This window comes from Balaenoptera borealis (assembly GCF_965194805.1).
Source record: "Balaenoptera borealis genome assembly, chromosome: 3".
NCBI classification, from domain to species: Eukaryota; Metazoa; Chordata; class Mammalia; order Artiodactyla; family Balaenopteridae; genus Balaenoptera; species Balaenoptera borealis.
Window position 1 is genome coordinate 3,916,945 of NC_138866.1, and position 70,592 is coordinate 3,987,536.

The 70,592-nt window shown below is 52.3% G+C and overlaps 1 protein-coding gene across 7 annotated transcripts; it reads right to left on the minus strand.

The window, feature by feature from the left end:
• Positions 1–2,937: 2,937 nt before the first annotated feature.
• LOC309626316 (uncharacterized protein) lies at positions 2,938–37,917 on the minus strand. 7 transcript variants are annotated; one of them, XR_014243113.1, is made up of 8 exons: positions 37,624–37,858; positions 35,006–35,111; positions 34,062–34,785; positions 32,284–32,397; positions 27,511–27,660; positions 18,513–18,585; positions 6,422–18,191; positions 2,938–3,306 (listed from the first exon to the last, which is right to left on the minus strand). XR_014243113.1 is itself a non-coding variant. In XM_082386897.1 (4 exons), exons 1-3 carry the CDS (start codon positions 27,930–27,932, stop codon positions 18,553–18,555), a joined length of 363 nt encoding a protein of 120 aa, XP_082243023.1. In that variant the 5' UTR covers positions 27,933–32,277; the 3' UTR covers positions 2,938–3,306; positions 18,513–18,552. The 7 variants fall into 7 exon arrangements, 4 of the variants coding, with proteins under 4 accessions (XP_082243023.1, XP_082243022.1, XP_082243021.1 ...); XR_014243111.1 differs by having other exon boundaries at positions 2,938–18,191; positions 34,966–35,111; positions 37,624–37,917; XR_014243112.1 differs by having other exon boundaries at positions 2,938–18,191; positions 37,624–37,859.
• Between the last annotated feature and the right edge of the window lie 32,675 nt (positions 37,918–70,592).

A 70,592-nucleotide genomic window follows, 5' to 3' on the forward strand; every position in this document is an offset into this window, starting at 1 on the left:
GGCTCACCCATTTTGCATTTGGCTTCAGAACTTGTTGTGGAAACTTCTAGGAAATCAGCAACGGGTGATTCTAATAATTGCTCGTTCTTGGAAATCTCCTAAAATAACTCGGCCAAATGGGGTGGGGGGCGGGGCAGGGCAGTCCTCTAAGAGGACATTTCTCCTCCATTCCTTCCCAGGTCTCGAGCTCCAGTTACTCATAAAAGTTTTTGTGTGCATAGTTTCAAATTCGAATGAATTTCCAGGAAATATCACCAAAATGATGTTGGCATCGTTAGGATGTGTTTTTCAAGAACGCTTGCTAGCTGCTCCCTTTTCCTGCAGACTCCAACTGCAGAAAATAAGTCAGTTTCTGGGATATATTATTGTAGCTATGTCTGAATGGCATAAATGATGGTATCAGATTCTCAGAACCTCCCAGTCTAAAGATTTCCAAGTCAGCACATCCAGAATCACACTCAGCATTCTCTCTTCCCAATGTTGACACTTCTCATCACTTCAACTGTGTCAACCCACGACGTTCTTACGGTTCCTGAGCAAGGCAATGTTTTCAGCCTTATTTCATTAATTGCCATCTCTCTCCAGTTTAGTGGACAGTCTGGTGTCAACCCAATGTCTGAAGGGCCACAATGACCTTCAAGGTGCTCGGGGCAGGGTCCCAGCCCAAAATGCAGCTGCATCTGGGAAGCTGCCATCATGTCCCTGTGTATTTGGGGGCCTCCTTTGCTGTCCATGCCATCTGCACCACCCATCGCGATGGCCTGGCCCCGTCTCAGTCCCAACCTCAGCGAACTTCCGTTGCTGGAAAGAGGCAACCAGATCTGACCAGCCCCGAGGTCGTGGCTTCACGCCGGGCTGGCGAGTGGGCGTTTAGCACCTTCCCCTGGGAGAGGAGCTAAGCCGCAGAAACGAGCTTGGGTTACATTCCAGGGTCCAGCCAACTTGGCAGCCCCGTGGGTCAAGTCTGGTGTGCAGCCAGCCGTGAGTCCGGCACAACTAAAAGGCATAAAACGGCACTTTGCTGCCGAGATACACACTCACGGGCAGGCTCCGTCAGCAGGGCCCCGCCCACAATCCATGGCTTCTGCTGCCAGCCTCTTCCTAACACTCTTCCTCCGGCCAGCAGCCCCTGCTCCACATCTCTCCTTATGCATCTGGAACCCAACTTCCTGCGGGGTTCAGTACCTCCAGTGTTGCTAGTGAAGAGAGCTGCAGGCCGTGCGCGGAGAGCAGAGTCTCCTCTGCCACCTCCGGTCAAGTCAAACCTTGGCCACACCCAGTCGTGCCCAGGCAAGCCCATGGCCTTGAGGCTTTCTCAGCAGTTCTGCACGTCTGAGCTTCATCAGAGGCTGCAGCTAGGGTCTCAGTTCTGAAATATCAAGGGGGCCCTCATTTTGGAGGCCCAAGGTTCACTGGAGGCCAGAGCTGGAGTCTCAGTTCTGCAACATCAGTGGGGCCCCGCATCATGGGCATCTGAGCTTCATCAGAGGCTGGAGCTGGGGTCTCAGCTCTGGAACATCACAGGGGCCCTCCCTCCGGATGCCCAAGGTTCACTGGAGGCTGGAGCTGGGGTCTCAGCTCTGGAACATCAAGGGGGCCCCTCATCATGGACATCTGAGCTTCATCAGAGGCTAGAGCTGGGGTCTCAGCTCTGGAACATCAAGGGGACTTTCATTTGGATGCACAAGCTTCATCAGAGGCTGGGGGCCCTGACGCAGGACTCTCCTGGACTCTCGGCTGCCCCTTGGCTGGCCGTGGACTCATCCAGTTGAGCACACTTGGAGGTTGTCTTCTTCTCATCTCAGTGCTGCCTGGACCCTCACTCAGCACCATCCATGTCTCCATCTTGATCAGGGACTGGGGTCAAGTCTCCTTGGCTGAGATGTGGCCATGGTCCCCGAGGTGGTTCTTTCTCTCTGCAAAGGAGCCATGCTCAGCCCCGTGCAATCATGGCTGGACTTGCCTGTAGTTCCCTTGAGGCACCTCCCTGTGGGGAGTGGAGGGGAGGAGGAAGGAAGAGGAGGAGGGAGGAAGAGGAGGAGGGAGGAGGAAGGTAGAAGAAGAGGAAGGAGAGATGGGGAAGGAGAAAGAGGAGGAGGAGATGGCCGTAGTGGTGGTGGTGGTTGTCACGGCTTTGGCGTTGACAATGGCATTGGCGGTGGCAGTGGCAGCGGTCAGCCTCTCTTTCCCACTGGTTGCGTGTCCAGCTCATCTGTTCCAGCAAAGCCAGGCGTGCTGACCCCAGGACTCCTCGTGGACTCGAGTCCGAAGCTCCCCTTGCCCTTGCTCCCCTCTGTCCCCATTCGGCCCCAGCCACACACTGCTGGCCAACAGCCTGAGCTTCCTGAGCTGGGCGCCCCTGCCAGTGGAGCAGGGGCTGCATCTCGGGCTCTGCCTCTGTGGTGCCTCAGGGCCTGCTCAGTAGCCAGCTCGTGGAATGAGTGTTGGCCCGGGTCGCAGCCAGCCTGGACCGGAACAAGCTCAGCCGTCCGCTCCCCTTTAGTTTAAGCAGGATGACTGCTCTCCCAGGCCCCCCACCAGGGCCCTGGGAATATGTGAGGAGCGGGGGCCGGGGGAAGAGTCGCAGCCCTGGGGGCAGCCCCTCCGGGGCTCCAGGGACCAGCTCAGACTTCTTCCACCTCCTGTCTATATTCCTTTCTGGAAAGAAACCTGGCTTCCTAAAACCATTAGAAGAAGGGGGACCTGCCCGGGTTAGTTCATCCAAACATGCATCCGTCTCAGGATCCCCCCAGGCCAGCTTTGCTCCTGGGCATCCCATCACCCTCGAGTATCCAGTGGGTAGGGGACAGACAGGTGGCTTCCTGGGACCGGAGCTGGCTCCCCTGCCCCTCCCATCAGACGGGCCCGAGAGGAGGAGAAGCCCCCAGCCAGACAGCATCCCGACATTCACCCCTCCTCAGATTAGTAGCACATCCATCACTGTTTTTGTTAAGGCAAGAAACACATTTATTGAGAGCACAACAGGGTGTGCCAAGCCCCCGGGAGGGCACTTTCCGACCGCGTCACATGCTCCTCACAACAGCCCTGTGAGGTAGGTGTGCGATCCCATTTCACAGGTGCGGACAGCGAGGCTCGGCGCTCCCCCAAGTCTCAGGGTTCATGAGGGGTGGGGAGGGGTCCAGCCCGCGTGTCTGACACTCAGATCAGTGAAGTCCATCAGTCAGAGGGCGGGGAGGCGGGGAGGACACGCCCCTCCATGCAGGGGAGTGGCCCGGGTCCAGAGTCTTTGGGTCCGGCCTGTCCCATGGGAACGCGTGCGTGCAGGTCTCCCCGTGGCTGTGGAGGCTGAGAGAGACACAGGTGCTGATGAAGGCCACCCGCTCCTGGGCTCACTGGCGGACAAGAGTTCTCATGCACACAGGCACGTGGGAGGCAAGGAGCAGAGAGAGAGTTAGGAGACGGGTCGCTCGGGGGCCTGGACCACGTGGGGAGAGGGCCCTGGCCCCCAGCAGCCATGGGGGCGAGGTGAGCACCCAGCCACTAGCCCCTGCCCTCCACCTGGCGCCCCTCAACACTGGCATCCCACACCCGGTCTCCTCCTCCTGCAGAGATTTCCAGAAGCATCACACCCTCCTGCACCAGGAACCTCTGATGGTCCTCACCTCACTCACCCAAATCTAGAACGCTTGGCCTTGCTAAAAACCACCCCAGCTCTCCTATCCAACTTGTTGCCAATTAAACTTGGGCGTTTTCTAAACTATCAGCTTCCTCCTCTTTCTAAAAATTCTCCCTGATCCTGCCCACTTGGACCTCAATCCCCTCCCCTCTGAACCTGCTACATCTCTGTATTGAAAAGCAAACCCTTCCTTCCCTCGCTGTCCCTCCAAAGCTGGCCGGGTGCTCCCCTGACGCCCTCCACTCCGCCCTGCAGCCCCCCTTTGGCAGTTCCAGAAAGCCCAGGGCTTCCGTGACCAGGGCCCACAGGCTGCAGGGTGCTGTGGCCAGCCCCAACTGGGAGGCCGGGTAACAAAGCATTTATTTTCACATGAACAATCTCATTGAATCCGACAATAACCACGCCAGGTAGATGTGACTATTTCCAGATTACAGGTGAGCAAACTCATCCAGGCCACATACACATAAAGGTGCTTAGGTGGCTTCGAGCCCCAGACCTTGATCTCAGAGCCAGTATATATGGAGTGCAGCAAGGCACTAGGCCAGCAACCCCGGAGCGGACACTGTCATTATGTACCCATTCTACAGGGGTGAAAACCAAGGCTCAGGGTGGTCCAAGTAACCCTCCCAAGGCCACTACGCTGGCAAATGGTGATGCCAGAACCAGAACTCAAATGGGTAAGTGCCCCACCCCCTCAGCTTGAGGGGGTGGGGAGGAGGGCGAGAGGAGAAGAAAGAAATCAAGGTCTGGGGTCCGATCCCCCCCTCATTTGCTGGCTGACCAGGGCTGCATCCCAGACTGGGCATGTGCCTTACAGGTTAATGCTGATTGTCACCAATAGTGAGGACAAAGACTTTTCAGGTAAAAGACCTCCCCTCCCCAAGGGCGAGGGCTCCTGAGGCCCAGAGAGGGTGTGGGCGGGACCAGGGCACCTCTGCCACTTGGGAATTGCCAAATGCCACGTCATCAAAATCACTTGGACCACCTACTGTATATAGCACAGGGAACTACAGTCAATATCCTGTGACAAACCATAATGGAAAACAATATGAAAAAGAGTATATATATGTATAAGTGAGTTACTTTGCTGTACAGAAGAAATGAACACAGTATTGTAAATCGACTATACTTAATAAAAAAAAAAATCACTTGGACCACTACACATAGGAGTACATTTTAGCCCAAATAAAGTTTTATTCTAGATATAAATATTTCCAACAATGTTCAGAAGACAGCTATTTCCATCAGGAGGGTCCGTCCGGCGGCCGCCCTCTGGGCTGCACCCCCTGGGGTGAGCCCCCAGCGCAGACAAAGACCCTCAGGATTTGCCCTGAAGAGTCTTTGCCAAGAAAACACACCTTTTTCTCTTACAGAAACGCATGCAGATTCAACATGTACATCAGCCAACAGTCAATTCAGCTTTTCACATCCACTAAAACCCTGCCTTATCAGTCAGCGAGCACCTATTAGGCACCTACTACTGTAGACAGCAGGGCTGTGAGGGTCAGAGAAGCATAGGTCTCAGAGTCAGGGAGGGGGTCTAATAGCTGCTTAGGCACGACCTCACTGAGCTTCGACTTTCTACCTGCCCTCCAGAGGCGGGGACCCAGGCCTGCCCCCCTCAAGAGGACGAGGCCCTGAAAACACCAGGCACCTGAGAAAGTCCCTCCCCCCGGGTCACACAGGACCGAGGTCCATCAGGGAGCAGACACCCACACACAGACCCACAGTCTACCGGGAGGGGGACCTTATCAACCTGTTCCTAGCATGGGGCCCGCCCCTCGGGAGCTTCAGACACATTCTCAGGGACATGGGGTGGCCATGGTGCAGACACAGCCCACTGCAGCTGTGAAAGGCAGAGGCCGAACCAGGAGGGTGGTGAGGCTTCCACAGAGGGAGGGATCAGGAGGGAGGGACTCAACGAGATCCCCAGCTCAAGCCCACCTGGAATGGAATCTGGGATGTTCTAGCAGAACTCTGATGTCCCACACACGTGAGACAAGGGCCAGGAAAGGAATTCCGTGGTCACGTGGAGACCCCTGATCCAAAATGACCCCTGCAGGGGTGTCTCCTGGGACTTCCTCCAGAGCAGGGCAGTATCTAATTCGGCCAAGTTTCCAGGTCCCACTGAGCTCTGGAGAGCGTGACCTCCACGGGAGCACTGCTAGGTGTGTGGTGGGGACAGAGACACACTGGGGCACACTTGGGCTGGCAGAGGCTGGCCACGGTAACTGGGAGGGCTTGTTTGGCCAAGTGGAAAGAGTGCCCCCTGGCTTTTCATGGCAGACTGTTCAGTCCTGGCTCTGACACTCCACTGTCCCTGATTCTCAACTTCCTCATCTGTAAAATGGGCCCACATGCCAATCAAGCAGGGAGCTTGTGGGCGTGGAACAGCCCCAAGTTTGGTTCCAGGCCCATGGAGGGGGCTGAAGACTCATTTGTTTACCTTACAGTCAGGGAAAGAAGGAAGCGGGTGGAGGAAATTAGGAGCACTGGCCTTTCCCTTAAAAGGCAGAAGAAGGTGTTTTAGTCCCTAAAGATGTTACCCAGAAACCCTGCTCGGGCTCTCTCGAAACTGTCCCCCTGCCTTCCTCCCTAAGAAACACCCCGGGGCACCCACAGACGTCTGCAGAAGCCCCTCCACAGGCCAGGCAGCGACAGGTAGGACAAACCCAAAGCAGTCACCCTGCACGCAACAAGCAGCAGCCCAGGATGCGAGGGGAGAGGAAGGGAGGCTCCGAGGAAGGGAAAAAGCCATCACTCATTAACCAAACCAATATTTACCCTGGGCCCACATCGCTAAACGCTTGCAGACTGCTGGGCCTCTGCCTTACACATCCCACTGACTGTTGGAAATAACAATCTTAGCATAAGGTCAAGGCTGACTTTTTATTCACTTGGAACTAGGAAAGGCTTCCCTGTTCCCTTCCAGACAGCCCCCAACACGCAACCATTCTCAGTGACAGCCAGCATTTCATTAGCAGCCCTGGGCCCTCACAACAACCCTGTGAGGTAAGCTTTCTGGTGACCCACAGCTTAGAGGAAAGGAGACCGAGGGTCAGAGAGGAAGGAGGAGTGACTTGCCCAACACCACACAGTTAGTTAAGCGCCCCCCGGATTCTCATTTCTAATACAAAACACTGACTCATTAATCGGACAGCGAAAGTTCCATCAAGTGACACCCGAAGCAAGAGTCCTGGTTTTCGAACAACACACATCATACAAAAGTCCATAAGATACAACAACTGTTAACAGGTTAATTAGGAACAAAATACAATCTCTTAGTAAAGGTTATAAACAACCGTCGCTTGCATGGGTTACAATTTTGTTATTTGACCATCTACCTATCCATCCTTTCAACGGAAATGGAAGGTGACCCCCCTACCACTGGCCTGGTACTGTGTTAGGCACCCAGGCTGCTGACATTTGAGCCCAAATGTTGTGAATGGGGAGAGGGAACATTAGTGGGGAGAGGTGTAGTGTCTTTGACAGCTGGTGCCTAATATTTTGGGGGGAGGACACTGCTGGGAGGGGTCTCTCGTGAAGGATAAGTGCCGCCCACAGGCCAGACACAGCGGTAGGCAAGACACAGATGGGGCCTTCCAACCGATTCCGATTCCGGAGACAGGTGTGAACGTGTACCCCAGGGGGTCCAGGGCATTGCCCAAAGGGGTCGTCATTACCCAGCATGAAGGTTCCTGCCAAAATTACAACTACCTAACCTTCGAACGCCATACAAATTTAGCATTCGTTCCCACAATACCCACTGCGTGTTTGACAAAAAGATTTCCCACTAACCTGCCCAAATCAGGCTGCCCCTCCCGGCCTGTCATCCCGCCCCCAGCCCACCCCTGGGGGCACGCGCACACCCTTTCAGAATCACAGTTCCAAATCCTAGTTACATCAATCCTCACAACAGCCCTGCGAGGTGGGTGCCATGATCTCCCCAGGAGACAGACTCAAGCTGTCACCGTCAGTTTAAACCACACGTTTGTCCAGCTCCAGGGTCCTGGCTTTGTCGACCACCCCCACTGTCCAAGGCAATAAATCAAATACAGAATTCTCAGTAGAGCCCCTAGATCTACGCCTTGTCCCAAGCAGGTAGCAGTGAGCTAAGCTGGAGATGGGGGCGCGGTGGTGGATGCCACCTGGCCCTGGGACCTGCATCCAGGGTTCGCCAAGCGCTGTGTGCCTCGGATGCCCTGTTGTGCCAGTAGATTGTTCTGTGCAGACCCCGCATGGGGCACGATCCTTGCCATCCAAGCAAGCAATCATCTTCCCCAATTTTTTCTAAATAGACCCCAGAAATAGCAAATCTCAAAGGGGCAGGAATGACTCTAAGTTCCCCTTTGTGCAAGATCAGGGTGTTCTAATGACTTGAAAGCCTGCTCACGGCCAGAATCAGCCTTTCGTTTCAGACCCCACCCCCCCACCCCAGCTCTCATTCTGGCCTCTTGAGGCTACGGGCTATGATTTCTGAGCACCAAGGAACACGGTTTGCTGATTACTAATCAACTTAGTTTGGGGAGGAACAAAGTCAGAGAGGGCTATCAAACTTTCCGCAGAACTCGGGTCTAGGGGTGGGAGCTAAATCAAGGGTCCCGCCTTGTTACTGACACACAAACATGGCCCCTGGCAAACATGCCCATCTTTTCCTTCGAAAGGGGATGGTCGGAATGCGTCCCGTGAGCCAGCTCTAGTATAGCACCGGCGGATCTTTTCAAATGTTTGGGGACTGAGTGAACGAATGAAGGGATGAAAGAATGAAGGGATGAGTTACAACCACTGCCATCTGGTGGGAGGAAGCTGAAAGGCTGAGGGCAAAGCTCATGGCAGGGACCATGCACCAGGCAGGGTGGCCTGGGGGGGACATCTCCGCTCACGGGCGGGGGAGGGGGGCCGCTCTCGGACCCTGGCCCTGGTTCCCTCACGCTGTGTGATGCATGGGAAAGCGCCATGGGGAAGGAAGCCGTGTGGGTGACGGTGGCAGATGACATCCAGCTGGGACGTGCTCAGAGCAGTGACCCCGGAGGAAGAAGCCACAAATAAGGGCGTTCACTTCATAACCACAGCCCATGGCACTACACAGCCTGCCCAAGAGGAAAAGGTTTGCTTTCAGGAAAGGGAAAGGCCAAAGCACCAGGTCAAGAGACGTAGGCCAAATGCATGGATGGATGGATGGATCAAAATAACGTTGGGAATCATCGCTGGCCTCCCAAGCTTCGATGCTGGGGCAAACATGTGGGTGAGAAATTCCGATGCAGGCAAACAGCACTCGGTGCTATAGTAGAGGGTCAGTGGGAAGATGCGGCCCTCGGCTGAGAGCAGAGGGTGTTCTGGAAAGCAGGGGCAAGCCCTCCTTGGGTCACGTGCCCTCCCCGAATGGCCACAGTGACCTTTGAGCCCCGGCTAGCCTTGGGGTGGACCATGAGGGGAAGCCCGAGGAGAACATGGGGTCCATTCTGCTCCTTGGCTCACGGAATTGAACTGTCCCATTTCTGAAGGAGGATTCACTATCAGACCTGATCCGACATGTCCCCTTAATCAATTAAACCCCAAAGACCAACACGCAGGCCTAGGGGACGTTTGCTCACAGGACCCCTGGAACGTACACGGCAGCTGATCGCCTCAGCTGATTGCGCTGAGAGGTGGCAAATGGAGGTGCAGGGGCTCGTCCTCCTCAAGGTGAAATGGGGAAGGGGGGCGGGTGGGAAGTCCACCACTTAACTCTACAAGATGGTAGCACAGTTGTCTGGACCCTGGAGGATCAAAGAGATAGTCCTGCCCCACAAGAGTTATAGAGGGTGAGGTTAGAGTTTGTCAATCACTAATGCACAAGCCCACCAGGGGGATGTGCCTTAGATACTGCTGGGCTGACAAAGGGAAGATGCCCATTTCCCAGGAAGAAGAAAAAATCCTAAGGTCAAATGAAGGGTCATCTAGGCCAACCCCACTCCCACTGATTGAATCTCCTTAAAGCCACCCTCACCGCGTATCTGCCTGGCCTGCCCCTCAAATGCCTCCGGTGAGGAAGGGCTCACTACTTCCTGAGGACACTCGTTCCATCCTTCACAGTCTCATCACAAAGCCATGACCCGGTGGACTTGGACAAACAGTTCACAGAAGATAAAATGCAATTTTTTAACAAACACATGTGAAAATGTTCAACCGTCATTAGTAATCAAAGCAATGCAAGTTAAAATGACAGAAAAACACTTTTTAACAGAGATAAACTAGCAATATCATAACAAAATGCTAATACATCGCTGGACATTATAAAATGCTGTAAGCCTTCTGCTATTAGTCAATATTCATACAAAAATTCCTGGCCCTTCATTCAAGAAACTCAACCCTAAGAAGTTCATTTGTTCATTCACCAATCCTTTTATTCACCCATCCTTCCCTTCTCTCCTCTAACAGCCAACCAACCACGCACTCACTCCCATCATCATCCATCCTCAATCCTCTCCTCAGCCAACCACTGACCTGCTCCCTCACATCTTCATCCATCCTTCCATCCTCTCCTCTAACAGCCAACCAACCACTGACCCACTCACTCACATCATAATCCATCCTTCCATCCTCTCCTCCTCAGCCAACCACTGACCTGCTCACTCACATCTCCATCCATCCTTCCATCCTCTCCTCCTCAGCCAACCAACCACTCACTCACATCTTCATCCATCCTTCCATCCTCTCGTCTAACATTTAGCATCGACAACATTTCAGGCATTAGAGATACAAAGATCAATTCAACAAGCTTCTTGCCCTTAAGGGGCTCACAGCCTAGCAGGAGAAACTGACATACCACGAAACAACGATCATTTCTAGGTGTGGGAAAATAATTCGTAAGAATGAAAAAAAAAAAAAAAAGTGGATGTTCTAAGCCATTAGCTGTGGCATAATTTGTAACATTAAAAAAAAAGAGGAATTATGCATAGCAATAGTAACAACAGCAGGTTGATGTGGTGAATGATTGACATAGCCGCTCAATGAGACACAAGGCAGCCAGTGACGTGATGAAGTCTATGGAAGAAAGAAAAATGTTGACGACGGAATATTAAGTGGAAAAGGCAAGATGTAAAAAAAAGAAAAAAAAAAAGTGTATGTGGTGAAGAATGGCAATTAGGCTTAAAAAATGAACGCTCATTTAAAAAAATTAGATGTCCATTTTAAAAAAGTGTGCTCATAAACAGGAATTTGAAGGGAAGAAATAAAGATGGGTGACATGTCGAATGATGGGTGATCTTCTGCTCTAGGTCATGTGCTATCCACACCATTTACATTAGGATCACAAGGGAGCCCTTGGCCCATCTGCCCCAGAGGCCCAGCCTCCGTCCTCCACCCTCTGGAAGGCCAGCCCCGAGGCCAAGCTTCCTGAGGAGGGAGTTGGGAGTTGTACAGAAATCCAAGGAGACTTGTAGCTCCTGGTGTCACCAGGGGAAGGATTTGTGCAAGGGGTGCATGCAAAGGTCAAAGTCAACAGACAAAATTTGTCTTTTTTTAAAAAAGTGAGAAGAAGAAACACACACTTGAGATAAGCCCTGATCAGAGAGGAGTGCTGAGATCCCATCTTGGACCTCATGGATCGGGCATGGACAGAACCGGATGGGGGCCCATGTGGAAATTCCACCCCCGGCTCTACAGCCCTCGGAACCCTGTCCTGAAATTCAGCATCTCAGAACTGGAGACCCTTAGAATGCTGGATCCCAAACTCTTAAGAGCTCTGACCCGATGACCCTCAGGCCCTCAACATTCCTAAACAGACAGAACTCATCCAATCCCAACCCACCCTCCCCCCTGGGCATTCTCCCACCAGCCCATTTCCATCCATGTGACCCCTCGACAGCCCCTCGGACCTGGGGAGAAGGCTCCCCGAGAGGTTTGCTCTTGTCCCTATTTCCTCTGTGCACATGGCCGTGGCCCCCCACTTCTCCCCAATATTTTCTAAGTCTTCTTGACCCTCAGCTGACTTTTAAAACCACACAAGGTTTCTTCAGAAAGACTCTCCCAGGCTCTCCCTGCCCCAAGCCCCTCCCACCCCCACTCCGGTCCACACGATGACACCTGGGCTGTTTGGGGGGCTCTCTGGAGACCCTCTCTGAGCAGGTGTCTTCAGGGTTAATAAGTGTGCAGAGCCCTGAAGCCCCAGCGCCACCTCAGGCCCACGAGGCCCTGCTCACGTGGCCCAGACACGTGGCACTGGAGGCAGGGAAGGGGGGCTCCTGACACGTGATTCCGTGTCCTCCATCTTCTAGATGCCGTCTGCATCCATTCAGGGCCCGCCTTCTAAGCATGGAGGCTGCCCCCGGTCCCCCTCCCTCCCTCCCCACATCCTGTCCGCGAAGCCTGCAGCTTTGATTCCTGCGCCTCCAGCTCGCTGCCCTCACAGCGCACCTGCATCATCACCGGCCTGGAGTAGAGCTACGCCCCGCCCCAAGCCTGTGGCCGGCCACTCCCTGTCCCCACCTGGGGTCCAAAGCTGCTCCGACTGGAGTGTAACCCCCCTGCCACGAACCATCCCCTCACCTCCCGCCCACCAGGCGGAACACTAGCCCCAGCTGCACCCGACGCCCCTGGGCGCCCCGCTCTCCCAGCCTCGAATCCTGGGTCCCGCCAAGCGGGCTCCTCCTGCTCAGGGCACTCTTTAGGCATCCAATTTTTTTTTTTAATGTCCCAGATAGGAATCAAGAAGTCCAGAGGGACTCTGGTCCTCATTTTTAGAGACAAACACAGGCACACAACACACAAGTGCACAAATCCTGTCCGGTACAGAGAAAGGAGACTGCACAGAACCAGGGCGTCCCTGGGGTCGGAAGCGCCAGTACAAACAGCCCCCAACCCCGGCGGGGGGGCGGGGGGGGTGCGGGGGAAGGCAGGTCAGGAGGGGAGAGGACAAGTTCAACAACACACAGTGCAAACGCCCTTTCTGCCGAAATACAGAGAGTACATCGGAAAACAGTCGAGAAGACAGCAAGGCCTTGAAACGGGCTCTGGGGAGGCCAGGGCGAGGGGCCCGGGATCCTGGGACCACTTCTGCAAACCCCGGGCTGAGAGGCACCTGCCCCGGGACCCCCTGACTTGAGAAGGGAAGGCAGCCCACCCCGTAGAAGACCCTGGGGGCTGGAGGGCTCCCGGGCACATTTCGGAAAGTTGCGGGAACACAATTTCTGGTGATCTGGCCCCTACTGGCCGCTTCCCAAGCCACCTGCACAGGCCCTGGATGTGAGTGGCGCCCCTCCCAGGGCAGCGCAGCAGGCGGGGCCCACACAGCCCCCAGGGCCTCCTGCTCCCTGACCCTCTGCTGCCCCCTGGCGGGAAAAGCCTCCCTCGCAGGTGACCCACGCCCAGTTCCCACAACCTTCGGCAGGGCCCGGGGCCTGAGCCCTTCCGCCTCTCCAGGGCTCTAGACGGGGCACTGCCAACACGCAGGACAGCATTTGCCCCACGATCCATCCAAGCGGGCAGCGGATGCCATTCCGAGTTTACAGATGGGGAAACTGAGAATGAGAGCAATGAAGTGAGATGGCCCCCACAGCCAGGGTGTGACAGTGGCGCTCCAAGGCAAGGGTCCTCCTGGGCCACCTCCTCCCCGCCAAGAAAGTGCAGGTAACAAGCACACAACATGCCAAGAGCCACCCCTCCCTGGTACCCACTCCCTTCAGCTGGCGGGAACCCAGGGACCCCAAACTGGAAGAGTCCTCCCTCCCTCTCTGCCTACTATCTCTTCCTTCCTTTTTCCTTCTTTCCCTCCTTCCCTCCTTCCTTCCTTCCTCTCTCCCTCACTTCCTTCCTGTCATTCATCCATTTCTTCCAGTCACTCATTCGTTCATTCATTTAGATTTGACGCCTTTATTTACCAACTTCAATAGCATGACTTTCAATTAATCATAGCCCCTCGTTCGTGAAGCTCTCCCTTCTCCTATTTATTCGTTTACACATTATTTTTATTCCTTATTCCTTTCTTTCATATTTCTCCCTCTCTCTCACTCTTCCTTCCGTTCCTTCATTCTTACAAACTCAGGTGCACAGAAGGATGACGAATCAGGCTCCCGCGTGCGACATCTTAATGTCCCTGGTCCAGGCAGCACCACCTCTCATTCATTCACTCATTCATTCATTGACGCACTAATGTATTTGCCCTTCCTTTCTTTCTTATTTTGGGTATTCTTTTACTTATCAGTCTCCTGGGAAATAATTGTATTAGTCAAAACTCCATGTGCAAAATAACCATCATTGGCCCATGTGTTTATTTGCCTTTGCTATCTTTCTTCCCTGCCTTTAGTCGCCTTTTACACTTTGCTATTTATTCTTTTATTTATGGACCTCAATTGCATATATTTTATTACATAAAGATGATAAAAGGCTGGAAGATGCAGCCTTGTCTTTGGGTCGGGTATTTCCTCTATTTTTCATTTACTCTTGGAAAGGTGTGATGTATTTATCTATTTAAGGAGTACGTATGTAAACTAATTATAATCCCTGTTAAGACAACCTCTCTTAACTAACCATTTATCACCTTGGTTGTGGGTTTATCATCCTTCCTTTCTCCTTTTTTCACTTCTTATTTTTCTAATCTCTCCATCCTCCCTTGCCCTAGAAAAGGGGATTGGATGATCTCATCCATCATTAGGATTGATGACCTCATCCCTAATCCTAACACATCCTTCTCCCAGACACACCCACGTCTTCATTAGCTTTTTATTAGTCCCTCCCCCACCCCGCCTTTCTCTTTCACTTAGTTTCACTTTGCCTTCCCTCACCTCTTTCTTCGACTCCCTGATGGTTTTTTTTTTTTTTTTTCTTGCATCTTTTCACTCTTAGGAACCTCAGGTGTCCAGAGTGAGATGAGTGACAATCCCATGGGCGACACGCTCCTGGCCGTTCCAGGCATTTCCATTTCTAATTCAGTTGTTCATGGGTCCATTCATTCTTTCTGTCACTCTTTTATTTCAATATTTATTCTTTTATTTATGGACCTCAGGTGCACAGAATTGGATTAACCATAATCTGTGGTTCCCGGAGCCTTCCCAGCACCGGTCCATGTGGGGCTCGCTTTTGTTTGTTAATTCCTCATACTGGTGATTTGGTTGAGGATTTATTTAACTATCTCAAGAGCCCAGTTTTGAATCAGTCATAATTCCTGGCTCGCGGTGCCTTCTCGTTTTTTTGTTCTAACATGGCCCTCTCTCTCGTAGATTTATGTACGTATTGATTTATTCCTTCAATATGTTTTTATTGCTAATATCCATCCTGTCATAATTGTCTACGCCCCTCCTTCACCGCTCTCTTTTTTGCATTCTTTTATTCTCGTGAGCCTCGGGTGCAGACGTGAATTAATCAAAATCATCTTTCTCATTCATTTGTTCACACAGCCATCCCTCTACTTATTCTTTCTTTACGATGAACCTCAGCTCTTACTAGTGATTGTATTTAATGAATAATATTTGTTTATTATATGTAAGTACTTATCCAGGAAGTGCCTCTTCTTCCATAGGTCTATTTTCTTTTCTTTTCCTACATCTTTCTTTCTCCCAGTCCCTCCTACAATTTTTCAAACTTTTTCTCACATTCTCATGGAATGTGTGAATTTATTCCTTCAGGCATTTACTTATGCGATTGTTTTTATTATTTATCAACTTCGGGGCCAGAGATTTGAATTCATTTGGATGGTCTGTGCTAAACCAGTCCCTTCTCACAGACTTCACTGTATGACTTATTTATTACCTTCTTTACTCCTTTTTTTAAATTGTTTTATTTTTTTCTCCAATCTCAATTGTTTTTTTCTACCAGTCTTTCAGCCTTTTTTTTTTTTTTTACTGCCTTTCCTTCTCTTGGAGCTCAGGCACCAGGGACTGGATGAATCCTAACACCCCCTGCAAGACCAGCCTCCTTGGTCACTGCAAATCTTTTTTCTCATTCACTCTTTCATTCATGCATTCATGCATCCATTCAGGTTTTCTTTCTTTTTGATGATTGTTTTTACACTTCTAGCTGGCAGGGGCACCTAATTGGATACATGATAATCTACAAGCAGTGGGCCCTCCCCTCCCTGGCCTCACTGAGGTCCTCCCTTATGTATTTCAGCTTTGAACTGCCTCTTGGTTGGGTGGGTGGCGGCCCATCTCAGAAGCCCAGATGTGAATTCATCACTGTGCTTGATTCAGGCCCCCCTCTCATTCTTATTCCTAGAACTGCTCTCTCCTATATATGTATTTATCTATCTGTCTGTTAATATATTACCTTTCTCCTTTTGTCCTTTTTCATTTCTAATTTGATCTCTGATTTGTCATTCCTCTCCCATTTTCACTGTTTCTCTCTTTCACTCTCTCACTCTTTCTTTCTTGCATTCTTTCATTCTTCGGAGCTCAGGTGCCACGAACTGATGAATCCTAATGTTACCTGCAAACGGCATCCTGGGGCCCTGCAGCTCCATGTCTCATTCCTTCCTTCCTTCCTTCCTTCATTCATACCATTCTTCCTTCCTGCTGTTCTTTTCTTCTTATTAGGTATATACTCCTCTACTAATGGAATGGGTGCCCAGATTTTGACCCATTGTGATCTACTGTTTGGGCTGGCCCCTTATTATCACTCCTAGCCTAACCCTCTTCCAAGAATATACCCATTTATCACCTCTTAACTCTTTCTTTCTCTCTTTTGTTGCAGCTTTCCAAATCTCCTCCCTTCTCACTTTTTCTCATCTGTCTTCTTTCATTCTTCTGGATCTTTGGTGCCCAGACAGTGGGGGGGATTAATTACAACCTTCCAACAGGCCCCTCAGGAGTGCCTGTGGCCATGGCCCCTCCCCGCCTCACGCCATCATGTCTTTGCTTCTTTAGATACTCATTCACTTGTTTATGGAGATACTTATTATTTTTTGATAGTACTGTGGCTTTTAGAATTGGACTAACCATAACCCTTGATTCATGACAGTCTATTACTCAACTCCTAGCATTGCCGTCTTTTATATGTTTATTTATTCACCCACTAATGTATTCCTGGACTGAACACTTGTTACTTTTTCTTCCATATTTCTTGATTTTTATTTAGATGTTTTATTTTATTCTCTCTCTTTTCTAATCCTTTCATGGAACAGACCTCAGGTCCCAGGACTGGAGGACTCAAAACCCCTCCTGCCATGCTCCCATGTGGGTCCACAGATGTCCACTGCTCATTCATTCATCCCATCCTTTCCTTTTTTTTTTTTTTTTTTTTGCTTTCTTCCATTTCAGTGTTTATTTATTTATGTGTGCCCAGAGTTAGAAAAATTTGGTTAAAGTTAACTCTCATCTCTGGTCCCCTGGGTCCTTTTTCGGTTTTAACTATCTTTTGAACTCTTCCTCTGTTGTTTATCTTTTTTTCTATGTCTGGAGCATGTAGTTGGACTAATCCTAATGCTTGGCTTATAATAACCTGACATAGTCCTCCTTATATATTTTCTCACCCCCTAATTTTAAAAGTTATCTTCCTTCTTATTAATTATTTTGCGTCTTTCCATTTTTCTTCTTCCTTTCAATCATTTGTGCCCTTTCTCTTGCATCTTTTCACTTTGATGGGCCGCATAATCTCACCCTCACCACTGGTTTATGCATCTCGACTTCTTATTCATTCTTTCATCTAGGTTTTATTCTTTTATGGGCAAACTTTAGGTGCTATATACTTGAATTGCACGTGTTCCTTAGTCCACGATGACCTGACATTTGTTCCTGTGTGGCCCTATTTATATACTGATTCAATGCTTTATTGACTTATCTATTGATCTCCTGTGCGTCAAACTGGATCTCCTTCAGGGTACACTTCCTTACCTATTTATTAGTTTCTTCACTCTTTCATGCCTTCATTCATTTATTCATCCATTCACTTATTTGGACCAGGTAACAGAGCCCAGCAAAATGACCTCCCAACCAGAACAATAGAACATTCACAGTATCTATGACCTTCCAGCTTCTTCCCACCAAGTTAACCACCAAGGTGCGCACAACCCACAGTCCTTGACACATATGCATGGCAGATGCAGGCACAGGCAGAGTACATGTTAGTGCAGCCAGAACACCCCCCACTCCCCGGGGCTCACATCCTACACAGACGAGGGTCAGAGTCCCCAGGCCCCCTTGGCGGGGCAGGTGCTTCCCCGTGGACCCCTGTGAATGGCCATCCCCGTGAGAAACCTGTTTCAAGACCCGAGAGTGCACAGAGACACACACGGTATACACGATCTCCCCGGTGGGAAACGACGGACATAGAGTTCATCTTAAAACAGACGGCTTTGTCTGTAGCCATATAAAAATATTTTGGCCTTTCAAGGCAAATACAAAAGGAACTACCCATTACCATTGCTGAGTGTCTCAGTCCCAAACAATAAAGAACTTGAAGAGGTTTAGCCGGAAACTTTGAAGACAGAAAATCTGTCCATTCCGCTTTCCAGACATTTCAAAGGGGGGAAGGTAAGCGAAGGTCATTGGAGCTCGAAGCCCGTTTGAGAGGCTGGTCTCTTGGCCCGCGTTTTCTCCTTGGCCCTTTGAAGGGCCCCCCAGCTAGGCCATCCTAGTCTGCCCTGCGGCACAAGAGCCAAAGGGAGACTCAGCACTGAAAGGGCCATTCATTTAGAGGAGAGAAAGAGGAAAAATTCTTTGGGGGTCCGGCACTTGAAGCCGCCTATAGAATTCTTTTGCCACAGAGACGACACGAGGAGGCTGGGGGGTCCTGCCTCCGAACACAAGCCCCCCAGGTCCACGCTCAACTGGGCTCACTGGGCACCCCTCTCCCCGTGAGCGGACCAGTGCCCACCAGTCCCTCCCATGAGGCTGCTCTGGGTGGCAGCCGGCCCCCCTTGGTGATCAACCACAGAGGTGCTCCCCACGGCCCAGCAACTTACGATTTCGGAGCTGGAGGGTAATGGGGTGGCATGTCCACGGTCATGTCCCACAGAGGATTCGAGACAGCTTCAGCTGGAAGGAGAAAGCACTGGGTCACTGAAATAGAATCTCGCCCGACAGAAGCAGGGACGCCCCAGCTTCTAGCAAGTGTGGAATTGGTAAAACCAAGCATTTTGCTTTTCATTGCACTGGCTCACTCTCTCACCCGCCAAGCTCCCCACCACAACTTCCGGGGGTATTTGAAGCCGATGGGGCGGGTGTGGCGGTGTGGACACGGCTCTCAACCCAAGAGCCCTTGGGTTGGTTGGTGCCACCCATGATGCTAAGTGCCCTTTTATGGAACCCAAAGGCTCAGGGCCATTTCATGAGTGAGAGCGGAGCTGGACACACCCAAAGGCTGGGTAGAAGGCTTCCCGGCAGGGCATTCCACCATGAGGGAAGGGCACTGCGGGGCACAGCCAAGCCAGCGTTAGCATGTGCTCAGTCAGGCATGATGGGAGTGTGGTCAGCTGGGCGCCTGGCCCTGGATGAGACTAGGGAAGTGGGCTGTGGACCACACCAGGGTTGTGGAGTCTTGAATGGGCAGTGTGTCCTAAAACCGTGGGATGGAAGATGAAGAATGATGCTGCCTGGACAGACATCTTCACTTTAACAATTACATACAAATTTTCATCAGCACCATATAAAAGCCCTGACCGGTTACATCAAGTCTTGGACTTCAAGTATTTGCCTTAAAGTTTTTTTAAAAAGCATTGAATAATGATAGGCACATGTCATTATATACCTGTCAAAACCCACAGACTGTAGGACACAAAGAGTGACCCCGAAGGATATAAACCATGAACTTCAGTGAATAACTGTATTATCAAGGTCGGCTCCTCAGTGGTAACAAATGTGCCACATTAATGCCAGATGTTAACATCAGGGGAAATGGGAGGGGGGGCGGGGTATGGGACTTCTCTGTACTTGCCACTCACTTTTTCTGTAAATCTAAAACTGCTCAGAAGAAGAAAAAAAAAAGAGGCTGTTCATTTTTTAAAAATATTTTGAGGGACTTGATTTTGAACATACATTCAGTAGGCTCTAGTGAAGGTGGGCAGGTGTGGTTGACAGATGGTCTGTGACGGCTGAGGTTTGAACAGCTCTGTAAGGTGAGGGGGGAAGCCAAAGACTGGGGCGAGAATAATAAAACCTAGAGAAAAAGAAGAATGAAAAAGGAGTGCCCCATGGTCCTCCAAGGAACCCCGAGGAAGGAAGAGACCCTCTCCAACCCCCGTGCCCTGACTTAAGCCATTTGGGTACACCCCCCACCCCGGCTGCCATTGCCCCCCCTATTCTCAGTGGTTCACTCACTGGGGTGCCCAAGACCTGGCTGGGCACAGAGGGCTCACCTCTTGCTTCCAATCCCTGTAAGAATTCCTTCCCTGGCCTTGAGCTTCCCAAACACTGTTTTCCCCTAATTGGTTGCTTTTATAACCAAGAAACAGAAAGTCTTTTTAAAAAATCAGTGTTAATCAAGCAGTCATCAGCCCATGGGTACCCGAGGGTAGATTGGTTTTCTAAGGGCTCTCTGGGTGCCCGAGTTGTGCTGGACGCCCCCGGGAGAGTTTCCAGCCCTCCCCAGGAGCCTGTGAGCGCCCGGGGTGGCCATCTCATCATCACCATGGTCCTAAGATGACAATCGGACTCCAGTCCCTGAACATGCGGCAAGACCACAGCCACTGCCTGTTCCCGTGGGACAAAGAAACGCGGGAAAGGGCTTTGGTGAGTCATTCCGGTTTGGTTCTCTCTGGTGTCTTTTAATAGGACCAGGGAAACCAAAAGCAGCTCAGAGCATCTGGGTTTTTTCCTGCTTCTGCCCAGGGGCCCCAGGAACCCTTAGAGTTCCTGATTGTCCGTAATTAACTTTCGTGCAGACCCCAGGCTGCTCCTTGAAGACGCAGCCCCGGCAAAGTCGTGCCTTGGTTTCCGAGCTGCGTGTCCCAGCCCTGGGTTTGCCGTGATGTATTAGCACCGCGGTGCCAGGCTGAAATCGTAACAGATGGAGACACTGCAGAGATGAGTCAGTGTCTGGAATCAAAGGAAAACACAAGGCCTCCTTAGAGGGTCCAGAGGCACAATTGTCGCAAGCGACTGATCGAAGACCTCATGAATGCGTGTGCTGCGCTCATAATCCACGCAGGAAGCACTGCTCCTTACACCGAAAACACCCTCTGGGGCTTGAGAGGATTAGACAATTCTAGCTCTGCCTCTCGAAATGTTTAAAGTTCCTCTTTTCTGAGGGCAAATGGGGCCTCATTGATCTAGCATGTCTTTGGTACAAATCATCTGTGGAGGTTGAGAGCAGAGAAAGATGGAAAAGGATGATTTCTAATAAAACGGTGATTCCCAGAAATAGAGCCTGCAGTTTATACAAACAGCCTCGCCTCGGATCTCACGCTCCCTACCTGTTGAGTGAAGAGTACACTCTTACAACTTTCCCCGACAAACGCAAGCTCTTTGCAGAGCTAATTTCCTGTACCTTTGTGAAGGCCAGGGCCCTGGACATTATGGGCTCATTTATGAAAATGGGAGAGGTAATTGGGACAGCTTTTGAAATCATGTCCCCCTCTCTCTTGCTGGCCCCCATCAGCCCTCTAATTTCAGTTGGCTGGGCTATGGAGGATGTTTACATATGCCTCTTCCTGGAATTTCACTCTTTGCTTCAGGAGTGGGCAATTAGAGAGAATTAAGGCCTATTTGGCGTATGTTTACCGTTAATGGATAGAGTGGCAGAGGAAGCCTTGGGAAAGGCAGTCTGCCGGTCTAATTGAAGCTGGCAATTTTTCGATTCCTCATTTCAGCTTGCAGGTATTGTAGCAACCAAGGTCACAAAACAAAGGCTGCAGCCCACCGTGGTAATCACCGGGTGCAGGCCTGACCGAGGGTTTTGTGAGCTCTTTATGACCGCACTCTGAAGCACAAAGAGACAACTAGAGATGTTTGCAAAACGGAGTCTGAGATGGGCAGCCGGGGCAGGCCCGGCGACTGATCGCTTTTCCAGAACTTGCCTCCCTGATGGCTTTTTCAGGAAGTTCTCAGCTGAGCGAGCCGGAGCACCGAAAGGCCCAGGGCGAGCCACACGGGATGGTGCGGCCAGGCCCGCCCTCCCGGGACTGCAGCCACGGGGCCAGGCTCATTACACAGCCCAGAAGGGTGTTCCAGGCCTGGCCGGCAGCCCACCTGTGTGGAAGAAGGTTCCATAAATGCGATCCCTGCACCGCAGCACGCAGGCAGCCCCGTGGAGCTGCTTCGGAGTGTGAGTCCTATTAGATCTGTGTTCACAAGAAGCTGACCATGGGGCCTGGCTCACGACTGCTCCCCCACTGCCTGGCCGTGGGCGGTGGGCTTCGCATCCACAGCCTGCCACCCCGGCCCCCTCGGGTCTCTGGTTTTTTCCTCGTCTCTAAAGTAGAGGGGGGTTGTGGGACTTCCCGGGCGGTCCAGTGGTTAAGACTCCGCCTTCCACTGCAGGGGGCCAGGGTTCAATCCCTGGTCAGGGAACTACGATCCCACATGACGCTCAGCACGGCCAAAAAACAATTAAAAATTTTAAAAAATAATAATAAAGTAGAGAGGGGTTGGAAGGCAAAGGACCAGTGACCTCCAGCCCTCTGATTCTAAAGACCTAGCAAACAAGCCACCCACAGATGACCACTGAGCAACTGGAAGGAATCCAGAGCCCCAAAGACCCTCAGATGACCTCGAGCCTGCACTGTCCCATTTCATAGATGGGAAAACTGAGGCCCAGAGGGCTGGAGACAGGGGCCAAGGTCACACCCACAGTGTGAGCTGAACACAGGCTGGAACCAGGTCCCAGAGAGCCAATTCAGGGCCGCTGCCTGACTCTCAGGTGCCCGAAGCACCCGATTTGAACCCTCTCCTCCGACTGACAAGGCCTGAGTAGCAGGGATGTGCCCTGCTCTCAGCCAGGAGGCCAGTGGGGGCCCAATCTGGACACCTGGGGCCCTCCCTCCCCTCCTCTGGGGAAAGGGCCCTTGCCTTTCTAGCGCTGACAATCCCATGCTTCTTCTGCCTCAGAGAATACAGAGAACTGACAGGCTACTGCCTCATTTCACAGATGGGGAAACTGAGACTCAGCAGCCAGCAGTAACAAAGATACTGGCCCAGACTGAGACCCAGGACTCCTTCCCCTCATGGCAGGGACTTTGCCCCTGGTTCCTCCAGAGGGGCCTGAGCCCTCGGGGCAATTTGGGGCAGTGGTGGTGCAAACTGTTTTCCCTCCACCTCGGAGGGTCCCCTTGCTCAGGGCTGCCCCCGACCCCGTGGGCCCTGCCGACTCCCCCTCCCTTACCCCTTCTAACTGCAAACACCAGCCCCGTGATCTCCGAGCCCCAAAACCCCCAATTTCTCAACCCGGTAGGAATGCCTCTATCCCCACCCACAGGACAGCACCGAGAAAGGGCTGGGAAGGCAGAAGGACCAGCACAGCCGTGGTCCCGGACGACCAGCACAGCCGTGGTCCCGGACGACCAGCACAGACGTGCAGTCTCTGGCCCCCTGACTGGCCTCCTGCCCCAACTTTCCACCCTAGAGTTCCGTCTCCTTGGCTGTCTCTTGGGCATCAGGTCTGGTTTCATCAGCTTCTTGTTTACAGGCACAGCTACCCCGATGCCTCCTCCTGAGAAACTCGCAAAAAGAAAGCCCTAGAACGGGGGAGCACGGCCATGTCCAGGGTCGCGCCGACGGGGTGGCTGGTTAGACGTGCATCGTGTCACCTCTCGCCTGCGCGCCTCGGAGCTCCCGACACACACACAAGGGCGCACACACAAGGGCGAGGGGCCCTCAGCAGCGCCCCGGCTCCCCCCACCAAGAGGGAACACACACACTCCTCCGTTTCAGGGGAAGGTAATTGAGGTTTCCTTCTTTTCATGGGAAGAAAAGGCACCTTCTATTGAGAGAATGTATTCACAGAACCTGGGAAAACTCATCTGCACTCAGCCTCCCAATTATCCCCAGGTGGCTGTTCTCCATGGGGGGCTCCCCACATTCCTTTCTGCTGGGCCTTTGTTTCCATCTGCACCGCCCTGGGAGCTCCCAGGCTAAGTCTCCTCCTTAAGCCCCTGCCAAAGACCCCTATTCACTCCGCAAAGAGACGCCAGGCAAAAGGTGGTGGGCAGCCTTCCTCCCCCGCTACCCCGGCCCCCCGACTCCCAGGAAGGAGGACTTAAGAACTCTCCATCTGGATTTTTTTCTGAAGCCCAAAGAAACTGGAGAGCAATTAAGAGAGTCATGACTACACCCTCCACCACCCTCCTCCCCCATAATTAATTCCTCTCTCACACACCCTTCCCCCAAGTCAGGGCCTACCCCGGCCTCAGCTACCCGGCACCTGCTCTGCTCTGGACCGCCAAAGCCCTCAGTCAGTTCCCCGAAGCGTGGCCGCAGTGAAGACTGGGTTAAGGGACCAAGTGTCTAAAATCTGGAAAGCACTAGGAATTCCGGGCTGTGCGGGAATCCCAAAGATGGGCCTCTCGGGCACTTCTCTGTGCTCACCTGGGCACAGAGAAGGGGACCCTCCACCTCTGCTGGATCCCAGTGAACTCGGGACCTCTCCCGCTGGCGTTGCAGGGTGTGGGGATGGCTGGGAGGCTATATCGTCGGAGGCCAGCCTCCTCCCCGTGGATTCCCAAGGGCACCCTCGTCCCCTCCACTCCTGGCTCCGAAACACTGACTCGCTCCATACCCGGGAGGAGAGGCTACCTCTGCAACACCCCTTCCTTCAGACCCCTCCCCCCCGAAAGGGCCTGGCTTCTTGAAGACACACTCAGGCAGCTGGGACTTGGGACTGCCCATTGGAACTGGGCACCAGAGTAAAAAGCCTCCCCTCCTTTCCTACCCAGACCGGCCTCTCCCTTTCAAAATGGGGACCCCCACGCTTGAGATGGCCTCATTTGGAAAGATACAACTCTTTTCCAGAATTTTCCATCTGCTCAAACCAGGGATGGGAGATCAGGCTGGACTCAACTCCCTTAGCTCCTTGAGGACAGGGGACGGGGCTCAAAGACGCAGAAGGAAAAGGGAACCAGTTCTTGGGACTCATTTGCAACTTGTTCAATGTCAGTCTTCTGAAAAGAAAATGCTCCCAGTGCCCCAGAGCCTTCCTGATTCAGCTGACAATGCCGGATTGGACATTGTCCACTGCCCTTTAACCCTTTGGGGCCTTAATTTGTCTCCCTCCACACCCCCTTCTGTGTAAAGCCGCCTTCCTCTTTTCAAGGAAAAATTCATTAGCAAGCTCATTAAAGACGGGTGATTTTTTTTTTTTTTTCTTTCTGGAAGTCAGATCGCTCATAAAAAAAAACCCCACATTTAAGTTCCTTCATGTAAATGAATGAATAAGAAACACATGCATCCTGTTGCCCTTAAGTCTTGCCAGTTTTTGACATTATTTAGAGAAATGTGCTTGGAAATACATTTGGGGTTTGAATCACAAGTCAGGAGGCACTAGGTCAGGGGCCCTGAAAGCTGCAATCAGCCCCACAAGCAACCTGCAGGTGGGCAATTGGAGGGTGAGAGGGGGGCATTTTCTTCCTTTCCGGGAGCGCAGAGGCTGAGCTACGCTCTCGGCCCCCTTTCTCATCCACCTCGGGGGAAGCAGGTGGGACCCGAGGGCCAGCTTTTGGGCAAGACCACCAATCTCTTCCCTGATACCTGTTGCCCACGCGGAAGCATTCAGCTAGAGGTGGCCCCGGGGACCAGCTCAACACAAAGACAAATGGCCAAAGAACCCCTCGTGCCAAGAGGACAGGGTCCTCTGCCTGTCTGACCGGCCAGGGTATCATTCCACCCGTTACTGCTCAGGGATGCGCCAACCCATCAAAAAAGAATTTTCCTGAAAATGATCATTTCTTTCAACACTTGATAACGGCCTTTCTGCAATTCTTGGGCTGATCGGCTGCGAAGCTGATGGATGATATTACATTTCAACTTCTTTAATGGAGAACTTGACCTATTTTTCTCTGTTTTCTGCGTAATAACACACAAAACCCAGAATATGTGTTTACCTGAGACTGAGCATTCACAAATGTCTCTAAAATACAACACACCCCAAACACAGGCCACCCCAAATCCTGAGGAGGATGAGGGGCGGGGGGCTGGCAAAGTCTGGGACTGGCTGGGGACCTGCCTCCACCTTGACTCTGCCCGTCGGCCCAGCCCACCTTGAGGGGGTCCCGAGACATCCCTGAGGGAGAGTCCAGGAGCCGTGGGCATTTGGCTCCTTCCAATGAGCTACACGGATCTTTCTGGTAAGCTCTGGATATGACACCCCAGAGCCCGCATCCTGCCCTTTGTAAAGCTCCCCTCCCGGGCCTCTCTTCCACGTCACTGTGTTTGCAGATGGCAAATGCCAGCTGCGGAGTAAATGTCACGGGGCAGAGTCTGCCCGGTGCCCCTTTCCCTGGAGTTAGACCTGGGCACACCCTCTCCACCTCTCTGCAGCCTGATGGGCTCTCCGGGGAGTGAAAACAAGCAGACAAAGGCATCAGCCCCCGGGTTTGGATATCTCTACCCCTCTTTACCTGTGCTGCTGGGTGTTATTAAAAAATACCATCCCTACCCCATTTCCAATTCAGGGGAGAAGGGCAGGGCTACAGAAGAGCTGTCTCCAAAATCTGGTTGACGAAAGAGCCTTATGGAAGCTGCGCTGGAAACCGGAGACCCTCAGGGAGCGCAGGGGGTCCAGCCGCTCTGCCCACTGGGCAGCAGGTCACACACAGGCGGGCGCACCCCGAGGCAGGGCCCCCGGCTCTGACGTGAGCCCCGTTCATCACCTTCCCTGTCACAGAGACAGACGCCGTGTATGAGCATCAAGGTGGTTTTGGGGGGGGTGTTGGCATCGGGACCAGGACAGTGCTGGGCCCACTGGAGCCTCCATAAACATCTGGGGACTTGAGTCAACTTCGCCTCCCATCATCCAGGCCTTTTCTATCTCCCCCCTGGACCACCCCGGCCGTCTAAGCGCCCCAGTAGCTACCCCAAATGTCTCAGATGTGGGGCACAGAGCCAGCTACACTCCACTGGGGCTGCTGGCTCTGAAAACACCCCCAGGCCCCTCCGTGAGCCCTGCCATGGGCTCCGTCGCCCGGACCCCAGAAAGCAAGGTGCCCTCGGCGGAGCCCCCTCTCTCCCTGTCCGCCTTGCTTAGCTGCCACACAAGCCACGTCACCGCATGGGACCTCCCGGGGCACCGGATTAGACCCTCTAGTCCTTAAGGCAAAGCTGGTCTTGGGCACCCAGAGAAGAGTCCCAACCCTGGGCCTCCCGGGGCTCCATTAACACATCTTGAATAAGTGAACCCCAGATAAACAAATAAGGAGTCCCTGAGTGAATCGTGGGGCTGTAATCCCCTGCTTCTTTCTGCTCTACCATTACTGATTTTATTTAAACAAACAAAACATTCCCATCTCATTGCAATTTCAGGGGCGAGGAGAAGAGGCCAAGAGAAGAACTCACTCAGAAAACCACTATCTGATTAGAAGACATTATCAAGGCCTCATGTGTGAGAAACCAGCTTTCTCACAGCGACTGACGTTACCATGGCTTGTGGGGAGAAATGTTTTTCCAGCTACAGAGCAAACAAGCATTCCTGTTTCCACATCTCCAAAGCAGCCCACTAGCCTGGATTAGGAGGGCAAATGCACCATTATTCATTTCATTAACATGCTCAGTAAAGTTTTGTGAGGACCTACTATGTGCCCGGCCCGAGCTGGTTCTCAGGGGCCCAGACCTGAAGGGGACGCTCCCCACTTACCGTGCTGGCCCACAAGGGTCTCAGCTCTAGACAGCTTCCAGAACCCCAGGCCCACGTTTGGTGTAGAAGAGGACTTGCCCTTGGAAGTGACCCCTCCCAGGTTAAATGTGTACATCCTTGAACCGAGAGATGCGAGCTGAACCTAATGAAATCGTAGTGTCCCAAAAAAGCAAGAAACTCACCCCAAACCAGGAGGGAGTCGCGAGGCACCAGGTGGGCATGAGATGCCAGGTGACCGTCCTGAAGGAGCGCTGGTCCAGGGCAACTCTTCTGCCTCTTCCATCCAGTTCTTCAGCCGACTGTCGCCGCCAGGGTGTCGAGGACGGGCTGACCTTGGGGAGGGGCAGAAAGTTAGAACGCCGGCAAGGCGAGCCCCCAGAAAAGCCACACACACCCCCAGAAAACACACGGAGCCCAGTCTCACCTGCAGCCTGGTTTTCGGTGGAGGGAGGTGGCGCGTAGGGATGGCAATGACAGGAAAAGGTGCAAGAAGAGAAGCGACAGGCCAGGTGGCAGCCCCCAGACCGGCCATGAGGCCGCAGGCAAGGCAGAGCCTGGGACTCGCGGGTACAGGACGGCCGTACAGGCAGGCCCGGTAGGACATGATGACAAGGGGTCTGGGGGGCTTGGGGTGGGGGGAAGGGAGCAGGACAAAGGTCTGGCTGCAGCCCACGGGCACTCAGAGCCTGGGAGGCCAGGCCCATGGGAGGGGGCCTCTGAGGATGGTAGGGGAGGTGGTTTGCCAGCGGGGCTTGTGCCATGAGCACTGGAGACCAACCGGAAACTTGGGAGACCCCGAGGGGGAGGGCCTCCTTGCCCTGGGGGAGAGGCAGGCAAAAGGCAAGCAGCTGGGAGGTGGGCGGGGCAGCAGGCAGGGCCAGGTAACCACAGGTGTGGGCTCAGCCAGGAAAACCAGCCTGTTAGGCAGAGGGCTGGATGGGTGAGACCCAGAGGGTCCCAAGCCCAGTGACTGGGGCACAGAGAAGGGGAAATGGGTCAGGTCGGGCAAGCAGAGCCCCAGGTGGGCAGTCAGCCTAGCAAGCGGGGGGGGGGGGGGGGGGGGGGCAGAGGAGGGGCCGCCAGGCAGAGGCGGAGCCTGCAGTGCTCCCTGGAGGTTCCCGGCCAGGGGCCCTCAGACACTGGACATGGCCCAGCCCACAAGTGGGGGGGCAAAGGAGCTGGATTTAGCCCCAGGGGGAGGAAGGCATCATGGAGGGAGGGGTCCAGCTCACGGACCCCAACTCAAGAGGGAGACCTGTGTGGCCAGAGCCCAAGGGGACACACACCACAGCTGCCCCTGTGCCGCCACCTCGGTCCTGAACTTCAGGTGTGGGGGTCCAGATCAGCCATGAGCACTCAGCTACGGGATGGGGTGGGAGGCCAAGAGGGCCGGAGGGGCTGGCTGGGACCTGCGGCCGAGCCCTGGAGAAGGGCAGGTTCGCGGCCCGCGCCCGCCCCCCGGGGTTTGAATTAAAAGGGGGCCAACCGGCCAAACCAGGCCCGCCCCTCGCACCCCACCCCGCCTGCCTTGCCTGCAGAGCTGGAGTCCGCTGCTCCCGCGCCCGGGAGCCACGAGGCCACCCTGGGCAGAAGCAACCCCCTGGCCCGCCACCCCCCGGGGACGCAGAGGCCATCAAGGGATGCGCTAGGGTGGCAGGTGCCCAGCCCGGGGCCGGGCCGTGGGCTTGCTCAGTAAGGATCAACTGTTGGATGACGGGATGGACGCATGAGTGAACGAAGGGGTGAGACTGGTGAGCCCCCACTCAAATGGGGCTGGGGGTGGGGCAACGCCCACTCCTCTCGGTAAAAGGACATCCACCCTCCACCCTTTTGACCTAAAACTTTTTGCATCCTCAACAACTCCCGCCTAGCAGCTCAAGTATGGCAGTCAAGTTCCTTCATTGACTCACCTGTCCAAACATACATCCCACATACTCTTACTGAACCCCACTTTGTGCCAGGCTGGTGCTGGGACACCCAAAGGAGAAGTGGCTGGCCTAGGACACCCCCAGAGGCCCAGATGAGGAAATGGTGATGCAGTAGAGAAGAAAAGGTAGATGGAGAAAAGGGGGCAATAAAAGCAGAAAAAAAAGAAAATCAGAAGAATTGGTGTCGAGGGGATCTCCTGAGCCTCTGGGATTGACTTCATGGTGGATGCTGAGACCAGTGGGCCCTGGGAGTCACGGGGCCCACTCAGGAAGCCTGACAGGACCTCTGGGCTGTAAGAGTGGGGCACAGGGGTCCCGTGTGCATAGGCAGCTGGGAGCAGCATCCGTCCAGGCACAGAAGGGGGACCACAGAAACAAGGATGCAGGTTAAAACAGGCTGCCATACACTCAAGAGCAAGTAGCACAGACCCCTCTGCTGGTGGCCCCAGAAGTTGAATTCAACTGCCTTCCACCCGCTCCCCAGGTTCTCAAGTGCTGGAATATTAATGACTTTGGGACATGTATTTTAATTAGTATGTATGTGAGGGTGAAAAGGGTCCTATGGGTTATTTTTTTTTTTTCCTATTTAAAATAAATCCTCTTTTAGAAACACCAGGAACTGCTCTATTATTTTACTCTCCAAAACGTGCACGGAGGAGTGTAGGTTTTTGTGGGATCCCTATTCTCAGAGGGGCCCACCCTCATCCAGTCCCCAAGTCCAGGCAACATCTGGGTCACCGCCACCAAAAGGAGTGGAGTTGCCCCAACTGGCCACCTGGGCCTCCTTCAACATTTTCATTTAGGGGCTGGACGAGGGTTGGTTTTGTCAACTTGGAAAGAGCATCAAATTCTGACCCATGAATGCCAGGGAACCTGTAGCCAACAAGTAAGTTAAGGAAGTTTTCAACTAAAAGTTTTCTTGCACCAAACACCTCACTTTTCCCTCAGTTGTTTTTTTTTTCCCCATCTGGCTGAAGGTCTGGGTAGAGGCTGAACTTTAATTGGAGTGATCTCATCTTGATTGATCTGCCTTGGGGTGAGAAACATCCAGAACTCAGGATTCATAAGGGCAAGTTTCCAACTCAGGCACACTTGCTCTAAAAACATTACTGGGGGACTTCCCTGGTGGTCCAGTGGTTAAGACTCCGCACTTCCAATGCAGGTGGCGCGGGTTCGATCCCTGGTCTGGGAACTAAGATGTCACATGCCGCGGGGTGCGGCCAAAAAAAAAAAGGTAATAACAATTAAAAATAAAGACATTCGTGGGCTCCTGGGAGTCCAAGAATCAGGACAGAAAGGGAGAATTGGAGGGGGGGGGGGCGTGCAGGACATATGGGAGGGGCACATTTAGGGGGTAAAAGGAGTGACTACAGGTTCTGGTGCTGGATCTGAGTGGTCCTGACAAATAGCTGGCCCTCTCATCCCTCTCATCCTATGTGGGGGCCAAATGTGAGCCCCAACCGTGCCCTTCCCTTGGTGGGGGGACTGGAGTACCAATACCCATCCATTTCCTGACCTGGAAGGAGCATTCCACGGGCACTGACCCTGTGATCATTCTACGGGGTCTATGCCTAAGCCTTTTCTACCATTTGGGGATCTTAAAGCCTCAACACCAGTGAGTCCTAAAAACAAGGCTGGTGTGAGGCAGAGTTGGAAACGTGCACCCCCATCTCTCTGCTTTTGGAAAACGGATCCCAGAGACCTGAAACGCCCTGGCCCATTGCTGGTCTGCGTGTAGGGTCGAACAAAAGAACTGTCTGCAAAGCAGCCCTCTCTGTGGCCCAAAGCTGCCTGCAACTTTCCACTCCGCTCAATGGATCGCGAGCTGGGACAGAGGCAGAGACTTAAATGGGAAGCAAAATGAATCCTGGGCTCCAGCACCAAAATTAGAAGTGTGGCTTCAGACCCACGTAGCCCGTGCCCTGCGGCCGCGGCCCTGCGGCACTTATTATGATAATCAGTGTGTTTTTCCTTCCCAGACAAAGAAGGCTCCTTATGAGGCGAATATTGGAATCCAGCAGCTACCTCATTAACGTCTGCAGCCTCTTCCTTGACAAGGCCCAAGATTAGCCCTGTGTTCATTAACGGAAAAGGGCGGAAAGTGGAATAAAACTGAAAAACACAGCTGGGGGGAGGGGGAGGGCTCTTTCTGTTGGCCATTCATTCATTGAAAGACTCCGTGTAGCTTCGGGATTTAATCACCAGCCGAGGGGGCTGAGGAGCGTTTAACCAGGATGCAGGAGGTAAAGAGGTTAAACCTGATAGAAGGAGTTAAAAACCCAAAATGGGGCAATTTGATTTGAAAGCTTCCTGGGATTTGTCACTGGGATAATCAATTTTAAACCTTTTTCCTGTTTACTTTCTTTTTGCCTAACCCAAGAAGAAACCCCTTTCTCTGGATGTGGGGTTTTTTTTTTTTTTTTTGGTGGGTTTTCATATTTTCTGAGTCTCCCTTTCCTACTTTTTTGTCTTTGGTGCCTTTTTCTATTCTTTGCTTCTTTCTCTCCCACTGCCCCCTCCCCCCACTTCTTTCTTCTCTCTTTGGTCCTCCCTGTGGGAACTTAACCTACAAGAAAATCTGATGATGACCCCAATTGTATTTTCTCATGAACACTTTATTGAACTTATTTCAAGTCCCTCAAATAGTGGGACTTAAAATCTTACCTGCAAGACTGCCCACCTGACCTGCCAGGTAAAGACACCCTATTCTGCAACTGAGAAAAAGGTGGCTTGGAAAAAACTGACCTACCCCAAGGCCTCAGCTCTAGGTGGTTTAGACTCCAACCCAGGGTGAGCTGCTAAGAGGCAGGTTCTAGAAGGTGAGGGGTCTGGATACTCCAGTTCCTACGAGAAACTAAGAAGGAGGAAGGCCAGGAGCAGGTGACTCTGTGAAGTCTACAGGGGCGTGTCTGTCAAGAGAAGTGACTGGAGCTGGAAAATGTGAGAGAAACACTGGATACGTGTCTGTGTGTCATGTGCCCATGAGCCGGAAACGTGTCCAGGGTTAACCTCCAGAAAAGTCATTACCTTAGTGACAGCCGATCAGCGGAGTAGAAGAGGTCAGGAAGCAGTGGGTTGGAGAGGAAATTGGAGGTGAGGAAGGAAGACAGCGAGTGTAGACAGGCCTTTCGAGAAGCTTGGCTGCGAAAGGAAAGAGAGAGTGGCTAGAAAGCAGGGCAGGAGGGGCCCGGAGGCTCAGAGCTGCCGACAGAGCAAAGTGAGGAATTCGGAGGGAATCGCTGCTGGCCGGGAAGGCCAGGTCTGAGACAGGAGGGGCCAGGGCAGGGGACGTCTCTCCCTTTACTATGTCAGATGCCTCAGATGCCCTAATCTGAAGGCCGCTTGAGGGCCTCTTCCCCTAGGAGGCTCAGGCCAGCCCCGGGTCCGGACAGGGAGTTGTGAGGTTCAAATGAATTGATGGTTGCAAAAAGGCCTTTGCCAACTGCAAAGGGAGACATAAATGCTCCCTGTAATTACTCACTGGTAGCAGGACGCTCAGTTTTACAGCCCACTCAAATCTCACTGGGGCCTGGGTTTTCACTGACCATAAATTATGCGTCCTTACATTAAGGATGTAAAACCCAGTGGTAAAAGCTCCTGCCAGCCTCTGGAAGACAAAAGGTCCCTCCTAATAGCCTGGATTAACTCACAGCAGATCTCCGCCCACTTCATTTGTCACCTTCCAAGTCATCCTTCCACCTTCATTTGCCACATAATCCAATCAGCCCCTTTCAGAAGCCCGGGAGCTATTGTCTACACCAAGCCGGGTTTCTCTAAAGCAGCCCAAGTTGTTTTTGTCTCGTCCGGACAAAACTGGTTGGCTTAAAAGGGGACGAAAGAAAGTGCCGGTCAAACGAGGACCCCAATTAGCTTCCAAGAGACTGTTTTCATCATCTTTGTATCACATACCAGGCCTGGTGTGCGGGGCATATTGTAGGCGGTCCAGAAAATGTTTGTTGAATTAATTCTGTTTTTATTTCTTCTGGAATTTACTTATTGAGCGCAAACACAGCACCTAGTGGGTGCTAGCTGTTATTAACTGAGGGGGGACAGGGCTGGGCATGCGATAATCAGGGAGAGCTTCCTGGTGTTAAGTATCTCGCAATTTCCACAGCAATTTACAAAGCACTTTCATAGTGGTTACATCATTTGGCCTTCAAAAGCGCCCTGTGGGGTAGATAAACGCGGGTGTTTTTTTGTGTTGCTTTTTTTTTTTTTTTCCCTAATCCCCATTTAGGCCATGAAAAGAACTGAGACTTGGAGAAGTTAAGCAACGTATTTAAGGTCACACCATTATTGAGAGGTGAGGCCAGCACATGGTACCAGCATTGGGGCCACCCAAGACCCCCAAGACCACCCTGGGCAGCTGGGATTTCAAACAGCCTGCCCCATTGTCAAACATTTGATTGGAAATCAAAGGGCTCTTAGTATAACTCTGGGGCAGGGGGTAAGGGGCAGACACAAATGGCACCCAGGGTCCAACTCTGACCCCTTCTCTTGCCAGCAACGTGACAAAATGCTTACGCTCCTCCAGCCTCAGCGACCTCACTGTAAATGTGAATCAGTCCCGTCCCCTAGGGAGGGGCACTCTGTTCAAATACGTCTTCTTGCTCTCCATCTTTTAGAATTACTCAAATCGATGCCAAATTCATTCTCACCTGTAAACAAGGCAGCCTCACTCACATGGACATCGGACATAGAAATAACATAGGCACAGAACATCGAAAGTGCTCTGGAAATGACCACATGCACCATGCATGTCCTTACTCAAGTCAGCCCAGCACCTGTCTGGGTTCAGCCCCTACCTGGTGCAGGGAGAGCCCCGTGGACTAGGGCTGTCCGGAGCGCTGTGGGAGAATAAATAAGAGGTGTAAGACAGGTGAGAGGGGTAGGGATGGACTGGCCAACCAAACTGTTTCAACAAACATTTGTTGACTGCCTCCTCTATGCCTGGCCCTACCCGAGGCTGCTTGGACTCATTCAATACTCACAACACCCTGGGAGGTTGCTCTTCTCAACCCCGTTCCCCAGAAAGGACAGGGTGATCTCAAAGGTGGTGGGGATGCCCTTGGCAGTTCAGTAGCATGGCGTGGGGCACATGCTCATTCCAGAAGCCCACCCCGGGCCTTGGAATTGCCAGTGAGATGCTGGTTAAGCCCTTGGCCCAGGTCCCCCTCCTGAGAAGTTCCCAAAGGGACCCTTCCATTCAGAACATCACGGGGGTAACAACGGGGTGGACTGAGAAAGACTGACACCTCCCTGGGGTTGGAAACCCTCCAGGTCGCTGACATGTTAACACAAGCAGAGACACATAGAAAAGCAGTCATAGCACCAAGGCAGAAGCATAGCAAAGGTCCGGCGTTAATGACCAACGCCCCCTCACTAGGGCATTGGTTTAAGCCGTTAGCCAAGAGGGACAGCTGGTCAGTTCTGGTCCTCTTCATCCTTCGTCGTCCTGGTCCTGGGGGTCACTGCCAGTGGCTGCTTTGTATGCTGGTGGCATCCAGGAATCCATGCTCCTAGCATGCTCTGCAATAGATCAAAGGTTAGAGGACCCACTTACAAGCCCAAGTCTCAGTATTAATTAAACTTTAAATGAATTAATTACAACTAAAACTAATTAGTTAAATTTTTAAATTGCTAATTTTAACTGCTAATGGGTCTGGGGGTGGTGCAAGGAGGGTGGCAGGGGTGAGGGATTCTGCCCACCATGTTGTGTGTAAATTGCCACAAGGAGGGGTCGAAGTACCATGAGGTGGAGGTGAGCAGCAAGAACCTTGGCATCAACTTGGCATCCAGAGGTGGTCCTTGAAGACAGGGAGGCAAACGGATGATGTCATCCTTGAAGAGAGACCCTATGGCAGGGAGGGGGTGGGATTAGAAACCATCCTGATGACCTCTAATGGCCAGCACAGGAACAGCAGAGGGAGGGAGGGGGCAGTCAGAGGGAGAGGCAGGGGGTAGTGAGAAAGAGGAGGAAGGAGGGGGGAAGAGGGAGAGGTGGAAGGGGAGAGGAGGGAGGAGGGAATGGGAGAGAGGAAGGGGACGGGAAAGGAGGGAGGACGAAAATGGGAGGGGAGGTGGGGGAAGACGAGAAAAGGGAGGGGGAGGAGGGAGAGAAGAGCAAAGGGGAGGAGGGAGAGAAATGGGAGGGGGTAAGGAAGATTTGATTGACAGGGCACAAGTGTTCGCTGTGTGCGCATGCGCAACCTGAAGCCCGGTTTAGCGGGCCGAGAGCCATTTTCAGACACAGACCGCTAGGGGGCGCGCGGCCAGCACCCAGAGCCCAAGAGCACAGACACCTGCGGCGTGCGCGCGGGAGACAACTTATGCGCCGCCACCCGCGCCTGGCCCGCAGCTGCCAGGGGCACATATGGCATAAGATGGGGGGGCCCAACAGGTCTCAGGCTAGGAAGGGGGACAGGGGCCACCCCAGCTCATCGCGCAGGGCCGCTGTGTCCCCTAAACGTCACGCCTGCCATCACCAGCCAGAATCCACCTGTGGACATCAGGCAGCACGCCCCCATACACGTCCTGGGGTCCTTCTGCGCCCCCCTACTGTCATCTTGCACCAGAGAGATATGAGGATTTCAAGGAGACAGTCGCCATAAGGGTCTTTCCAGAACAAGATTCCACTTTTAATAGGTAAAAACACAGAAATCTTGGCTCCAACCTCCAGAAAATGCAATTAAACATAAATTAATTAAAATTATAAAGGTCCAGTTCTCAGTACACTATTTTCACTCACTTATGCTCTCTGGACGCATGCTACAAAATATGGTACCACTAGAAAATAATATAAAGGCGACCAAAACCGCCTAAAATTATCCAGACCACCATCGAGCCCCCCACCCCAAATCTCGGCTCCCTTCTACGTCACAGTAAGAATTTCAAGACCCCCGCACGATGGCGCCTAACGAACCATTTTAGAGCCTCTACATCCTACTCAAATGAGCCACATCTTCCTAAGACCCTCAAAACCAAAACCGACCGAAAATAAACTAGTCTGCGTCCACGCTCTTCCACGACACCCTAGGTCATGCAACCAGTGCCGATCACGGCATCTCTGCCCAGCGCGAATCCTGCAACCGCTCCCCAGTGAACCCGGGGGTCTTAAAACATTTCCCCCTTAGGTAAATGAATTCAGAATTCTCCAGTAAATCCCACGCCCGACCCCCTCCACCAGGAGAACAAAGGCCACCTCCCCTTCCCACCCCGCCCCCCAAAATTCCGCAGTGCCACCAGCGCCCTCTGGCGGCCAGCAAGAAAACCTTCCAGAAACCTGCCACGTAGCAACCCTCTCACGCTCCCCCTCCCCAAGCCCGCCGGCTCAGAGTGGGGAGGGGGCGACGTGGGGGGGGGGGCTTGACAGGGACAAAGGAAATGGCAAAAGGCGACTTTATAAAAAGTCAAAAGCACACAACATGTCAGAATCTTCCAGCGACCATCACGCAACACTGAAAAGACCCCCGACCCCCAATTCTCAGCTCCCAGTGCCCAGACCCCCCCAACACGCCCCCTTTTCTGTATTTCTCTCTTCCCTCTAATTAACCTCTCCCAGACCCAAGGACACAGCCTTATCTCCACCCCAGCCCACCCCCTGCTTCTATTCTGCCTTCGCCCCCAATTACTTGACCCTCCCCCCAGCCGCCCTTCTCTACCGAACTCATCCTAGGGGGGCTTCTGGTAGGTTTGCACATGGGCGCCACATCTCCACTATTTAAATAAAACAGATGATACCAGGTAGCAATTCTACTGTCTAAATTTTGACTGGAGTAGGCTTTGCACTAACCTGTGTACTTGGATTCAGAATCCCTAGCGGATAAGTACCTCTACTCCTCACGCCTACGGCCACCAAGAACCTGGCCAAAAACTAGCGGGAAGATATGCCCAGGAGACTCGTGTTTTCGGGTGCTCTCCCCCCTAATTCTACGGCATGCAGAATACATCCGCTGCCATACCTCCCACCACTCGTGATTCTAAAGGTGGCTTCAAACACAGAAAATCTGGGTTTTGGACCCCAGGGACTGCGGCACACTGGCCTCTGACAGGGCTTTGATCAGATTCCTCCCACTCATCCTCATTGAAGCTCCTACCACCCAGCCTTCCCTCAAGGACTGCACTGGAAAGTGGCCCTGTGATTCTCCGCCCCCACCCCCCCCCCCACCCCAGGAAAATGTGCCTCGAGATTTTCCTTCCTGACAGAATTTCATTGCCGATGCTCGGAGACAAGGCGAAGTGGCCGCCTTCAGGAGAAGGTCCCGGCATCTGTCTTGCGGCATGTCCAGGAGGACGGAGCCCAGCCCAGAAGGGGGTGTCGTCTTCCTTTTGCACATCCTTTCGGGCAAAGGATGGCCAACCACTCACCAGGTAGGGAGGTTCTCGCGCGGGCGCCCCGGCTCTCCCGAGGAGCTGCGGCCAAGGCCAGCGGGCCAGGGCGCGCTCCATCCCAGCTCTCCGCCGTCTGCGCTAGGGGCTGGCTGGGTGGGGTTTATATCGAGGCGCAGAAGGGGTGGTCTCTGACGTCAGCGCATTCTGCTGCAATGCGCTCATTTCTCCAAAAGTGATTGGCCGGAAAAATGAGCCCCCCAGATTCTATGACAAATTGCTCTAGCCGCACCCAGATTGCAGCAAAGAAGGGAGGAAAAAATTCTGCCGCAGTGCCCCTCGCCGCCATGACCAACACCCTGAGCTCGCTGGTGCTTTTTCCTACATGAGCCCCGCGCGCCAGGCGGGCAGATTTCTGTGCACAATTTGCTGGGAGAACTGGACAAGGGGTGGTTATCCTCAGGCGGGCCGAGGGTAAAGCTGGGGCACCGGGGGCAGCAGATCACACACCTGGCTATTTCGGAACCTCCATCAGAGGATGCGGCTTAGGAAAAGAAAATGATGCTTTCTGCCTCTTGTCCTGGGAAATAAAATGCCCCGGGCAAGATAAGCGGTACCCAAATGTAAGTCAGCGTCTGTCACCCCCCTCTTAGCCCACCCGTCCATTTCCGACTGGGAGACTCGATATTGCATCTCCGAGTCAGAAAAACTGGCTTTTGAGTCCCCAGCTCTGCCGCTTACAACCTGCGTGCCCTGAACCCTGCAATGCCCCCTCCTCTGCCAGGGGGTCCGCTTCCTCCACGTTAACAAGGGGGTACCCCCTAACCAGGGTTGTAATAATCTAGACACCAGCCGTGTCCCTATAGGGAAAGTACTTTTGGAGGGAGACTGTGTCCCACAAGGAGATGCACAGGGTACCCCCCAAATGTGAGATGATGTCCGCACACATACACTTTGAAAAGCCCCCCACACACACCGCCCCCGGGGAAACAGGCAGCGACACATGTTGCGGCAGAGCATAGCTGCACGGCCTCGTGCTCCGGGACTTGGCACATGAGATTTAATCCTTAACAGGTGGCGCCTTCAGCAGCTCTGCCGGGCACTGAGTGGCAAAGCGGGCAGAACCGTCAATCAAATGTCCTCTCACAAAGGTCAAAATGCTGTTGAAAGGGACTAAGGATCTATCTTAGGGCGACAGGTGGGTGGCAGCCGGGAGGGCAAGGATGAAGCGCCTGGTGACAGAAGAGGGGTGAGGATGAGTGATGAGTCCCAAAGGGGAAAGGCGGAGGGGCCCCGCGGGGGTATCAAGTTAGAACAGTTCCCCCGCACTTCTCAGGGGCTTCAAAGCAGCGGCTTCAGAGCGAGCCCCCCCATGCCCAGCGATCCTGTACGTAACTATAGCCCAGTCGGGAGATTCCAGGGCTGAAAAGAAGGGACAGGTCTATTTGCAAGCCCACGGCTAGCGACAGGGAGGTGAAAATGGGCCACCAGGTTGCACGAGACACCGAGCCTTGGTGGGAGGGCTCATTTGTAGATGAGCAGGCGGGCTATTGGGGAGATGAAGATAAAGTGGCCTTTGGAGGCCATGGCGGGGAGCTACCTTAAAGTGTCAGATAACGTAAAGGGGGGAGAGAACCCCATTTACAGCCTGCGGAGCATGCACGGCGCCCCAGAGACTAGAGCCGCAGCAGCAGGACTTGCGAAACAGAAAGGCCCGCACCAAGCGCGGATGTCAAGAAAGCTTCAAAAAATCATGGCTCCGAGCATCCTAGTCAACAGGAGAGCGTTTATTAGCCACGGTATTAATAGCTAGGAAACAGCCGGAGCCAGCGGGGACCAATCAGCGGCCAGGAGCCCCTGTCGTCAAGCCGGCGCGGCCAATCAGACACCCGCAGGCCCGGTTGCTAGCCTCTCGGGGGCAGAGGCGAGGGGCGCGCATTGTCATGGGGGCGCCAGCTCGCCCTCCGCGCGTGGGAGGCCTGCGTGGGAGCCGAGGCGGCCACCAGAGAGGCTCGGTAGTCACGCACGCGGGGTCCCTGGAGGCTGTCCTAGAGACAGTGCCTCCTGGCGTCATCCCTGCAGCCCCAAAAGGACACGAGTGAAGCTCTGGGAGGGGCCCCCCGGCTGTTTGGGGCGCCTCTGAGAGGCCCTGGAAGGAGAAACTCCAGATGGCCAATGCGCATCTCTGTCCTCAAGGCCTGGCCCCCGGGAGGAGAGGTGGGCCTCCCAGCGCAAAGGCCGCCTCTCTGCTTTTTTTTTTTTTCTGGGCTCCCTGACTTCTCCGCCTGGTGCTCAGAGTTTAACAGTAAATCCCACTCCTCTTTCTCAAGGTCTCACTGACAGGCCAAGGTAAAAGACCCTGGCAATTCTGTGTCTCTGACAAAAGCACCGCGGGTTTGAATCCCAGCTCTCCTCCCTCCTAACTGGGAGGCTGCTCTCCAGGCCCTTCACTCTGGGCCCCTATTTCCTCATCTGGAAAAAGGAAAGAGTTGGACAAGATGGTCCCCAAGGACCCCTCCAGTCCTGCTTTGCTTGATTTGAATGTATACATCAGGCGAGTCAAATGTCTTCCAGAACATTCTGCATGACAGTAATTAGTATCAGGTGTATCCTGCCGTCCATGTGGTTACTTCATCATGCTGCTTTTCTTTCCATTGTATTTTATTTTAAACAGAACTCCATGGCAACATGTTTATCCTTCTGGCTTCCTAAAAGAAAGAAAGAAAGAAAAAGATAGGGGGGAAAAAAAGGCAAAGAGAGAAAGACAGACTGCTGTAAACTAATCTCTCCTGAGCATGGTTTAACCACACACCAATACACACACACACACACACACACACACACACACACACACACACACACACAAAATCCATATGTTTAAATGTTTTCGTTGGCTTTTCGGGAGCTCGGAACCTAACTTTTTAAATATTTGTTGGTCCAAAGCAAAAAAAGCAATAACTTGAAAGAGCTAAATCTATGGTAATATTTGGACCCGAACTGGTTCTCAATCTGAACAATGTCGTGCATGCTTTACTTGCTCGAAAAGGACCTTTGAGGGCTCAGATTCATATCTATAGGGCAAAACAGACAAGGAAATCCAGGTTTGAGAAACGGCTCACTTTCTTTCTGTACATGCTGAAACCCAACTCTCCTGAAGAACCCTGGAGGAGAGCCAGTGTCCCAGGCGCAGGGCTTAGCCTGCTGCCTCTTTTTTTTTTTTTTTTTTTTTTTTTTCACGTAGATCTAATTCAAAGCATACATTTTTCTTCTTTTTTTTAAATTCATACTTGGGAACCCTCAAAAGCCGTGTGAGCAGTCTCCTATCCACATGTACATACTTGTGGGCAAGCATACAAACGTCCTAAGATTCAGCCAGGAAATGAAGACAAGCTTCTCCTATAGCCATCTTCCAGGCGTGGGTAAATGTCCTCTCTTCTCAAAAACAATACTCAGGCTCTTACTGAACAGCGACCCCTGAGTGCCTGCCCCTCTAAGCAGGCCTTCCCAGTCTTCCAGGTAAAATGCTCGTGTTCCCCAGAGATCTCTGCTGCAGGCCCTCTTCCACACATCCCGAGGGTGGCTACAGTGATAGCCGATGCTCCTGCCTTCCTGATCCCTAGTTCCAGAACCAGCCTCTGTCAATTCAAACCACCCGAGATCACACGTCCCTGAACCACCCCCAGCACCCTTAGACCTCATCCCAAGTCAGAGAAGCAGAAGGACACACAGAGGGTCTTCCTATGAAGCTGCTTTGGAGTGAGGGAGCCTGGAATTGTCGGGTACCACCTCTGTGCCTTCTGTAAAGTACAAGACAGGGCATCAAGCCCCCAAGGATTTGGGGGAAATGATCAAATACAGTCCTGTCTTCTGGGATCCTGGAATTGACAATACCTCTTCCAGAATGCACACTAACCTGTGGCTCCCATGCTAGCCAAGCTTCAGGAACTTGATTTTGCCTTCAAAACAAAGTCTAAACTTTCGAGTTAGGCATTTAAGGACTTGTAGGAGGGGCTCCCTTTTTTCTTTCTGGTCACTTATCCAAACACAGTTCCTACCCACATTTCCTGCCAGTTGGATGCTTGGTGGTCCCTGCCGTGTGTCGTGATCCTAGGGTTGGTAAGTGGGAGCACCACACGGCTGCCTGGGCACTTGTGGATTTTCTACCCAGGGAACCTGAGTTCCGGGTTCAGCCCCAACCTTTGCATAGAAGAGTTTGCCAAACTGTAGATACTAAAAGACAAATAAAATTCAGCGCCTTTCATAAAAGGCCACGGATAAAGCTGACTTCCCAGTAGACTGCTGGCCTTCCAGGCAGCGCGTTATGTGTTGGACTCTGGGGTGCGTGGTATGTGGGAGAGAGGGTGGGCATTGCTCTTTAGGGATCTTTTTCATGACTAGAGCCAATGAAAAAGAGCTGAAAGGTAATACCCCCAAATTACCCCCAAATACCACCCCCCCCAAACCATTAGTTGTGCTGGGTGAATAAATTCTGAATGATTTGCTCTTGTTTCTACTTTTGTGGATTTCTCTACTGACATGTATTGCTTTTATTATGTGTATTTTTTAAAATGCTACAATCCAAGAAGACTGACCATTTGAGCCTCTTTCTGATGGACCGCAAATAGGAAGTATTTTTCTAATAAGTAAATAAAAATCAAGAGACTCGGGACCCCCCTCCTGAGTAGTTGGAGGCACCGTCCTCAGATGGAGGCATTGGAGCATGGGCTGGGCATGGGGTGTCCAGGGGCAGCCCTACAGCCACGCCCGACTTCTGGAAGGGCTCCCTTGAACCTGCCGCAGAGATGAACAAATTCCAAGCTGGTAACAGCAAAAGAAAATGAACTTCAATGGTTGCCTTCATACAGGAAGGGCCTCAGGAAACCCATTTACTGGGGGAACGAGGCAGGCCAAGAACAGGGTCGTGGCGAAGCAGCCCACCACCGTGAGATGGATCTTAGAAGTCACACCCTGACCCCAGGAGAAGGTGGCCACATTGCCCCACCCCGCCCACATGCAGCCCCCCTGGCTTTGGGCGTGGGCCAGCCCGGATTCAAGCAAGGGGTTTTCCTGGCCCAACTCCATGGAAATATTTCCTTTGGTGGAGCAAAGAACTGCTTCATTCAACTGCCCGCGGCTAGGGAGGGGGCTGGCTTCACTGTGTTGACAGAACTGCAGAGGCCTGGGGAGGGGCCCCCCCCCCGAGGAGAAAATGTATTCCAGGTAGAACAGGACTGGAAAGTTTGCTTTTTTTTTTTTTCTTTTTTTAACTAAAAGATTGCTAACAGTTGAAAAACTGCCACCCCACCCAAGAGGCTCCAAGAGAAGACATCTGTGCTGGATTTCAGCAAAGACTGTCACAGAGACCTGTCTCCTTAATGGCCAGGGGAAGGGGACCATTTGCAGGCTCGCTTTCAGTTTAAACACTCAAGGTCTGGATCCTTCCAAAGCCCACGGTTGGCTTCCCTGGGCCAAGCCTGGTGATACCTGAGTCTCAGTGCTCACCCAGAAGCCACTAGCCCACTAGTGGAATCAAGGGCGCCTGGGGGACTCTGCAGTTGGAGCCCGTGTGCCCTAAGGGGTTGACTTCCAGGGCGCACACCGTCCTCCTTGGCTGACCCTAGGTTTGCCGACGTCCATGTCCCAGTCGGTGCCCAAGAGAGGTCACCCAGAAACAGAGGAAACCCCCGCCCCTTCACCAAAAAGCCAGAAGGAACCACACTCACAAGACTCCTGCCTGAGAGCACAGCTCAGAAGCTCATCTGCCCATGAGAGGCTTGGGAGGAACGTGGGGCAGGAGCAGGGAGGGGCAGGAGTGGTTCTTCACTATGAAAGGGGGTGATAATATCCTACCACCTGGGGCTCTCCTAGGGTTGAAAGGAGACAAGAAACAAACCGAGGGCAGAGCATGGCATGCAGGTAGGGGCCACTTTATGCAGTGCCACCCGAAGTAAGGGGCTAAGACCCCATAATCACGACGCTGATTGCTAGCGTTGTTTCCCAGCTCTTGGGTAGACCAGCAGTCTCGCCGGTGGGTGAGGGTTTGGGGCCCTGAGCTCAGACCTCAGATGCAAGTCCACTCGCTACCCACGTGCCTTGAGTTAGTTGTTTACCCTCCCTGAACCTCAATGCACAATCTGTAGAATGAGGGTAAATGTCTCCTTCGGGAGGGAAGATTAAATGGGCAGAAAAAAATGTGTGCATGTAGTCACCATGTGTCCCCAGTCTGTTTGACACCAGGGCTGGGGATGGGGAGAGATCTTCTTGTTTTCTATGCTGCTTTCTATGAAGCATACATTTATTTTGTAATTTACAAAGTTAAATCCAACATACGTGCTAGAAGTGAGCCAAGGTCTGTGCCACGTGTGCCCTGTTGCCCTGACAAGGACATGGAGATGCCCTTCCTATGTGGGTGGGACAGCCCTGAATGCTGTTGTCTCCAAAATTCCTGAGAGCTTGGCTGCCCTAAGCTGAAGTTTGGGGGATGGGCTCTGCTAGTCCCCACAATCAGCCAGAGAGTAAAGAGAAACATGCCTCCCCACTCTCAGCCTCTTTGCTGAGCCCCATGGATTCTCTGTGGACCAGGCTGGCCACCCTAGTGCAGCCACCTGGACCAGTACCCTCCATCCCCACCACCAACAAGAGCCAACTCTCTTCCTCAGCAGGACCCCCGTCCCAAAGACCGGGATGTGAGATGCAGCCTGCAAGCTCAGTAGGGAAATAGATCTTCCAGATAAAAATATTCCCAGAACACTTGGTCTGCCTCCCCCCACTTCCCTGCTGTTCTCCTGTCCGTGGTAGGACACAAGCCCTCTGCGGCCAGCATCAAACATTTTGCAAGGAGGCAGCGAGGAGAGGTGGGTGAAAACACAGACTCTGACATCAGACAGGCTCGTTCAAATTCCGATACCACCAACTTACTAGCAGCTTGACTTTGAGTGAGTCTCTTATGCCTCTGTGTGTCTCAGTTTTTCCATCTATAAAATGGGGATAATAATCGTACCTGCCCCCCGAGGGTCCTTGAGAAGACGAAATGAGGCCATACATGTGAAGCCCTCAGAACCGTGCCCAAGTAAGTACCCAGTAGAGGCTCAGTAAACCAACCAAGGTGGCCTCCTCCCCCTGCCCATGCAGACAGCCCTGCTGCCCACAGAGAGAGTTGATTTAACAAGGCCACCTTTTCCACAGGGACACAGAGCATGAAACCTTTGCCACAGTCTCCTGGTTCAGGGGGAGCAGCTCTGGGCCTGGCAGATGAGAGCTGTGAGCCTCTCCATCCTGGGACTTCCGGGATAGGGACAGTGGCAAAGATTCCGAGGGTGGCCAGGTGCCCTCCATGCCAGCCCCTTCCTAGAGCCAGAATGGAGACGCATCTTGCAGCCTCAGCCCCTGAAAAGCTCCCCCCACCACTCCTTGAAGGGCAACTTCACCACCAGCGTTGCTGGGGTTGACTGCGGGTCACCGAGGGTCATCTCTGAACACCGCAGGTCACCGCGGGTCTCCGCACTTCACCCCCATCTAACCACTTGCTTGGGCTTATGCTCTGCAAACGCTTCGCCCTCTGAGACACGGGCTCAAATGTTCAACATACCCTTTAGGTGTTTGCGGAAAGGATGAGCTTAAAGGCGCCTGCCTTTAGGTAAACAGAGCTGCCCTTGCACATTTGATGATAAAGAAAAGCAAACAAAGGCCACCTTTCAAAGCCTGCTCCAACCTAAAGACAGCATCCCCTTTGTGAACTGGTGGGGGTGGAGGGCTTCAGGAAGACTCTGGGAGGCCCAGGCCCTTTGAGGAGGGTCCTGCCCACTCACCGCACTGAGCTCCGGTTTCCTCTGCAAAAATACGGAAATCAGGACTCACACCACAGGTCTGCCCTGAACACAGATTGAGACAGACTGACAGACTATTAAAAACAAAAACGGTCCTGCTTTATTCGGAGGGACCCTGAGGGTCAACGTCCAGGGCTGGGGTGGTGGCGTCTCTCTCTGAACCAGTCACCTGGCAGGTGGCACACGTGCAGGAGAGCCAGGCCGGGCACACGGAGAACTGGCTGCCCCCAAAATACACCGCTGAGGGTCTGCGTCTTTCGCCTGAGCTTTGTCAACTTTGAAAGATGAGTTCCAGATAATTTTGTTAATGCGTTCATTCATTCAGTTCAAGAAACACCTACTGGGTGCCTAGGACCAGCACTGTTTCAAGTGCCGGGAATAAAACGGCAAGTGATGGGCAAGCTCCCTGCCTCTGGGGGTTCCGGGAGCTGCACCCCTACTGTGCGCCGGGCTCGGCTCTGGGTGCCTCTGCTCCCGTCTCAGGTGGTCAGCCCAGGTCCTGAGAGCAAGTGAGTGAGCCCCACCCTCCCTAGAAGGAGGAGCCAACTAGTGGCAGGCTGTCATTTAACTAAAAGAGAGAGCCACTTGGGGGCTGGGATGCCCGTGAAAAGCTGGCACCTCTCTCCCAGGTCTGAGTATCAGGAATTCCGGGCCCATGTCCTTTCCCGACAGTCTGGCCTTATGTACATTTCCCAGAAATTCTCACTGTTTACTCTGAGGGGCCTCCCCACAGCAGAAGTCATTCAAATTCTGCTTTCGGCCGTAAGTCACTTTCTGGCTGGCTCGGGGCACAGACATCTCAGAACGTTGAACGTGTGGCCACGTGGCCACCCCAGAGATCCAAGCAGAACTGTCTGGCTGCCGGCCTGAGCTGTCCCTGAAAGGCTTCAGCATATACCCCTGGCCCCCTGCTTTGGGGGTTCGCACGGGGCCCTCACACACTCCCTGAACAGCCCGTGCAGACCCAGGCCCGGATTTAGGGCTGATTTCCACAGACCAAATCAAGGCCCTAATTTGGAGAAACCTGAGTGCATCTCGACTTGGGGCAGAGGGTGGGGAGCAGGAAGCGGCCGCGGGTGTGTATAAGCTGCCATCTCCCGCCAGGCTGGAGAGGAAGTTGGGATGAGGTGGGGGCCCGAAGGCGGAGAGAGGAAGATGGGGAGGGTGGGCAGGGGGTCCAGGTGACTGGTGTTCACTGGCAAGCCCCCTCCAAGGCCCCTCCCTGGGCGAGGTTTCCGCAGGGGAAGAGCATGTCCACTTGGAACCAGAAGTCTCCACCCTGCCCCGTCCCAGGACCTTGTCTAAAGGATGTGCTGACCAATGCCACCCAGGAGCGACCATGGCAGAAGAAATGTGGACCAACGAGGGGGCCAGAGGGAAGGCTCTAAGTCCTAAGAGAAGCCCCTGTTTCCAGCATCCTAATCACTGCAGTCTCATATTAAAACATCCTAGCTGAGTTCCCGTAGCCCAGCTCACCGGAGAGCAGAGGCTCAAAACAAACATCCCCAATGAATGAGGCAGAAGATGGAACAGGTGCCTGGGAGCCTGGTGGAGGTGCTGCTGCCACGTGCGTGGCACGTCCCACCCAGTGAGCAATGTGGGATGGGAGAAAGAGGGGTCCCAGGTCTGGGGTCGTATACCCCATCAGAGGCTGTCCCGGCACCGGGGAAGGGAGACCCCAACCCACAGCTGGGGGGACCTTGGAGATCAGAGGCGGCCCCTGTTCACTCTGGGCCTCCCCAGGGTCCTTGCACATTCTGTGAATTAAGAGAAGGATTGGGGGTCCAGGAGGGCAGCCCAAAAGGCGGGGCCTGTTTTGCCCCTCCCACTCAAAAATGCTTTGGAGCAGAAGACAGGAAGCAACCCACACTGCAGCCTTTCGGAGGCACTCCCGGGGGCCCCAACCTCGAGGCAAGTCTCGGGAGGGGGGGTTGGGAAGTTGGGGCCATTTCCCATATGTTAAAGGCAGCGCCATGCCTACATTTCAAACCCAACGGAAGAAAGGCAGAGAGAGGCAGAAGGAAGATGTGAGGGACTTTAACATCTGCTCCGGGGCTCAGGGTGGCCTCACCCCGAAGCGGGGGGAGGGGCTCTCTGAACCATGGACGTGGGCTCAGGCCAACAGGCAGCCGCCCGGGTGGCCGTTCAGAGCACAGATGCAGAGCTGCGTTCCCCTAGGTCAGGATTCACACTTGAGCCCATGTTCCTCCTAAATAAAGTGAAAAACCCCGTCTCGTCCTTCCACTCCGTGCCAAGATTCACTTGCTCCCGGCAAAACCGTGCGCCGAGGCCACATGCAGCTTTTTGACTCTCTAGCACCCCTCACCCCCAACCTGCAGCCAGGAGTGACGGCCAGTGGGACTCTGGGCCCCGGGCCAGCATCATCCCGCAGAGGGGCTACGAAGCGAAAAGGGAAACGCTTGATCTGGACCACGTCAAGATATCTCTGCAGGACTTTGTTTGTTTGAGATCTACATTCTTTTACTAAACTATTGGAAGATTCACCATAAAATTCCGCCCACCCCTACACACAAACACACGCAGGTTCCCTTATCAACTTGATACCGCGTCTGCCATCTAACCGGGCACGACTTCTCTGAAAAGCCTCCTGGCAGAAGAGACCAAACATTTAAATGCACAGGATTCTGAGCCCAGCCATTTCCTCTAGAAACGATTCCCACCGAAAGGATTGCGCAAGGGTGCGGAGATGCAGAGCCACGGGGGTATCTGGCCTGGGGCTGTCTGTCGGCAAACCAAAAACTGTGCACAGCGGGTTCTCAGGGCTTTTAGTACCTATTTAATAGCTCGTTTAACCTTCACCCATGTACTTGATCAAGCCTGTTTGTGGATAAGGAAACCGAGGCACCGAGAAACGGCTAGTGAGGAGCCGACCTGGGATTCGTGCCACGAGGCACTCCTCCCTGTCGCATTGTAGTCACATTTTCTCCGCAACCCCCCACCCCTTGCCCACCGGGAGGGCAGGGAACATGCAAAAGCTCAGGGCATTGAACTCAGGTCTTGACAGGGAATCCCCAGGGGCTCAGGACTTCCCAGGCTGGGAGTTATCCCTCTCTCCTCCAGCCATGATAAGGGCCACGTGCACCCCCTTATTTGGCCAGGGGAGGGGGCATCGCTGCGCCTGGCGGGCACTCTGGTGTACGACAGAGCTCCGCGCAGAAATCAGTTTGAGTTGACCCTCCACAGAGGAACTGGGTCTTTGGGCCTCTCAGTTTCCCTAACTGGGGAGAAAGGCCTGTAGCGGGTCCCACCCCGACTCTTCAGCAAATACCACAAGGGGCAAGACGTGGCCCCGGGGGTCACTGACCGAGCTGCCGTGAACTGGGCCGCAGGGAGTGCGGTGAAGGAGAGCCCCAGCTCCACAATCCTGGGGCTCCCAATGCTGCCGTCCGAGTGAGCCGTGGTGTTGTACACAGAGGCCCCACGGCAAGGGCAGCAGGTGCCCACGCATCTCCCACCACGGAGGGCCCCAGAGGCCACAGAGTGCTGGGGAAGCTTGCGGAGCTGAAGCGCAGCGGCACAGGGGTAACTAGCAAGGCACACGCACCAGCCAAGGATCCTGGCCTCTTACAGGACCATAAACGGTTCAAAATCACTGCCTTGGAGGCTATAGCATTCAAACTACCGTATTTTCAAGACCATCAAGCAGCCCAGGCACACACTGGTGCTTCCCAAAGCCCCCTTTGCGTTAGCCCAATGGGCAAATGTTGCTAGCAAGTGTCTAAGGGGCTTCGGAGGGCTGGGGTGAACCCTGCAGGTGCCATGCCTCCTCTGAGACTCCCCGACCCTAAAGCCCTTTCCTCAGTCCTTGGGGCTGAGCAGGAGGAGGGGGATGGGCAGCCTTCAGCCTCACTCCTCCCCCACGGAGGACACGGTCTTTTGCAAACCAGCCAGACCGGGCTGGGGGCCTGAAACCTCCAGCGCTGGAGAGTTCTTCCCCTTCGTAAAGGAACAGAGCAACCCCAGCTGGGAGCAGCCCCTGGATCAAAGACCCCCTCCCCTGGGGGAATTTGTTTTCAATCACTTCCGGGGCTAAGCAGCACTACCCTCACTCCAGGCTCGGGGAGGGAACCCACAGATCCCGCAGGCTGTGCAGTTTTCATGCTACGGCCTGGGAAGGGGCTGGCACCCCATCCAACACCACTGTAGACGGGCTCTTTCCAGGTCCCCAGGGAAGCAGTTCAGGCCTCTCCTTACAATTTATCGTGATTTAAGGGATCGTGCTATGGTGCTCTGTTCTTGTATTTACCTCCAAATCCTGCCCACTCTTCACTTTTATAAAAGCCTCGGCCGAGGTTCACCCAAGTTCCCCAGCTATGATTTGGCAGGGCTAAGACGAGGACCAGTCTGCAGACGGCCAGGGCTTTCTCCTCACTGCTGCAGGAGAGTCTTCTGGAAAAGCAGGACCCAGGACTCGCTCAGTGCTGGGGAACAAGAACGCTCCTCCTCAGAGTAACGGGGCTTGAGTCCCTGCACCTTCGGCGCTGGGAAACGGTCTAGGTCCACCCCCGGGGGATGGAGCTGGCCCAGACGGGCGTGTGGAGGCAGTGAGAGTGAGTCGGGCTGCGGCACAGGACACTGCTCAGACTTATGCCTGCAGGAGTATGATACCCAGCTTGGCATCATATCCCAGTGCTGACAGGGGCCCCCAGGACTCGATCACCTCTGCTCAAACCGCCTAGAGGGCTGAAGTCTGCCTGGGAGCCGGAGACAAGGCTGCACCTCTGTCTGACTCCACCATCCCCCGCCCCCCCACAGGCGGATGATTCCCCGGGAACTAAGAGCCTTGGGGCGGGGGGGAGGGTCGACTAAGAGTCAAGTATCAATTTGTCTGGAAAAGCAGAGTTTCAGATGGGGGAGGTGCAGGACCAGGGCCTGGAGCAATTTGGCCGCAGCCTTACCCCCGAAGACTTGAGCCTGCGCACAAAGTTGCCCGAAGACCGTAGATAACCCGCAGCACTGAGAACTGCGGAGACCCATGACATCACCAACCGTGGCGAATTGTGGTAAATCACAGGGAGCTGTGCTGCAGAGAAATGCATCTGGGCGAAGAAGAGTCAGGAAGCCAGGGGGTCAGGGCAGACCAGTTTGCCAATTACGGCACTGCAGGATTACGGTGCGGACCGCTGGCAACGGGCGGACCTCAGCCCAGCAAGTGCCGTCTCCTCTCAGACCCACGAACTCTTAGCAATCCCCAGTTTGCGTCTGGGGCTTGAATATTGCCCTGGCCCTCAAGCCACCCAGCAGCCTACCCTCGGCACAGCAGAACTGTGCTCTCTTTTCTCCAAGAATGGAGGTTTGGAGGAGCCAAACCTCCCCCCGAACTCGATAGCTTAGATGCCGGGCCTGAAAGAGGAGGATGTCGCCGACCTCATTCTTGGAGCAAATCGGGCCGTCCCCCTGCCCCCCACCTCGTAGCTCATCCTCCGCAGGGGAGAGCCATTTGCAAAACAGCAGGCCAGGTGGGGGGTCACTCCACCTCTGGAGCTCGGGAGGTGAGTTAGTCTTTTCTCTCTAGCCCGTCTTTCTCTTCTTAAAGGAGCAGGGTGTCCCTGGGTGGGCTGCAAGGAACAGCATCTAAGGATGAAATTTAAGGCGTTCATCTCAGCGGGAGGTCAGCTGCCAGAGCAGTCCAGGCAAGGCCATTCTGGTGACACTCTTTTTCCCAGACGTGGAGAGAACCACGTTGTGGTTCTTGAGGGCGTTGGTTCTGGCACGCTCACACAATTCGTAGCATTTTCAGGAACCACACTACAATGCTTATTTTATTTGTTTACCACAACTGTGCGAGGAAATGGGTTTTCTGTCCTCCAGTTTTGGAGAATCCCAAACTGGCTTCTCTCACTCACTGGGCGGGGGGCCAGAACCATACCAACCATCAGGGGAAAGATTTGGGGTTACACACGGGCTGTCAGAAGGAGAACTGGATGTTTGGAGCCCCCTAAATAGTTTCCCTAAGTAGGAGGAAGGGGCAATTTCCACTGCAGAATTTCAGCAAATCCTCAAGAGTATACACAGATTTGCCCGAGAACCACTGGGGTAGGCGTGATTACATGCAGGTACGTTGGAATGAGAAGCTGCCGATCTGAGAATCACGGAGATCCAAGAAGTCGCAACAGGGTGAATGGTGGTGAATCACAGAGAAGCAAAGAAGGCTGGGACCTAGGGGATCAGGGCAGATCCCGCGTGGCAGTTACAAAGCTGCAGGATGACAGGTGGGCCACAGGTAACTGGTGGACTGAGGCAACTGACGGGCCACCAGGAATTGGTCGGCCTTGGGCAACTGGCGGTCCGCAAGCATCTGGTGAACCGTGGGCATCCAGCAGACCACAGGCCTCTGGCGGACCGCTGCGGACCACGGGCAACTGACGGACCGCTGCGGACCACGGGCAACTGACGGACCGCTGCGGACCACGGGCAACTGACGGACCGCTGCGGACCACGGGCAACTGGCAGACTGCGGGCAACTGGCAGGCCACAGGGAATTGACAGTCCGTGGGCATTTGGTGGGCCATGGGCATCTGGCGGACCGCGGGCACCTGGCAGGTCTCAGGTATCTGGCGGGCGGCGGGCAACTTGGCGAACTGCGGGCATCTGGCCGGCCTCAGGCAACTGGCAGGTCTCAGGCATCTGGCCAGCCTCGGGCAACTGGCGGACCGCAGGCAACAGGCGAACCAGGGGCAACTGGCGGGCCACAGGGAACTGACCGTCTGTGGTCATTTGGTGAGCCATGGGGAATTGGCAGACCGTGGGCCTCTGGTGGACCATGGGCAACTGGCAAACCGTGGGCAACTGGCAGGTCTCGGGCAACTGGCGAACCGCGGGCAACTGGCGGACCGCGGGCAACTGGCGGACCGCGGGCAACTGGCAGGCCTCAGGGGACTGGCAAGCCACGGGCATCTGGCGGGCCACAGGCATCTGGCAATCCTTGGGGCGTTGGTGGACCTTGGGGAATTGGCGGGCCACGGGCCACTGATGGACTGCAGGCAACTGGTGGGTCGTGGGCGACTGGCAGACCCTGGTTCGACAGCAGGCTTTGCTCTTTTTGCCCAAAGGGGTAGCTAATGATTTTAGAGTTACGCTGCAGGGGCCAAACCTCCCCAGAGACCCCAGACTCAATTCCTTAGACCCCAGGACTCAAAGAGAAGAAGGACGCAGCCAGTCTCACAGGCAGACCCACCTCAGGCTAAGTGATCCATTTGCAAAACAGTAAGGGGCGTGTGAGCCTCCTTCGGAATTCTGTTGGCTTTTGAGTTTCCTCTTAAAGAAACAGAGCATCCCCAACAGGCTTTAAGGAACTGCCCTAGGGATGAAATTTACCAAGTTGTCCCAGAGAGCCTTGCAGGCTCTGACCCCTTTTCCCCAGGCGGGAAGTGCAGAGTGTACCCAGACCCTTTGGTCCCCCGGACCTGGGGAGTAGTCACAGGCCACTTCAAGCATCGGAGATCTGAGCAGATGCTACAAAACCTGGCAAATCGTGATGAAGTATGGGCACAAATCATGGTCTGGCAGGGGTGGTGCAGCGAGGCCAGAGGACCGTGGTGAACCTCAGCGTCTGTGCAGGATTACGGTGCTGCGTGCTGCCTGACCACGGGCCACTGGTGAACCACAGCCCAAAGGAAGTTGCCTCTCACAGTCCGGCAAATTTTGCAATCCATATTTAGAGTCTGCGGCACAAAAATCCTCTTCACTTCCTAGCCACCGGCAGCCCAATCCTGTACCTGGGCTCAGTGCTCCTGGAGATCTTCGGGGAACCCAGCAGGTGCCAAACCACCTCGGGAATCCCAAAGCTCAATTCTGTAGCCCCCAGGGCTGAGAAAAGGAAAGTGGTGCTCTCTTTGACCAAGGGGTGGGTCCATTCTCATTCTTTGGGGGGCTTTGTCCATCCCGGTGCTCAGGCCTCCGGTAGACAGAGCCATTACGAAGCAGCAGGAGGGCACTACAGAGAGGGAATATGGTAATTCTTTTGGCTCTTTGGTCTTTCCCTACCCAATGGGTCTTCTCTTAAAGGGGCAGAGGACCTCCAGGCAGGCTTAAAAAGGCAGTTAAAGTTTGAAATTTACCGAGTTCAGCTTTGGAGCAGTGGAGGGCAGTGGGGTGTGTGGTGTATGCACGTATTCATTCTACTATCTCCCTGATGGGGACACGCAGAATTCGATCCAAAGACTCTTGGAGAGACATTAAGTCATTCTGAAACTGAGCAGGACCCCGTGGGGCCCTCCCGGGTACCAAAGCCTTTCTATGTTCCCTGTTTCTTGTTTGTAGGAAAAGGCTTTAGCTTCCTAGACGTTCCCTGAGTTTCAAAGTACAGATTCAAGCAGTTCCTAATTAGGGAAGTAAGGGAATGCAGAAACAAAGGAAAGGCAGTCAAGAAACAAGTGTAGCAATAAAACAAGAGTTCTAGTTCCTCCTCAAGGGATATATATACATAACAATCTTTGAGTTGTTCTGCAGGAACTAAGGCCTCCACCCAGGTGGAGGATGGTAGCTAATTGCTGAGACCCCAGACTGGTCAGAACCAGAAGATTGATAAAGATTCCTGGAACACCACATTACCTCACCACCAACCAATCAGAAGACAGTCATGCATCCTGCGGCTATCACCCCAAATTAAAAAAATAATAATAAAAACAAAGTTTAAAAAAAAAAAAACTCCCCTGAAAACCATTGAAGAGTTCGAGCCTTTTGATCATGAGATGCCTGCTGTCTTGGCTTGGCCCCGCAGTAAACCTTTGTCTGCTCCGAATTCCAGCGTTTCGATCTGTTTGGCCTCACTGTGCGTCGGGCACAGGGACTTACATTCAACAACAATTCTGGCTAAACTGTCCTTTCCTCATGTCTGGGGAGAGGCTAGTGTAGTTTTCCTCCCTACAGCCCACTCTGTGTATCAGATTTTGGGAGACCTAAAGGGAGGTCTGGTTCCTGCACACTCTTACAAGGTATACCGCATTATTAGACCTTAGCATTTATTTAACACAACAGACCTAGGAAATCGGTCTTCTAGTCTCCAGTTTTGTAGAATCCCAGACTGGTCTGTCTCGGGCTTGGGGAGGGCTGGGCCATACAAACCTGGGGAAAAACTATGAGATCATAGCCAGGCCCTCCATTGGGAATGGATTCGGGACAAAGGGCTGCAGCAATTTCTATGCCTTCCCCCTGACCCGCCACCCCTCCAGGCTTCGTGTCCCACAGGAGTTTCTGCTAGGAGTTGACGATCACAGGGCTCTCAGTGGGTCATGAGCATGAGTGGGTACAAGAAGAGCCGGCGATGGGGAGCCCTGCGACCGCGGCACCACGAATGATGGCAAGACAGCCTGTGAGCTGGGCAGCGTGGCCGGGGACCGTGGCCCAAGAGCCCGGTGGCACAAAGGCCATAGCAAGCCTCAGCACCACTGCGGAGTGTCACCTCTCACAACCTCCCTGCCGACTGAAGTCACAGATTAGAGGCCTCGTGCCTTCAGTGCATCTTGGCCCCGGTGCCAGCAGGAAGCCCCACCACACCTTTGGGCATCAGGACCCCCTCTATTAGCTCCAGAGGGTAAGCATGTGGGCAAGAAGCACCCAAGTAGCCTGGGGCGGTCTTGGAGTGGCCCCTGCAGGTACCTAATGCCCAGTTCCCCAACCTTGGGGTTTCACTGGTCTCTAGTCTTTCCCCTGTCCCCTCTGCCCCACCATCCCAATGCCCATCCTCTGGCATTTTCAAACTAGCATGACCAGGTTGGGGGCCAGAAAATGTGGATTTTGCTTGTTGGAAGCTCCAGGGGGAGTTCTTCCCCTTCTTAAAGAAACAGCCGGGAGCAGCCCTAAAGACCACCCACCCGGGGGTGTTTGCTCCTGTTCTCTCCCCTTGCCCCAGGCTGGGGGAGGGGACCTGCAGGGCTCCAGGCTCAGAGCTGGGCAAGTTCCCAGCTGCCTCCTGGGACCAGGGGAGGGGCCTCACTCCATCCGAACCTGCTACTCTGCTGGGACCCCAGGCATCTGGTTGCTGCCTACTCTACAATTTACTGCGATCTCAGGAGTCTTTACTTGGCGTTTATTTTATCGAATCCTCACGACTGTCCCTGGAGGTGTGTCTTCTGTTCTTCTACATTACAGATGCCTAAACCACAGAAGTGAAGGCACTTGACTTCTTGTACTGGCTGTGCTAAAATGGTTGGATTCCGATCTTGTGACTGTCGTCTCAAGGCCCGTGTGCTGCCTGGAAGGCGAAGTTGGGGTTACAGAACCCCCAGCACAGGACCTTGGAGCAAAGACTAGGGTGGGCAGTGTCCAGGAGCAGTGCCGAGACGGTAGGCTTTGGGATCTGAGCCCTGGTTGGAGAAGCCAGCCTGGATGGGAGTATGGCAGGTCTGGAGAGGTTGAATATTCTAATAAGAGTCGCACCCCTAAAGTTATTTATGACTGAAAACTCCACTCAAAGACTTAAGTGCGCCAATAGGATGCAAGGCCTCCCTGGAGAACCCGTAGGAGAATCTGTCATGTGGAAGATGCCAGTAGCCAGGATTTGATGAGTGACAAGCTTAGGGTACCAAACAGCTCCCCACAGACGACTGAGGCAAAGGATCCTGGTGGCAGAAGGGCTGTTCTTTTTCCTGCACAGTCAGAACGCTCCAGAAAGCCGCTCTGACGTTCCCTGGAGCCTCATCTCATTTAATTCTCCCCACAGCCCAATCAGGGAACTGTCATAATATTTTAACCTTTAAGACAATTACAGGAATAATTCTTGTTTCTTGTTTTTTTTTTTTAAAAAAAGATAAGAACAAACAACACAAACAAAAACCAAAGAAGGCAGTGGTGTGTGACTCTGAAAAGTACGGTTTCCCAGCCCCCATCCTAAACTCCCTCCCCAGCCAGCCAGAGCTGGGGGGACCCCGGTCCAGGTGGGTTTCTGGTATTCCAGGTGTGATGGGGCTGGGAGGGTGGAAGTGGAGGGAAGAACTTCTCCACAGAGTCCACTGCATCACTGGAGGGTCAGAGGACACACTGGGTTTTAGGGTGCCCCTCCCACTCTCAGAAAGGAGCCAAGAGGAGGGCCCAGGAAGATGCTGGCAGATCAGGGGGCCCCCTCTGTGTCTTGTGAAGGCAGGTAACCCTCTCAGATCAGCTCTGCTGAGAAGGTAGATTTCAGAGAGTTTGGGGGGAAGGGTGAGCCCCGCAATTTTGGGGAGCGGAGGGACATCGCTGGCTTAGGGAGATGCGAGTTCGAGTTCGGAATCGCTTCCTCCCTGCAATCTTCTCCCTCTAGAAATGCAAACAGAGGGATAATTACTTGATGGGCCCTCCTGGGTCTGGAACTAAAGGGGATGGTCCCCTGGGGCCCCAGTTTTTGCCTCACAATGTCCAGGGAGCAGACTTGCAGGTTCCCTTTTAACCAAGGAGGAACTGAGAGGCGGCCGAGTTGAGTGGAAACCACCCAGCTGAGCAAAGGTACAGAACCTGGAGGGGGCCCACTCTTCCCTTCTCATCGGCCAGGTGTCTGCGGTTGGACTAGCCCTAGAAAAACAGGGACTCCATTTCTCCTTCCTCCCTGGGCTCACTTCTCACCTCTCCATCTCCCTCAACGCTCTCCTCCGCCCCGACCCCAGACCTACCACCTCCCGTGTGTCTTCCCCACCCAGGGAAGGCAGGGCCCCAGAGAGCCCCAGACCCCCCCTTGCTGCGCCCACCCCCATCCCCAGGGTTCTGCTATGGTGGGGAGAGTCGGGAGGAAGCCCCCCACCATCCGCTCTGATTACAGACCCCGGGCGGGAAGCCACGTGCCCAGGAGCCCTCAAGAGACAGGGCCCCAGCTCGGCCTCACAGCTCCCCGTGTGTCTTTGGGGGAAGGTTGGCAGCCATGGGCTGACTGCTCTGGTTCCTCTGGCCAACCATGAGGGAGGGCGCTTGCTGGACACGGACTGTGTGGTATTTCTACGGTGGCCCGAAGCTGGGACTTCTGGGGGTGGCTGGAGGGTGAGGGTGGGGTGCACGGCCTGCAGCGAATGCCAGGCTCCCAGGATCCCCCTTGGGACAGCGAACCCCAGTGGCCCAGGGGACCTGCCAACACCCCCGAAAGGGCTGGAGGGTCTTTAAGTTGTACAGGAGGGGGAAGGGAGGCTGGGCTTCTTGGGGTGTAAGTCGGTGCGGGGGGGGGGGAGGGTAAGTGGAGCCTGGTAAAGGGCCACGCGTGGGACCCACTCTCCAGGGGCCCCGGACCACATAGCACCAGAACTCTCACACCAGGAGCCTCTTCTGACCTTCTTCAGCCGCAGAGATCTAGACACAGCTGCTGTCCAAATGGAACGCCAAGGTCAGGGTCTGTGTCCAGGGGTCAGGGTTGTCCTGGGCAGCAGGAAAGACGCTAGAACACAATCCCTGACCTACCTACAGCTCCGGCCCCACATCCTCTGAAAATAAAAGTGAAGGTAGTAGAGGGAACACTCGTTGAGGGCTTTCTAGGTGCGGGATAGGAGGAGCCCTGGGGCAGGTGTCGGAAGGAAAAGCCCCCAGTGGCAGGGTGCCAGTGGATGGGGCACCCCAGGCACCGCTAAGTGGACACCTTCAGCCTGGAACCTGTGCAGGGGGACAGGGTTGGGTCTGGCAGGTGGGCACCACGTGGGGATCACAGGGGTCGCATCCTCTCCCCACCCCATTCATTTCTTGCCTGGGTCAGGGGCTTCCCGGTCCTAGGCCAACACAGCCAGAAGGATGGGACCCACGCCATGCTGACAGCGTCCCATTCCCCGGACGGAATCATCTCCCACTTAGGCCTCTGTGTGTCGCAGGGTCCAGCGGGGAGGCCAGGAAAGAATCACTGGATTGGAGACATCCAAAGCATGGCCAGGATTCATTTCATGAATCACGAGGCTTATTGCATCCAACTAGCACACAGCACAGGTTAGTCGAAGTAGGGAAAGTAGAAAAGGGGGCAATGAATCACTGCACAGAGAAATCCGGGAAGGAGGCGTCTCAGCACAAGCAGTGGCATCTGGTCCAGCAAACAGTCTCCCAACAAGGATGAGTGGGAAGTCGCCTTTTGCTCCGACAGAACCTCTGGAGCGGCCATCTGGAACAGTTCTCGGCCGCGTGGAATTATCAGTTACTCCTTCTGTTCCAGTGAAGTCTTTCCGCGGACGTTGCCAAATGAATTCCTTATCTAAAGTAACACTCTTATCACCCTAAGACACCCACAGTCCTAGACCGGACGTTTCAAAACAACGAACACGGAGTTCACGTTGGCCACGGTGACTCCATTTTCAACTCCGTCACGTAGCTGAAATCCTATACGTTTCACGCAAGATGAGTTGGAATCATAACACAAAGGAAATCACATCATAACAGCCTCACGGCAGCGGTGCAGTTTTAATTTACAGTTTACAAACATCGTTTATCCTGTGCCCATAAGAAACTTAGACGGTAGGGAAGTTTGTGAGTAAAAAGTGAAAATAGCTGCAAGGTGGAATGTTCCAGGCATAACGGCCGATGGTAACAGATGTTTATTGGTCCATGCCTGGGAAGAAAGGAAGCGAGTTCTGGGACCAGCAAATTCCTTTGGTTTTTTCATCTGTCAGAGGCTCTCGGGGACAACCTTAGAGAGCCAGCCACAGGAAAAGTTTCCTTTTCCCACTGAGATACCCTCTGCCAGTAGGGTTCTCTGGGGGCAGATGCCCTATAAGCATTTCAGAGCATTTTCAGGCAAAATTGAACCTAAAAGTGATCTGGATGGAAGATGTGTGGTGTTTCTGGGAACTTCTGTGTCACACGTACACACACTAGCCTCATCCTGACCCTCGGTCACTCACCCTGAGAGCCCCCACTGAGATACTGCCCCAGAAGCAGGGCCTATCCCCTGGGGAACCCACACTTAGCCAGCTATGTGCACCCTAGGCACAGCAGGGCACATGGAACTGTCCAGAGTTCCCAGCCCTGCCATAGAATTCCCGAAGGCAAACAAGGCTCTTCCAAGTCTAACTCTCCAGAAGTTTCCTTCCCACTCAAAGCCTGGAGACCACTTTACCTCCTTCCCAGTTAATCTCATCCAAGAGGACAAGATTTTGTAGCCAAATATTTTTACCCATATATTGAGGTACATGTGACATACAATAAACTGAATATATTTAAATTGTGCAAAATAAAGTTGTAACTTGTATACAATCATGAAGCCATCAGAAAAATCAAGGTCATGAACATACCCATTCACTGCCCAAAGTTTGCGCATCTGCCTTTGTACAGTAAGCCCCCCAATATGAATGAGTTCTGTTCTCAGAGCGCGTTCGTAAGTCCAATTTTTTCGTAGGTCCAGCAAAGTTAGCCTAGGTACCCAACTAACACAATCAGCTGTATAGTACTGTATTGTAATAGGTTTAAAATACTTTTCACAGGAATAATACATAAAAAATAAACAAACACAAAAAATAAAGAAAATATTTTTAATCTTACAGTACAGTACCCTGAAAAGTACCGTAGTCCAGTACAACAGCTGGCACACGGGGGCTGGCATCGAGTGAACAGGCAAGAAGCGTTACTGACTGGAGGAGGGAGAGGAGGTGAGAGATGGTAGAGCTGAAGGATCGTCAGCAATAGGAGACGGAGGGCAAGCTGCAATGTCACTCACACCTGATGATGATGGCACAGGTTCTGGTTCCTTGCTGGATTCATTTCTATCTACCCTCTTGAAAAAACGATCCAGTGATGTTTGAGTAGTAGCACATGCGCACCTTTGAAAGTTCGCAACTTGAAGGTTCGTTCGTACCTTTGAAATTTTGCAACTTGAAGGTTCGTTCGTACCTTTGAAAGTTCACAACTTGAAGGTTCGTATGCAGGGAACTTACTGTAATTCCTCCCTGCCACAAACCTCTTCCCCAGGCAAGCACTGACCTGCTTTCTGTCTCTATAGATTAGTTTGCATTTTATAGAGCTCTATAAAGATGGAATCACAGTATGTGCTCTTTTGAGCCCGGCTTCTCTCATTCACCACAATTATTTTGAGACTCATCCATGCTGTTGCCTCTATGAATAGTTTATTTCTTTTTTGTTCCTTGCTTAGTAGTATTCCATTGGTGGGATATAACACAATTTTTTTCCCCCACAATTTGTTTATCTATTTACCTGTTGATGGACATATGAATTGTTTCCAGTTTGGGGCTATGACAAATAAAGCTACTATGAACATTCATGTGCAAATTTTTTAGTGAACATATGCTTCCATTTCTTGTGGATAATGCATGGGTGGGAGTGGAGTGGCTATGGTGCCTGTCTTTCACTTTTTAAAACAGCCAAGCTGTTTTTCAAAGTGTTTACACCATTTTACATTCACTTTGATGTACTGAAGTTCCAGTTTCTCACTAAAACTTGTTATGATCAGGCTATAATTTTGCCTTTTTAATAGTTCTGTAGTAGTATCTCATTGTGGTTTTAGTTGGCATTCTCCTAATAATAATGATGAACAGATTTTGTCAAAAATCAGGTCTCCATATACGTGTGCTCTGTTTCTAGATTCCCTATTCTGTTCCGTTGATCTATTTTGTCTCTCTCTTTACCAATACCACATTGTTTTAATTACTTGGAACTAAGTAATGTTAACCTACCAACTTTATTCTTGTTTTTCAGGGTTGCTTTGGCTATTCTAGGTCTTTTACATTACCATATGAATTTTAGAATCAGCTTAGAATGACTTTATCAATGACTATTTTCAAATATCCAACTGGGATTTTGATTGAGAGTGTGTTGATCTATTGATTAATTTGGGGAGAAATAACATCTTAACAACACTGAGTCTTCCAACCCATGAACAAGGTATATCTCTCCAATTATTTACATCTTTAATTTCTCTCAACAATTTTGTAGTTTTCATCGTACAGGTCTTTCACATCTTTTGTCAGATCCATCCATTAGTGTTTAATATATTTTGATGTTATTGTAAACGGCATTTTCATTTCGATTTCTGATTGTTGCCAGAAAAACAATTGATTTTTTATATTGCTCTTGTAATCTGCAATCTTGCTAAATTTACTTATTAATTCTATTAGCTTTGTATGGATTCCATGAGATTTCTACATAGATGACCATGTCATCTGCACATAGAGTTTTACTTCTTCCTTTCCAATCTGAATGCCTTTTCTTTTTTCTTTCTTCCCTCCCCCTCCCTCCCTTCCTCCTTTCTCTCTCTCCCTCCCTCCCTCTTTCTTTCTTTTCTTTCTTTCTTTCTTCCTTCCTTCCTTTCTTTCTTTCTTTCTTTCTCTCTCTCTCTCTCTCTTTCTTTCTTTCTAATAGAGAGGCTACTGGCAAGATTAGGACCCACAATACAATGTTGAGTATAAATGGTGAAAACAGACATCCTTGTTTCTGTCCTCCAGAGGGAAGTAGTCAATCTTTCACCATTAAGTACGATATTAGCTGTAGGATTTGTGTAGATGCTCTTTGACATGTTGAGGAGGTTCTCTCCTGTTCCTAGTTTGCTGGGAGTTTTTATCACAAATGGATGTTAAATTTGATTAAGTGCTTTTTCTGTGCCTATTAAAATGTTCTTATGGTTTTTCTGTTTTTAGTGTGTTAATATGGTGAATTACACTGATTGATTTTCAAATGTTAAACAAATCCTGCATTCCTGGAATAAACTCCATTTGGTGGTGAACATATTCCTTTTTATATATTTATTGTTTGATTCAATTTGCTAAAATTTTGCTAAGGATTTTTGCATCTGTGTTAAAAAGGGATATTGGTCTTTAGTTTTCTTTTCTCATAATATCTTTATCTGGTTTTCATGTCAGGTTAATGCTGACCTCATAGAATAAGGTAGGATGTATTACTTCCTTTTGAATTCTCTAAAGAGTTTGTGTAGCACTGATATTATTTCTCCCTTAAATGTTTGGTGGAATTCTGTGGCGAGGCAATCTGGGCCTTGAGTTTTCTCTGTGGGAAAAGTTTTTAACTACAAATTCAATGTCTTTTATATATATATATATATATATATATATATATATATATATATATATATATACACACACACGCGCGCGCAGCTAATTCAGTTATCTATTTCTTCTTGAATGGGCTCTCATAGTTTGTTTCTTACAAAGAATTTTTCCATATCATATAAATTGCAGAATTTATAGGCACAGAGTTGTTCATGAAATTACCTCATTATCCTATTAATACCAGTAGCTGTGTAGTGATGTCACCTCTTTCATTCCTGATATTGGTAATTTGTATTTTCTCCTGGCCAACCTGGCAAGAGGTTTATCAATTTTATTAATCTTCCAAAGAATCAGCTTTTGGTTTCATTGATTTTCTCTATCAATTTTCTGCTGTACGGTTCACTGATTTCTGTTTTGATGTTAATTATTTCCTCTTTTCTCCTTGCTGTGAGTTTAATTTGCCGGGGTTTTTTGAGGGGGGAGGGGTAGTTTATTAATTTATAAATGGAGGCATTGATCTGAGACCTTTTTAATACAGGCATTCGGTGCTATTAATTTCTGCTTGAAAGACAGCCCACAAATTCTGATAAGTTGTATTTTAATTTTCATTCAATTCAAAATACTTTCTACTTTCCCTTTTTATTTCTCTTTGACTCCTGAGTTGTTTTAAAATGTGTTATTTAGTTACCAAGTGCTTGGGAATTTCCCAGAGATCTTTCTGTTATTGATTTCTAATTTAATTCCATTGTGGTCAGAGAATATACTCTGTATGACTTGTATCCTTTTAAACATACTGATGCTTGTTTTATGGCCCAGAATCCAATCTATCTTTATAAATGTTCCATGTCCCCTTGAACGGAATGTGTATCTGCGGTGTTGGGTGGAGTGTTCTATAAATGTCAGTTATGTCAAACTGGCTGTTATAGCAAGTCAAGTCCACTCTATCATACTGATTTTCTGCCTACTACCTTTCTGCCTATTAATTGTTCTATCAATTACTGAGAAAAGGATATTGAAATAGCCAACTCACATTGCAGATTTGGCTATTTCCCCTTGTAGCTCTTAGTCTTTGTTTCACGTATTTTGAGGCTCTGTTATTCGAGGTATAAATGTTTGGGATGGTTCCATCCTCTTGATTCATGACTCCATGATCACTATAAAATGAACGTCTCTTTTAGCCCGGGTGATATTCTTTGCTCTGCATCTACTTGTCTGATATTAATATAACCACCTGAAGTTTCTCCTGTTTAATGACAGCATGTCATATCTTTTTCCATCCTTTTCCGCTTAATAACCTGTCTGTGTCTTTATACTCGAGATGAGTTTGTTGTGAGCGACATTGGGTCTTGCTTGTCTATTAATAGGGATCCTTGGACCACTCACATTTAATATGATTACGGATTTTACTTAAGTTTAAGCCTATCCTCTTACTATTTGCTTTCGATTTCATCTTTGTTCTCTTTTTCCGCTGTTTCAGCGTTCTTGGAACTACTCGTTATTTTTATTATTCCAGTTTATCTTCTTTGTGGGCTTCTTAACCATAACTCTGGGTTTTATTCTTTTAGTCATTATTTAGTGTTTACAGTTATCAAGTTAACTTATCACAGTCTGCCTTCACGTAAATGTCACTTCACAGATCGTGTAAGAACCTTCCATCCTAGGCTTCCATTTCTCTAATCCCAACCTCCATGACATTGCTGTCATAAATTTTACTTTTACATATATTTTAAACTCAACAATACTTCGTTAATATTTTTGTTTTAACTGTCAACTATCTTTTAAAACATTTAAGGAATAAAAACCAATCTTGACTATTTACCCACATAGTAATCATTTGGGGTATTTTTTCATTTGTATAGATCCATATTTCGAATCCCATTTTCTTTATGCCCAAATGACTTCTCTGACATTTCTGTAGGTGCAGATCTACTAGTGATGAATTCTTTCAGCTTTTGTATATCTTGAAAAAGGCTTTATTTAACCTTTGTTCTTTTTTTTTTTTTTAATAAATTTATTTATTTATTTTTGGCTGCATTGGGTCTTCGTTGCCACGCGCAGGCTTTCTCTAGTTGCGGTGAGCGGAGGTTACCCTTCATTGTAGTGCGCGGGCTTCTCATTGCAGTGACTTGTCTTTGTTGCAGAACACGGGCTCTAGGCACACAGGCTTCAGTAGTTGTGGCACACAGGCTTAGTTGCTCCACGGCATGTGGGATCTTCCCAGACCAGGGCTCAAACCCAGGTACCCTGAATTGACAGGCGGATTCTTAACCACTGCGCCGCCAGGGAAGTCCCTCACCTTTGTTCTTGCAAGATATTTTCACCAAGTATATCAGTGAAGGTATTCTAGGTTGACAGTTTTTCCTTTCTTTCAGTACTTCAAAGATTGTTGCTCTATTGGCCTCTTATTTGCATTGTTTCTAATAAGAACTCTGCATTCATCCTATTTTTGTTCCTCTGGACTAACATGTCTTTTTTCTTCTGACTGTGTTTAAGAGGTTTTTCTCTGTATTACTGGTTTTGAGCAATTTGATTATGATGTGCTTTGATACGGTTTTTTTTCCTTGTTCCTGTGTGTGGGGTCATTGAGTTCCTTGGATCTGAGGGTTTATTGTTTTCATCAAATTTGGAAAATTTTGGCGGTTAGTTTTTCAAATATTTTTTTCTGCCCCCCACCCCTTTCTTTCAAGGTCTTCAACTACCTGTATATTAGACTGCTTGAAATTGTCCTATGATTCATTGATACTATTTTAATGTTTTGGATTATTTTCTCTGGATGTTTCATTTCGGATAGTTTCTATTATTAAATCTGCAAGTGGTTTATCTTTTATTCTGCAATGTTTAATCTGCTAATAATCTCACCCAGTGTGATTTTCATCTCCCACATTGTAGTTTTCATCTCTAGTAGCTCAATTTGGTTCTTTTCTTTGTATCTTCCATGTCTCTACTTAACCTTTTGAACATATGGGATATAGTTATAATAGCTGTTTCAATGTTCTTTTTTGCTAATTCTAACATCTGTATAAATTCTGGGACTGTTTCAGTTAATTAATGAGCCTCTTCATTGTGGGCTGTGTATTCTTACCTCTTTGAATGCCTGGTAAACTTTGATTGGATGCCAGACATTATGAATTTTACCCTGTTTGTGTGCTGCGTATCTTCATATTCCTATAAATAGTCTGAGCGTTTAGTCAAGTTACTTGGAAACAGTCTCATGCTTTTGGATCTTGTTTTTATAATTTACTAGGCAGGTCTGAAGTGGCATTTAGTCCAAGGCTAATTATTTCCCACTGCTGAGGCCATACCTTCTTGAGAATTCTACTTGATACCCTGTGAATATGAATTTTTCCAGGCCGGTTGGTGGAAATAGACACTATTCCCAGCCTACGTCAGTGCTGGGACTGTTCCTGCTAATCTTTTTGAATGGCTTAAGGGGTTTTTTTTAATTCCTGGATTTGAGCAAGTCGGTTTTCCTGACCTCAGGTAGTTTCCTCCACGTGGGCACTGCTCAATCCTCTGCTGGGTCCTTGGGGGGAACCCCTGCGGGCCTCCAGGGCTTTCTCTCCCTAAGCGTTTCACTCTGCCCTAAGCATTCTAGCTGCCTTGGTCTCCCCAGCCCCTCAGTTCCTTCTCCTGGACTCAGGGACCCTCCAGGTGCTGCCTCCCTTTCCATCCCTGCCCCACAGCCTAGAAATCTCCCAAGGGAGTAAGCTGGGGCAATCGGAGGACTCACCTCATTTGGTTCCCAACTTTCAGTGCGGTCCAGTGTCTTGAAAACCCTCGTTATATACATTTTGTCTGGTGTTTTTGGTGGTTTCACATGGGAGTGTAAATCTGTTCCCCATTACTCTCTGTCTTGACCCAAAGTGAAGGTTCAGCAAAATATGGCTGAGATGTGTCCTCACCTCCCCAGGACCCACCCTGCCCAGGATCACAGCTTTGATTATCTAGATTCCATTCAGCCTGACAAGAAGGATAAAACTTGCCAGTGGGGAACGCCCATTGTTTAGCTGTGAAAACAGCTCCCTACTTTCTCCAGAAAAACAAGAAACAATTTAGGCATGGACTAACACACGAAGCTCAGCTCCGCAGAACTGCCAAGGGGTCAGCAGATAGTAATGGTATTTGAGACCAGATGGATGGAAGTCTAGAAATTCTAACGGTACGGGGAAGACGGGGGTTACCAACACTGCGGAGGGAGGGGGAAACCCCCAAAAGAGGGTTTTTCCCCAACGTGGGAGGCAGCCACTCTGCGGGTGAGAACTGATGGCGAGGACGACAGAGAAGCTGTTTCTGCCTTGCAGAGGGACCATTTATACCAACAGCTTTTATCTCTAGCCGGGAAGGGGAACCAGGACTGGGAGAAGGGCAGCGGGTGGGCCAGGGTCCCCGGGAAAATTCCTTCCTGAAGGTCTGTCTTGTTCCTGGGCAGCCCTGAGGCCTGGAACCTCACCCCCCCGCCCCCATTCTACCCCGCAGGAGCCGGTCAGGACAGAAGAGGCCGCCCAGGGCTGCAGCAGGACAGGCTGGGGCCTCTCACGGCCTGGAGCTGCACTGCCCCAGCCGGACAGCTGCCAGGGTATCAGTTAATCCCCTCAAGAGGCCGGTAAGGGTGGGTTCTTGGCCCCATTTTACAGATTAGGAGCCAGAGTTCCCAAGTTACTCAGCTGACAGACAGGACAAACCAAAGGGTCAGCCTGAAGCTTCCCACGCTCCAGCCATGAACGTCTCCTTCACTGCCCTTGAGAGTTCAGAACCTCTGCTCCCCAAATTTCCCGGCGGAGTGGCATCCAGGGGTGTCCTGGACCCCAGACCCTCACTCCTGGACCTCTGCAGTGTGTCTGTACGGGACGGGGCGCTGAAGGACTTTCTGTCTCCCTCCAGACCTTATAAGTAAAACGAAGCCGCGGTTCCCTCCTGGCATCTGAGATGGTTAATGAAAGATTGATCCTGGATCTGGGGCAAGGGTCTGCTCGATCCTAAATAGGTCCTGTGGAGCCCCAGCAGGAGACTCTGTGTCCTGAAGCTGGAGACGTGCGGGTCTAAAATTGGAAGGCTTGGAGGTGGCCTTGACTTTTTCCGGCCTTGGCTCATCCACACCCCGCCTTCAGCTGGGAAGGATCTGACAGGTGGTCCCGGCCCTTGGGCCCATGTGCCTGGATTCCTGTGCTCTCAGCAGAGGCCCTAAAATAGACCAGGACATGATAGCCCACGTCCACAGCGTCCTATCTCTCTGAGCAGCCGTGGGGTCTCCTCGCGGACTCTCAGGGGCCACCTCCTCCATTTTCCCAAACCTGTGGCAGGTGAGGGCGAATGCGGCCCTGAGTCTCTGCTCCACTGCTGGTTACCTGTGGGTTTGGGGAAAGTCACCCGGGTCCTCTGAGCTGCGTGTTTTTCGTTGGTTCACATTTTCTCTGCCCTTCAATCCGTATGGGTCTTGGGGGCTCGTCCTTCTCCCAAGTGCCTTCATTGCCATCTTTCTCATTCCCAAAGCCCCACAGACATCACCCAGTTTCTTCCATCCGCCCAGAACACCCAGAATGCTGCTCTGTACAAATTCACCCCACACTCTGAAGGCTGCAATTTACTTCCGTCTAAAGCCGCCGTCCTCTGTTGGATTTTAAGTGTCCCCAGCGGACAGACAGGGGCAGAACCGAGGACGCCTGCTTCTCCTGGAGGGCCTCATGAATTGTCATCTTAGACTAGGGGCTCGGGGGGGCCCAGCCGGGCCTTCCTCTGGTGGGAGGCAAGGCATGGCCTTTATTGATTGCACATTGCACATGCGCGTCCTGCCCGATTCTTACAAGAATCACACAAGAGCTCGCTGTTTCCCAGCGGAAGAAACTGAGGCTCGGAGCTAGGAACCAGCGCTCTCAAGTTCACACGGCCAGCAATGATCAGATGTGACCTTTGTACCCAGTTCCGTCTCCATCCAGATTGCCCGCTCTTCCCCTCCAGGGCCATAGATGCTGCTAATAATGGTTCCTTATTCCCAGCCTGGAGCCACCAGCTGCCGAGATGTTGAACAAGAGCTTCCTGGCGCCGTGTCCCATGTCCCAGGCTATTTTGGGTGTCAGGAATTCATGCACATTTAGCATGTGGCCAGGACCACTGAAGGGCCTCTCTGCAATTGCCAGCACCTCAGCCCACCCCAAGACCCCCTTTCGTTCCCTGGCAGGCGGGGACAGGAAGCTGAGGGTCTTCACCTAAAAAGCCCTGTGCCTGGAGGAAGTCAGGTGGCTCGAAGCCCAGGACCTGTGGACACTCTCTGACCTTCTGTCCACCGCCCGTAACCTCTGGACGGCTCCAGAAGGTTTCTCTAAAGTGGTGGCCTCCTTTAGACCACAGGAGCCGGCCAAGTAGATGATCCTCCGTCTGGGAAGCCTGATGGCTTTCGCTCTGCCCTGATGTGACTCTTTGGGCTCCCGATCAACCCGCGGTTTCTAAACTGGACCTCGTTGTGCTTGATTTCAGGCTGGGGCAGTGGGGTCTGCGGGGTGGCGGCCTTGGCCTGCGGCGCTGCGAGTGGCTACGTGCTGTGTCCACTCAGGCCTCCCTAATGCTTCTCACAACCCAGCAAGGAAGGTCTCCTCTCCCCATCCCACGGCAGAGGGAGGGTCCCAGGACCCCCGGGAGATCGGCTGTGCCCACAACTTTTCATTCAGACCTGCGTCTCTCTAAAACCCATAGCTTCTCTCTTTGGGGGTTCAGAAATGTCCACCTTTCAAATACCACACCAAAGCCACCTCCTAGCAGACGGTCTAGGGCAGCACCAACGCGGTGTGCCACGTCTCAAGCTATTTTCAGGCCCTGCTTGGGTTACGGGCATCCGAGCACTTCCAACAGGTGGCGGGACCACCCAAACGTCCCCCTGCTCGAGAGGAGCCGGCGCCGTGGGGAGCCGAGGGGCCAGATGGGAATGCGTGCGTGCCTGGAGTCTGGTTTCAGAGCCGCCTTCCCTGGTTGGACCCACACTATTGTTTTATTAATAACTGGCCGGCACCGGGCCCGACAGAATCGCTAGTTGTTGCAGACTTTTCCCAGTTCTTCATCAGAAGCTGAAGGGGGGGGGGCACGATGACAGAGGGGGTGCCTTTGAGGGAAGTTTTCTAGGCCCAGTGGTCTCTGGAAGGCTTCTTTTCACGTGGAAAGTCTTTAAAAGCTGCACGATTCTCCTGGAGGGCGGCGGGTTTGGGAATCAAAGCATTTCAGAGATTTGAGGCCAAGGTTTGAAGGGAAGGCCACTCGGCTCCTTGCTCCATTTGGGGGCGTGGGGCGAGGCTCTCCCCTGGGGCCGCCTGGCCCTGAACCTGACGCCTCCCTTCGGACGTCCCTGGCGACCACAGCATTCTGGCCTGAGCTCGCCTTCCCTGCAAGACCGTCTCCTTTCCAAGCTGCCAGAACCTGCTGTGCATCCCACCCCTAATAAAAGGAATCTGAGGTCAGCAGCTCTGGGGATCCCTCAGCCTTTAAACGGCTGCCCTCTGGATGCCGGGGGACAGTGGATACCAGGACTGTGGAACATCTCGACTAGTCAGGAGGGGGCACCAGCTCCAGGGCAGGTGGCACCATCCTGAGAACCAGGGCGGGCTTCCGGGGAGGGAGGCCCACGTGCGTGGACACTGCGCATCTGTCGTGCCCCTTGCGGGGTGGGATGAGGGCCGTGCCTCCCTTCAAGTGGCTGCCCGACCTGCACAGAACCTGAGCAGGCGGCCTCCCCCAAACCCCTTCCCTCGCCGGCCACAGCTGTCAGAGCGCCAGGCCGGAGGGCGACTTTCATGTACACATACACGGCCGCCAAGGTGCCGCTCGCTTCAGCCACGGGTTTTAAAGAGAATCGGGAACTATTTTATCTTCCAGTAGAGAGGACTTGGCAACTGCTCCTTCCTGGGTCAGAGACCCCCAGAGGGGGCTTGGGGCAGTACTGGAGGGGAAGCCCCCCAGGACAGCAGGATGCTGAGGGGCTGCTGGGAGGCCCTCTCCCTTCTGAGGGCAGGACAGGGCAAGACAGGGTAGCGGCCCAGCGTGATTGGCCAAGGCCTTCAGGCCATATGGAGGCCCCACCTCCAGACGTGCCTGGCTTGGGTTTCCCAGCCTTTGGCGCTGGGAGGCCACACAAAGATGGTATTCATGGTGAGGCCCTAAATTCTCCCCGGAATGAGGCAGGGTTTAAATAAATACATAAGAAAGTTGGATCCTGGGGCTGGACTGGGCTTGCCCTGGGGGGTGGGGGGAGGTGGGTGCTCTTAATGCTAAAAGAAAGAAGGCGCCCCTG

What these genes read in the sequence shown, in the direction of transcription:
- LOC309626316 (XM_082386897.1), bottom strand. Translation starts at nt 27,932, where the DNA reads ATGTCCTACCGGGCCTGCCTGTACGGCCGTCCTGTACCCGCGAGTCCC. An exon ending in CACCGAAAACCAGGCTGCAG is followed by an intron (nt 27,661 to 27,752) that starts GTGAGACTGGGC and finishes CCCCTCCCCAAG; the next exon opens with GTCAGCCCGTCCTCGACACC. An exon ending in CGACTCCCTCCTGGTTTGGG is followed by an intron (nt 18,586 to 27,510) that starts GTGAGTTTCTTG and finishes TTCTCCTTCCAG; the next exon opens with CTGAAGCTGTCTCGAATCCT.